This window comes from Emys orbicularis, chromosome 4 (assembly GCF_028017835.1).
Source record: "Emys orbicularis isolate rEmyOrb1 chromosome 4, rEmyOrb1.hap1, whole genome shotgun sequence".
Lineage (NCBI taxonomy): Eukaryota > Metazoa > Chordata > Testudines > Emydidae > Emys > Emys orbicularis.
In genome coordinates this window covers 128,999,437-129,068,647 of record NC_088686.1, presented here as the reverse complement: position 1 = coordinate 129,068,647, position 69,211 = coordinate 128,999,437, and the positions used below count along the sequence as shown (strand labels likewise).

Sequence of the window (69,211 nt, the reverse complement as noted above, 5' to 3'; positions counted from 1 at the left end):
CATTTGAAGGCAGGGGTCAGGGAGGAGAAAGCCTTGGGCCTGCGGGACAGGTGTGGGGCTGCAAGGAAATAGGAGCTGCTGCCAGTTCTGCAGGTGGCAGTGGAGTTCCTCTGCAGTGTCACTGGTATAACAGAGCATGGACCAGCCTCTGCTTTCGCACAAATATTTCAGGGGCTGGTAGGGATGGGGGCCCAGAATCTCCCCAAAGGGCGTGGAGGGCGGCTCCGGATCAGAACTCCACCCGTCTCTGGGAGGGTAGAAATACCCAGTAGAGTCCAGAATTTGTGTTCAGCAGTGCCTAGGGACCAGGGCCCCATTGTGCTAGGGGCTGTACAAACACACAGTAAGAGACAAGCTGCCACTTGGCTGCAGGAGAGGGCTGAAACAGACAAGCCAAGCCATCGGAGAGGAGCTGCAAAGGGCACGTCAGCGCGATTCTTTCTGCAGGGATGGGTTGGTGTGTGTGTGTGTGTGTGTGTGTGTGTAATATATATATAAATTTTTTTTGTTTTTGTTAAGCTCCTTTAGTGTGTGGCTCTAGACTCCAGTACAAATACGGACGGCCTTGGGTGCTGCTGTTCGAGACTCCACTGAGGATCCGGACGGCAGAAGCCTATAGCTGGCCTGCCAGCCCCTCAGCCCTGCGTGAGGCTAGCTTAAAATAAGATGGAGCACTGGCTGCTAATGTTTGCCCCTTGTATTCCTCTGCTGGGGTTTTGGTTGGGCCCCTGAGGGTGGAGTTTCCCTTCTGCGGGGTCTTCTCTGGTTTAAAGCCTGTATGTTTGTTCCTCTCTGAAAACCAGTCTCCTGCCCGCCCAGAGCCTGCTGCAATGAAACACGGAGGGCAGGCGGCGTGGCTCAGCACAGGTGTACCATGCCAGAGCTAACGAGCTGCACGTGTGGGCTGCCCAATGCCTGATTTAAAGGGCTTCCCTAAGCCTGGGGAAGCCCAGAGACAGGGATTATAGGGGCCAGGCAGCTATGCATTCTGGGAAATGGGGCTCAAGAGAGGCAGAGGGGGCAGGCCCTGCGGCTCCTGAATGGCTGGAGGGGTTGGGGGGGAGGGAGAGGAGCAGTCCCCAGCCTCTGGGGGAAGTTAGGGTGTTTCCTGGTCTACTCCCCAGGGATGAGGGAAGGAATTGAACCTGGGCCTTGTGGAGGGCAGGGCAGGGAGTGCCCCCTGGAAGGATTGCTCCTGCTGGGCAAAGGCTGCATTGAGCTGGGTCCTTACAGGGATCTGTGGCCAAACTGAACTTGTAGGGAGTACCATGTTGGAGACAACCCTGGTAACGTGGGGGGTGCCCCTTAGTGCAGCCCCCTGCACAGGAACAAGAGAGGACCTGCTCTGGGGTGAGGGATCCCCCAGTCTGACCTGTGTAACCCAGGCCACAGGGCTCCCCTGCATTAATTCCTGGTGGAACTAGAGCAGGGCTTTGAGCAAACCACCCCGTCCTGATTTAACACTTGCCAGTGCTGGAGAATCCAGCCCTTGGGAGGTGGTTCCAAGGGTTAATGACCCTCCCTGTTTGCGTTTGTCTAGCATCAAGTTCCAGCAGCTGGATCTCATTAGACCATCCTCTGCTAGGCGGACGAGCCCGTTATCATCAGCCTCGGGTTCCCTGGGTAGGTGGTTGTAGACTGGGATCAAGTTGCCCTTTAACCCTTTGGTTAAATTAAACACGTTGAGCTCTCCCTTATCTGGCCCCCACCTCTGGGGTATCTGAGCCCCTCAAGCCATTCATGTATTTACTCTCTATCTCCCCCCACCCCCGGCAGGGCAGTGCTGTTACCCCAGAGCACAGATTGGGAAACTGAGGCACAAAATTGATGACAGGGTGTGCCCAAAGTCCCACAAGAACTCTGCGGCAGAGCCAGGAATTGAACCCAGATCTGCTGAGTCCCGGTTTAGTGCCCTAGACGCTAGGCCATTCTGTCCGGTCGTAGGCTCTGCCTGCTGCTGGAGGTCTTCCTAGAACCTCCGCACAAAGCTCAAACGTCCAATCCCCGCTTCAGGCAGGCGCGCTGAGGACCAAGTTAATGCCCTGCTGGGAGGTGACTAATGGTGTCTTTTAATCTGAGTCATAGGGGAGAGCGCTGGCTGATCAGGCCCGACAGTCCTGTGGGAGCCTCATTTGATTTTCTCCAGTTGCCTGAGCTGCCTTCTGGCTGCTGTAATTAAATGCTTCACTTTGGCTTGAATTTGGTCCAAACCAACCAGAGAGTCCCATGTGCAGACAGCAAACTCTTCTTCCCCTCCCACCCCATGTACAGGGCCCAACCCAACCCACACCTAAGCCAGTGACTCCTCCTTCTCCTTCCCCCATGTGGGAACTTGGCCCCTTCCCTCCAGAGGACAAAGTGGTCCCAGCATCTCTCCCCAGCCCCACAGGGAAAGCCCCAGATCTGGAGCGGAGGTTCGGCTGAGCTGCTTGCTGCAGCAGAGGAAGAATGGCCAGTGGATAGGGGGCTAGCCTGGGACTCTGGAGACCTGGGTTCCAGTCCCCCCTCTGCCACAGACACTCCGTATGCCCTTGGGCAAGTCTCTCAGCCTTGCATAGCTGCTCTGGGCCTCACTTCACCTCAGTACAATGGGGTAATAGCAACGCCCTGGCAGTGGGTTTGATGGTCAGTGCACCCCAGTAAGGGGGGTTGCGTAAGTACCTTGGAGAGAACCCATCTGAACATGTCTACCGATCCTCTTTCTCCCCTCCCTCCCCCCCCGCCCAAGGGAGGCTGGCAGCCCTCTCTTGCTGTAGTCAGAGGCTTAGTCCTCTGCTGGCAAGATGTTGCCGTGGTCAGAGCTTCAGAGCTACAGCATGCACATCAGCCTGATTCTCCCCATCTCACACCTTGTGCCACCATGTACGCTAAGGTGAAATGCTACCACCGGGCCGAGTGATCAAGGGCACATGGTGACATGAGGGAGGTGGGGATCAAGGCCTTTCACTGTGGTCTCTGGGTAGCAGCAGCTCTCCTGGGTGTGTCCCAAGGTAGCCGGTCTGTCTGGGCACTTGCACCTGCTCAACACTGTGGATCTGGACCTTGGCAGCAGACCTTGTGCCTTGTGCTGTGGGGGGGGGGTCGCTCTGGGTCGATCTTACCAGTGCCAGAACAAGAGGCCTTGTTCTCTTGCCACTTGAGAGGCGATTCCATTCTCCTTGGAATCTCTTGCATCCTTTCTGCAATGGACGAGGGACCAACGTGTGAAACAGAGACTGGGACAGGAGAATGGCAAAGCGGTGGTGAAAAATGGGTCATGGCTATCCTGTTGCTGCAGTACGGTGCACTTACAATAGTAACAGCATATGGACCAAAGCGTTCGGGAGGCGATACTGGGTCCAGTCCTAGTCAATATTTTTAATTAGCGACCTGGAGAATATTAATCACACTGGTGGCCAATAAGTTTGACCTAGGCGCTTATGCTGCCCTCAAACAGTATCCGGGTGCCTTCTAAAATCAGGAGCGACCCCTAAGCTGGGGAGGATGCATGGGGCTGAGCAGCAGCACTGAGATGCCGGCTGGAACAGAGGCCCCTGTAGCGTGGTTCAGATGCCCAATGAGAATGGAGGGGACTGGCTAGGCAGGCAGTCGCACCACATCGAAAGCTCAGGGGGATTGGAGCGGGTGGCGGATTCAGTGTGAGTCATCCACGCACGGCTGCTGCAGAAATAGACCAGCACAGCCTCTGCTGTCGACGAGGTGCCAGGAGCCAGAGCTGCAGCGGAGCAGATGTAGGTTACACGTTAGGCAGCGCTCTGCTCAGGCAGGGTCTGCTCTGCCCTTCCAAGCTAGAAAAACAGGCCAGGGCATGTGGCTAGAACCAGGACTGGATTCCTCCAAGTTGCTTTGACCCTCTGGGCTGATCCAGAGAGGACACGAGTCTGGGACTGTTCGCTGTCTGTAGCTCATACTTCTAGCTGTGGGCGTCCCTGGTGCATTGGCCAAGATGGAAGTGTTCACGCTTGCGATCCTCACCCCGCCCACAGCCAAGCTACAACTGTGTTTGTCCTCCATGCATCTGATGAAGTGAGTTATAGCCCACAAAAGCTTTTGCCCAAATAAATTTGTTAGTCTCTAAGGTGCCACAAGGACTCCGCGTTGTTTTTGTTTGCCCTGTTGCTGCTCCATACCTGACCTCCGAGGTCTCTGCCAGGGGCAGATGGTGCTAACATAGCAGCAACACCCCATCCAAATTCCAGCGGGGCCAACGTTAGCCATGTTTGAGTGGTACAGGGTAGAAACCCCCAAGGACTCTGAGCAGCCTGTCCACTCGGCTAGTCTAATCCCTTTGAAAAGTGGAGCTAGCTGGACTAAACAAGAAAACCCTCTGTCTGAGCCAGCTGCTGGCTGAGTGCACCAAAGAGACATTTCTATCCTCCCTAAATGTATGGCTTCCTGCTCCACCATGTAGGGGATCTCTCCCCCCCCCCCCATCTTACGTCAGAATCTTCTGTCTTTCGAGGTAATCTTTGGCCTGGATACTGACTTGCGTTGAACAGAGGTTTTCTTGCCTCCAGACCATTGATTGTTCATCAATCGGGTGTTTTTGTGTGAAAACTCGTGTGTGTGTGTGTGTGTGTGTGTGTGTGTGTGTGTGTGTGTGTGTGTGTGTGTGTGTGTGTGTGTGTGTCTTGAGCCGCTAAGGGGAGAGTTCCCTGGTCAGGTGCATTGCAGCCCCGAGACCTTGCATTGTTTTTATTTAATGATTCTGTCACTCTGCCTGCCCTGCTGTCCAGTGCAGGGTGACCCTTGGACCTCTACAGCCACATCCATACAGCAGCTGCTCTGGGCAACTGTGCAAACAGCATTAGCAGGCCCTAGCTTGAGCTACAGGTTACCAAGCCCTCGTGTGGACGTGTGACCAGACAGCATGGCAAACTCTAATGCTACTAGTGGGCACAGCTCGGTGGGTGTCTCGGTGGGTTTTGGGGTGAGATCTTAAAAACTGTCTGCTTTGCGTGGGTGATAAATAATTCTTTCCCCCTGTGATAAATGGGGGTGGGGGGGTAGCTCCCTTTTATGAACACCCAGCCACTTAGTTATAAAATCCCTCATAGTAGTTGTTCTCTACTTGCTTTACCTGTAAAGGGTGAAAAAGTCTCCCTGCATAGGTAAAAGGAAGGGAGTGGGCACCTGACCAAAAGAGCCAATGGGAGGGCTAGAACTTTTTAAAATTGGGGAAAACTTTCCCTTTGTCTCTCTCTGCTCTCCGGAGAGAGGGGACAGAGCAGAGACAGGGCTGGAGCTAATCTGTAAAAAGCTGTGGGCCAGGTATGGAAATCACCAGATCATACCTAGAAACTTACTTATTTGAAACCCCAGATATGTAAGTGGATCAGGAAATGTCTAGGAAGATGCAATCAGGTTTATCACTTTTTATTTCTTTATGGCTTGTGGACAGCTCTGTGCTAACCCCAGGTGCTTTTGTTTTGCTTGTAACCTTTAAGCTGGACCTCAGGAGAGCTATCTTGTTGCTTAATCCTTGTAATAGGCTTTTTGCTAGATTAAACAACAAAGTTCCAAATGCATTTTCTTTCTTGTTTGTTTTTAATAAAATTTACCTTTTTTAAGAATAGAATTGGATTATTGTGTCCTAAGAGGTTTGTGCACATGTTGTTTAATTAGCTGGTGGAAACAGCTGATTTCCTTTGTTTTCTTTCTCAGCTCTTCCCTGGAGGGGGGTGACAGGGCTTGAGGGTACCCCACAGGAAGGAATTTCCAAGTGCGCCTTCCTGGGTTCCAAAAGGGGGGGGTTGCACTTGGGTGGTGGCAGAATCTACCCATCCAAGGTCAGAGAGAAGCTGTAACCTTGGGAGTTTAATACAAGCCTGGAGTGGCCAGTATTCCTTTTTAGAATCCTTGCGGGTCCCCACCTTCTGCACTTGACATGCCAGAGTGGGGAAACAGCCTTGACACACACACCCCCCCATTTCACCTGCCTGGTGGGACACTTCTCATAAGAGCAGAGGGTTTGCCCAAGTGTCCAAGGTTGTGTTTTTTCTCTTCCCCTGTTCATGCTGCATGCAGTCTAATGGTGCCTCTGCCCCAGAAGTGGCTGCATTTCCATGTTGCTGTACACTTACCATGCTGGGAGTGGGGGGGAGGGAGGAGGAGGAGGCAGTGGAGATTTAATTTAGTGCCAGATTTTCAAAACTGCTCAGCTCCCAGTGGGTGGTGGGGGCTGTTGGGAGCTGAGATCTCTTGAAAGCCTAGGCCAGGTCTGTGCTGGGCTGTTCAAGTGTTAATTGGCAAAGTGCTGTGGGCAGAACGGAGTTTGATAGATGTAAAATATTCCCATAGAGAGAATTTAGCAATGGAAGGGGAAAGGTGACTGGAGAGGTGACTGGACAGCACCCTCTCTAGAACTTCGGCAGATCATCTGGGTTTGTGCCCTGAGCTTCAGGGGACCCAAGTCCTAGGGTCTGAGTTGCGCAGACTTCATCCGCAATGATGCTGTGCGCAAACAGGGCTTCAAAAGACTCTTATCAAATCAAACGCTTCTTAGTGGCCCCTGATGAGCTGTGTACGGCGGGACAAGGGGACATCCCCTTTTTAAAATGCTGGTTTCCCTCCCTGTCTGGTCCATGGTGCGGTTGGGTTATTGATTGACACCTGGAGTGCTGGGTGCCATACAGAACATTTGGGGAATGAACCCCTGGTCTTCCAGACTATCCCATGGAGCCTGGGACCCGTCTGACGCGGTTCTGTGGAATCGTAGTATCTTTCTGGACCAGCTATTTCTCTGCAGTGGGTCGCTGAGGCCTCTTACTAGGAGGAAGCGAGGTGGGGGAAGGCTCCCTGAATCGCTCGCTGCTGGCGTGGGGACTGCGCACTCGCTCTTAGGCCAGTGCCCATTCAAGACTTTGGACGCCAGCCCAATTGGTTCCCCCTCTGTAAATGTTGGCTTATGGTGACGGAGCTGAACAAGCTGGCCATTGTGCGTCTCCGGGCCACTGAAGAAATTGACCGGGGATTTTTATAAGTGTGTGTGCGTCAGTGTCAGTCAAAGCTTTTCACCCTTTCGGGTTTAGTGTCCCGCTCCCTCCTCCTCTCCCGGCAGATGCTTGGTTGCCATGACAATCTTGCCATGGTGACAGCTGCTTTCACATCCTGCCAGCAAAGAAAGAAAAGACAGAGGCTCCCAGTCGGGGCGCCCCCTGTGCCGCCTCTCTTGCTTTATAAACTGCTCTGTGTGTCTCTCTTTCCTTGTCTAGTCTGGCTCCGGCGCAGCCCGGATGCAGGATAGGGGCTCCCTGGCACACAGTGCCACTTTGCGAGACAGCAGCCTCCTGGCTCTGGGGGCCCAGCACTGTCAGTCATCGGCCCAGCGAGAGCTCCCAGTTGGAAAGGGCAAGCTCTCTCCCCCTGCCCATGTCTCTGTCTCTACCACTGTGTCTGTCAGCCTGCAGCTCTCTGCCTTGTGTGTTCCTGGCTCTCTCAGCTGGCCCAAGCCTAGGTTTGCAAATAGACCAGCCCTGCAGGAAGGATCTGCAGCTCCGTCCGGCCGTGTCAGTCAGCCCTGGTGCTCCAATGGTCCTTGCTCGGACCAGATCTATTTGCTGCCTTCCCACCACCCGCGCCTCCAAACAGTTCAGCCAGCTGGATGTGCCTTAGTGGGGCGGGGGACTCTTGTCCTCTCCTCTTCCCCCAACCCCTCTTGCACCCAGCTGTGGCATCCGTCACACCCCCACCTCTTCCCTCCGGAGGGTCAGGAAGGCTCCAGCCGGAGTGTCGTGCAGGGCTGTTTGCTAACAGTGAACGCTGTGCGGTCCTTTGTGTCCATCTCCTTTCCCTCTCCCCCTCCCTGAACCCCTGGCGCCGGTGATCCCATGGTGAATAGGTTTGTCTATGGGCTTGTCGGCCAGTTTGACTGCATCCAGCCCCAAGGGTTGCTGTACTCCCAGAATGCATTGCCAGTGCCCCCTGGATGCTGTTGGTGTCATGTCTGCTGTGGGGCCATCAGCAGGAGGGAGCGGGTGCTGAGCCAGGGCTGGTGCTCACACCCCACTCCTAATAGGGCTCTGGGAACTTTCAAGCCCCTTCTACCCTAGAAAAGTGGCTGACAGCTGTTGTGCCCCTGAAATGGAGACTGGAAGCGGCTCATGTGGCTGGAACAAGCCCCGTCCTGTGCTCCGGTGTAGAAGGCGCAACTGGCAGTAAAACTGTTCTCAGCACCAGTGCAGATGGGGCTCGGGTCTGATCCTTTCTGGGCAGTGCCTGCAGGAGGCTGCCTCCCCTCTGGCCCGATGGATGATTTCCCTGCCTGTGAAGCCCTGGTCTGTTTTAGGTGCCGCTTTGGGACCAGTGGGTAACTCCCTAACTGCCAAAGGGGCTTAGGCATCTGGGCGGACAAGTGCGATGCTTGATGCATTTTGGAGCAGCCCCTGCAGTTACTGGAAGTCTTGGCTCTGACTCCCGTGGGTTTGGGATCAGGTTGGGAGCGAAGTCCCCGCCCCGCTTTGCTGTTTGGGCTGCATGGATTCTGACGGGACCTTCCAACGTCCGTAGCATCCCGCCACTCCTCAGCACGGCTTTAATAACCAAGAGGGAGCCGCACGGAGGCCTCATGCCACTCTGACCTCAATGGGCCAAATTCACCTCTGGTGCAACTTCACTGCTTTCATTACGAACACTTTCCTGGCCTGGGGTCTCAGTGTGCTTTGCAAACACTGCTGGATCCAATTTCCTGGCTCTGTGTGAGGCTGGTCAGTGTGATTAGCCCCATTGAGCGGGTGGGGAAACTGAGGCATAGCGAGGTTGAGGCAAGGTCACATGATGGGTCAGTGGCAGATCTGGGATTACAACCCTGAGTGTTGATTTGTAAGGGTCTAGTCTTGTCCCTGGCTTTATTTTAATCTTCTGTGAACATAGATCTGCTGGGCCTTATCCTACCCACCTGAGGCATGACAGTGACTAGAATGGCACCATCTGTCTGGCCTCATTAGTGCTGTAATACTGTAACCGTTAGACACATGATCAGGCAAGTTCGTTAGTTATACAGGGTAATCGTGTGGCTATTTCCGTCTCTAATTTGTTATTGGGAGCTCTCAAGAATGCAGCTGAGACAAGGCATGGAGCGAGCATTACAGGGGCTGTGCAAGGTGAACAAATCCGTGTGCTCTGCTAATCCTACTGGAGGTTTCTTCCATCTCTAATGTCAGTAGGTCCGGTCCCGTCCATCTGCCTGCTCCCCGGCCAGCACAGGTTTAGGAACTGGCATAGTCCAGTTTCCCATTTCCAATAGGGGGCAGCTCCAGCTGCTTCAGAGGAAGGTAGAAAAAACCCACCAAGTTGAAAATTAAGGAATAACCTGCCCACAGAAAGTTTCTTCCTGACCCTCATCACTTAGAAGTTGGCTCATGCCCTGAAGCATGAGGTTTTATAATTTTTTTTTTAAAAGAACCTTCTCAAATTATCACTATCTTTGTAAATATCCAGCCCTCTTTTGAGTCCAACTAAGCTCTTGGCATCTGGGCTATGTGATAGCCTGTGGAACTCATTGCTAACTCTGTGCTGGGTAATAAAGGATTATTCTCTTCTTATATTCTTCATGACTTTTGTTCTGCATTTCCTGATGTTCAGTCTTGATTTCCTTTGCTCAGTTTTATCCCAGTGCTCCTAGCTCTCATGCCCTTGCCCCATCCTTCCCTGTCACACTGAACACATCCCCTGCCTCTTCATTTTACACCACCCTTCAGGTCCCCTTGGTTTAAAAGATCTCTGGTATGGGGTGATGTGCTAAGTGCATTTGCCTGGTGAAGTTATACAGCACCTGCCACTGTAAGGTTGTCACCCATCCGGTTTTTGGCTTCTGTGTCTGGGTGCCATTTGACAAGCCCTGGTGGTTTTTTGTTTTTTAATCTGGGGAAGAGGCGGGGAAGGGGGCGGGGCCTCGGGGAAGAGGCAGCGCAGGGGGCGGGGCCTCAGGGGTCCGATTACCAGCCATTAGAAAGGTGGCAACTCTGCAGTCACTATAGGGCCTCTATCCTGACTTGTACCTCTAGGCACTCCCAGAACTTCAGTGTTAGCTGACACCAGGCATTGGCCTGAGGCAGGATTCTGAGTGGTTGGGCGGGGTATCTGGTGGGATCAGGTCTGAGGACTCAGCCAGGAATACCTTGCCTAGCTCAGACCCTCTGGCTCAGCTTATTGGTCTAAGCTTGAGCCCTGCAACACTGTGGGTCCTGTCTGCCTCCCTTAGCACAGAAGCAGAGCAGCGAACAGCAGGCCTGGTGCCAGCTCTCCCAGCTGTACGGGGTGGCATAGGGAAGCAGGGCAGGGGAGGGGAAGAGCAGGGTGCTACTGGGCATTAGGGTGAAAGCCAAAGCATTTAACAGTAGCTTCTTGTGACTCGGGAGAGATCTCAGGGAGGGTGCAGCTGGCCATGCAAAGTTGCAGTCGGCCAGAATATTCAGAAGAGCTCGGCAGCCACAGCTGGGGCTAGCTATTCCTGCTGCTCCCATTGTGACCCTTACAACCCGGCTTTCACGCAAGTTGTGCATGTCGGGTGCTGGTTGAAAGCTCCCCATTCTTTTTGCAAGAAATATTTTAAAACCTTTTACTCCCCTCCCCCCCCAAGAAACAATGAAAATGTTGACCAAAAATGTTTCTCTCTCACACACACACACAAACACACACACACACACACAGCCCCTCCACCCGCATCGTTTTTGTCAAAAAGCCTTTTTTTTTTTTTTTTTTTTTTTGGTCCAAGGGGACAGGGAAGGAAACGTCTTTGGGGAGAAGAAACCTGAGCGGCCCCAGTGCTGAGCCCTTCTGAAAATCTGAACCTTGCTGTGGTCGCTGAGCTCTGTCTGGAAATTCTGGCCCAAAGGGCCCAGTTGAGCCTTCTGCTGTTTGTAGGCTTTAAACAAAGTGCCAGCCTGGGAACCCTGGAGAAAAGCCCCCACTTAGTGAGACTTTTGTGCTGGCATAATCTGATACCCTTTTCCATCCTTCAGTGATACACAAACTATCCACAGAGGATTCTTTCCCAGGTGTCTGGCTCGTGGGTCTTGCCCACATCCTCAGGGTCTACCTGGTCGCCAGATTTGGGGTCTAGAGGGAATTTTCCCCGGGTCAGATTGGCAGAGACCCTGGGAGGTTTTTGCTTTCCTCTGGAGCATGGGGCACTTGCAGGTTTAAACTAGTGTAAACAGTGGATTCTCTAACTTGAAGTCTTTAAACCATGATTTGAGGACTTCAGTAACTCAGCCAGTAGTTAGGGGTCTATTACAGGATTGGGTGGGGTTTTGCGGCCTGCGATGTGCGGGAGGCCAGGTGAGATGATCAAGATGGCCCCTTCTGGCCTTAAAGTCTGAGTCTATCACACCTAGCGCTTACACAGTATCTTTCATCCAGAGATTTCAAAGAGCTTTACAAAGGTATTTGATATCATTATCCCTGCTTTACAGATGGGGAAACTGAGGCACAGAGTGGCCATGCAGGATTTGCTTCACCCATGGCTAAAGTACATTAAACAGTAGCTGAGGATAATATCGGACACTATTTGATAAGCCCCACTTAGTGAGAGGGTGGTGGTATTAATCATGTGGTCCATTCTATTGGCTTCCATGGCTTTAAAGGAATTAATATAAGTATTTATAAAACAGCCAATGAGGGAAGTTTTGTCAATAAGTCTCCAAAAAGAGTTTTTATCAGGGTATTTGGTGTCATGTTTTTTCTCCCTGATTCTTCCCAGGCAAGCCAGCTTCAGAGCTGCCAGGCCGATCCCCTGAAAATAGGAGACTTTAAAATCTCAGCAAAAGCAGCTGTTTTACCAAGTGTAAGGGGACTGTTGCCCCCTTACTAACATTCAGTGGGGGTGTTTTGGTTGGCTAGCTCCCAGCACTAAAAGGGGAAGGGTCGATGGCAAATCAGGAGTCTGAGACTGACAGTCCCCAGGAACAATGGGGAGAGGCCAATGCTCCAGATCAGCCTGATTGACAGGCTAATCAGAGGGTCAGGAGGCCAGGGAGGTCCCGTCCTCCGTGTGAGCTGGAATTGCCTGGGTCAGACTGAGTGGGGCTGAGCTAAGGAGAAAGCAGGGGCCCAAGCTGAGCTGGAGAGCAGAACCGTGCCAGATCCAGAGGCGCAGCCCCAAAGCCAGAGCACAGCCAGGACAGAGAGGGGCCTGAGCTAAGTTGCTGGGAGCAGAGCTGCAGCCCCAAAGCCAGAGCACAGCCAGGAGAGAGTAGGGGCCTGAGCTAAGTTGCTGGGAGCAGAGCTGCAGCCCCAAGGCAGAGTTACAGAAGCAGCCTGCAGAGCAGACCTGTCCTGGGGGCAGAGCTGTAGCAACCAGAGCCAGAGAGGCCAGAGAAGCAGCCCAGGGAGCTGGAGGCAGAGCAGCAGCAGCAGCCGTGCTGAGGCAGAGTGGAGCTGGAGCTGGGGCTGGAGCAGTCCGGAGCTGGGTGCGGTGAGCAGCTGGGGAGAGTGAGGGGGACCCTGGCAGTGGGCCCAGCGCAGGGAGATACCTCAGCCAAGAGGCCTTGCAGGCCAGACTTGGAGGGGGATCGTAACCCTGACAGGGCGGGGGCGACGCTGGGAAGAAGGGTCCTGCCACCTAGAGCCTGAGAGCGTGTGGCCACCGCCAGAGCAAGTGTCCGACCCGCAGCGTCCCTGCAGCATAGCCAGGGCCTGAGAAGGAGGCCCGGGACCTACAAGGAACAGACTGTGAACTGCCCTGACGTTCCAGAGACACTGCTTGTGATATTCCCTGCCTCAGAGCAGGGTAATGTGTTTCCTTTAACCTTTCCCATTTTTCCTTATTCTTTTTTTTTTTTAAATAATTGTTAATTAAACAATTTGTATTTGCTTTAGATTGTATAAAATGATCAGTGGGTCAGGGAGGTGCCCAGTGCAAAGAGAGTACCCCGGAGTGGGGACACCCTAGCCCCTGTCCTAGGTGACCACAGCAGGGTTGGGGGTCAAGCCCCCCAGGAATCCTGGGCCCAGCCTTGTCGGGGTTTACGAGGACTCTGCCAGACAGGAGAGTGGAAGGGGAGTCCTCAAGGGCAGGGAGGCCTCTGGGTAAAGGAAGTGGGAGCGAGGACTCGGATCCTTTCGCTAGCCCACTTCACCGGGGTAGTGCAGAAGCCAGGAAAGTTCCCCACAATAGCGGGACCATTCCCCCGCTTACACAAGCAAAGCTGCAGGTCATTTTGTTAGCAGTACATTTCTCTTTGTTGATTCCCGTGTAACAGCAGTATTTTAGTTGTGTGTGTGAAATTACGATTACTTGATCTGATTTGGGTTGTGCGGATGCTGGGGTGGCGCTAATGGCCTGTGAGCTACAGAGGTCAGACTGGCTCATGGTCTCTTCTGGCCTTCAGCGCTGTGATTTAGAAGGTAATGAAGAACTTGAGAGCGAGTACTGAAAAGACCCTTAGCCGAGCTCTTCCCTTCCTGGCTCAGATTGGGTTGATTTTCATCTCTGGCTTCCCCGGTCTCGCTCATGTGGGGTTTGTATTGTCTCTTTCCCTTGTCTGTTTTGATTAGCAATATTCGGATTACCCCAGGGTTTATTTTTAATGACTGATTTTGGGCAAAAATGTTTAAGCCTCGAATTTGTACGATGGGAAACTGCGTCAAGGGAGCTTTTAATGATGTGGATTGAACATGTGCACTGCAGTAGTCTATCTGACAAAGGAACGATGAGTTCTACCGGCTGGGAGCTGACATCAGATGAATTCAGGCTGGACATAAAGCACAGGTTTGTGTTTTATTTGAACAGTGAGGGTAAGTAGACACCAGAACCACTTACCCAGGGCTGTGGTGGATACTCCATCCCTTGAAGCTTTGAAATCAAGAATGTGCATCTCTAATACATCTGCTTTAGCTCACCCACATATCATGGGATTGATTCCGAAGTTACTGGGGAAAGCCTGTGTTATGCCGGAGATGAGACTGTGTGATCAGAATGGTCCCTCTAGGAATTTATAAATAACATTTTAAATGAGTGAGCATGCATTCTTCTAGATCCCTGAATTGGGTGTGCAGTTTGGGGCTGTGCGCAGATGTGGGGGGCTACGTACCTATGCCTTGCAGATTGAGGATCTGCATATCTAAACCAGGTGTTACCTGTCCTAGTAGTTTGTACGTGCCCAGGTCATCCAAACCCGTATTCCAGTTAGGACACTCTGATGCACCCACTGCCATAAATTAGCAGCTGGGACCCCTACGTATCTAATGGGGTGAGGGGTTGCAAGCAGTAAAGGAGTGGGAGAGAGGTCTGGAAGGAGAAATAATCCACCCGAGGGCCCAAGTTGCCCCTGGGAACAGTCTTTAGGGAGCATCCAGCATCTTCTGACCTGACCCACTTATTGTGCAAATGAAAATGGGAGCTGGTCAACACAAACTTTCAATAGCAGCCACGGATTTGGGGTGCCTCTGCTTCTGGGGGGCCCAGCCTGAGACACAGTGGGCCTTGATATTTTTTTTTTCCAGAGGGTTTGAGCACAAGGAAATCCAGCTGACGTCAGTGGGAGCTGCGGGACAGTCAGTACCTCTGGGAATTGGGCCCCAATTGTCTCAAAATGGGCTCCCCAGAAAGAGAAGCCTCCAGAATCAGAGGCCAGTGCTGAAAACATGGGTCTTGCTCTTTCTAGCAGAATGTGAGGAGGAGGGAGATAGGCGTCTGACTAGGCCAGGGAGCCATTAATAAATAGGAAAGGTGCTTCTAAGGGCTGGTCCACACTATCCGCCTAATTCGGCGGGTAGAGATCGATCTTCTGGGATCGATTTATCGCGTCTCATCTGGACGCGATAGATCGATCCCAGAAGCGCTCGCCCGTCGACTGCGGAACTCCTGCTCGCCGAGAGGAGGAAGCGCTGTCGACGGGGGAGCCTGCCTGCGCCGCGTGGACCCGAAGTAAGTACTTTTAGTTCGATATAGGAAACGTCGACTTCAGCTACGCTATTCTCGTAGCTGAAGTTGCGTTTCCTATATCGATCCCCCGCCTCAGTGTGGACCAGCCCTAAGACTTCTGTTAGCCTTGGGCAGGGCCGTGTTTCCTTGTGCTCGTCGTCTGTCAGCAGCCGCCTGTGGTCTCTTGTCTCACAATTGATCATCAGCTCTTTGGGGCAGGGACCCTCTTCTTGTTCTGTGTTTGTACAGCGCCTGGCCCCAGGGGGTCATGATCCATAACTTGGGCTCCTATGAGCTACTGCAAGACCAATAATCATAAGGAACTGTTTTTGTAATAGCAGAAGGATATTTTCCATAAACCTTCCCCCACAATTTACTGTCCCTCATATACCAGTGTGTGTATATTGGGGCCCACCAATATCACTTGCTACGGGCCAAGCAACCATCACATGGGAATTGCTGTCAGTAGCTACTGACTGGGGGGATTTGAACCAGCAACATTGAGGTGACAGTAACACCTCGGTCCCTACCCTTTGTGTGGTCTCTAAGTATCTTACTGCATTAGTCTCAAGAGTCGGGGGGCCACCCTGACCAAATTCCAGCTGCCTTTCTAAAGCCTGCATCCCGCAGGTTCACCTGGGTGTGGTATTCCTGTTCCAGACTGTTACTTTGTGTGGTTAAGCAGCTGCTGCCAGGTTGCAGCCCAGAGGTGGCTGCATTTCACTGGTGGGCAAGGTGGTCCCCCTTGCTGCAGGGATGCAGGGTGCTCTGGGAGAAGTAAGATTGTTGTGTCCTCAGTTGTCTGTCTTCTCCCGCTGGCAGGATCCGTCCCCAGCTGTCAAAGGAGAAGATTGAGGGATGCCACATCTGCACTTCAGTGACGCCTGGGGAGCCCCAGGTGCTGCTGGGAAAGGACAAGGCGTTCACCTATGACTTTGTGTTCGACCTGGACACGTGGCAGGAGCGGATCTACACCACCTGCGTCAGCAAACTCATCGAGGGCTGCTTCGAAGGCTACAATGCCACTGTGCTGGCGTATGGCCAGGTACCGGCTGTCCCCGTCCTGTGTCTCGGCGGTAAACCTGGGCTGTTGCACTGAAGCCAGGCTCGAATATTGGGGGGGCCGTGGGTTGGGATTTTGGGGCATCAACAGAGCTGTTGGGGAATAGTCAGGGAGGGGCGGGTGCAGGTTGGGTTTGGCAGCCCAGGGCTGGAGCTGCAGGGGGCTGCTCTTAGGTTGATGCACCCTGGGGCTGTCTAAGTGCCCGTCCTGTGCCCTTTCAGACCGGCGCTGGGAAGACGTACACCATGGGCACCGGCTTTGACACAAACATCTCGGAGGAGGAGCACGGGATCATCCCGCGGGCCATCTCCCATCTCTTCAGCGGCATCGAGCGGCGCAAGCGGGCAGCGCAGGAGCGTGGCACAGCCGTGCCAGAGTTCAAAGTCAGCGCCCAGTTCCTGGAGGTGGGTGTGAGCGAGGGGGGAGCAAGCTGGGGCCCCAGAACATGAGGAGCTGCCATTCCCACACCCCGGAACAGGGTATGGGTGGGGGTGTCTGTCCCAGCGACCGCAAACCACAGCTGCTCATGCACTGCTTCAGGGGGGCACGTGCTGTGGGCCCTACATAAAATGGTGCTGACTGTTTATGTTCTGGCTTCTCTGGGAGGCAGTGGTGCTGGTTATCTGTGCCCCCTCTGTGTCTGGGAGCTGGAGGGCTGGCTCCACTGCAGTCCGTGTACTCTGCATCCACTTGTCTGCATCCAGATTTGGGCCAAAGTCCAGTTTCTGTACAAAGGATGCAGGTTTTCCCAGCCTTCCCCAGCTGAGCAGGAATTCTCAAGCGCCTTCCACCCCATCTATTGCTTCAGGCTTTCTCATCACCTTGAAAGTAACGTACTGGCCCTTCCCACCTCTTTGCCCTGTTTCTCAGTCTCCAGAGCCTAATTTTAGCATGTTCCTATCATTATCCAAACCTTTCTTATTGCACCTTTCATCTAGAACGATCCCATCATGCCTTGCAGACTGTGTACTTTGTGATTGCTTCAGCTCTTACCCACACGCAGCTAGTTCTGGGGTGGAATATGAAAAAACCAAATGCAGCATCCATCAGCAGTTCAGGACAGGAATGGGTTTAGAATGACTTATCTGGGCGAATGCAGGAAGGCTGTATATAGCTAGCCCCACTGTTCTGACAAAGTTTCTATTTTGGTAATGCCCCAAACGCATGTGGAAAAGCCAGGAGCTTTTCAAAGGATTGGCTTTGCATTTTACTTTCGGATCATGTTGATAGAGAAATGTGTGCTGTGGTATAATCGATCCAGACTATGCCATCCTTGTGTTTAGTGACTAGAGCTGGGTGAGAGGGATTTTGTGAAATCACGGAAAACCACTGTGACACTATTTTGCCAAATCACTTTTGCATAATTTCATGGAATCCTGAAACTTGAGCTTTTTTTTTAGAATGTGTAAAATCTCAAGTGATCTGAAAACTAGTCCCACTTCAACATAGAAATGCCTCCCCTGTTGGAAAAGTGTAGAGGAGAAAGCATCTGCTGTAAGGCTATATAGCCTAGAAAGGACTGAAAGATTGGGAGCAGGGAGGTCCTGAGTCTAATCCCACTGCTGACACAGTGCCCTCAATGATCCTTGTATATCTATCCCTTCAGAGGAGTATTTTCTTGGGCTTCACAACACCTTGATGAATTAGATAAATACCAATGGTCCATTTTACAATGGAGGTACAGATAGTGACTGGCCAAAGATCAGGCAAGCCTGGGTCCGAACCAGAAGTGGATTGCACATCTCCAGATGATCAGGCCCAAACCACTAGAGCACAGAGTTCCCCCTGGAAAGTCTCTGAGCTCCATTTTCTCCATCTGGGCAAAGAGTTGAGACCCGTATGACTTCAGACCCCTGTACCTGGCTGGGTAAGTTACCCCAATAGGAAACCTTCCCGGCTTCCATGACACCCTCCTCATCTCTTCTGCCCCAGATCTGAAGCAGCCGGAAGTGCGACCGTGTTCCCAAGGATCTCTAGCCTTGGCAGGGCTTTGGCTCTTCCCTGAGTGCCTGTGAGCTGGCACGGAAGCAGGACGCGGGAAGACTTCCTGCTCATTGGCACCTCCTTTGAAATCCCTTTGTCGGGGCGAGGCTATTCTGAGTGGTGGTTAACCCTGCTTCTCATTCAGTACGGCGGGGAGTGCCCCTCCGCCAGCAGCGTTGTGTGACTGCCCAGCCCTGGGCATGAGCTATAGGATCCGACACAAGTGCTGCAGTGAACCCTGTGAGATCCCATCTTCCCCAGAGCCAGCCAGTCCTGCTTGTGAATGCCACAGGGTGCTGGGACTCCCACCGCGTAAGTCGCCAAAGGAGATCTCGCTGTTGTCGAAACCTCCTGCTATTCAGCCTACATTTCCCTTTGCTCGATCCCTTTCCTCCCAGCGACACCCACTTTGGGAACGCCCTGTTAGAGTTTATGGGCTTGGGTAACTCCAGTGACTTCAATGAAGCTATGTCTGAGGATCTGGCCCCACTGCACTGGCATGTGGAGAGTTTGTGCAAACTTGGCCAACGCCGTGGCTGCCACGGGGTGGCTGGTGGACCCTTTACGTGGACTGAACCATCCCACCTAGGCTAAGAGGAGCTACATCTGAAAACCCTTCTCCTTGGCCTTGCTGCAGCTCTGTAGGTTCAGCACCAGAAGCCGTCCAGTCTGAAGGCCGGGCTGGCAGATGCTAGCTTCTTGGCTATAGAGAAGCTTTGACAAAGCCCAGAGGCTGCTGGGGCGACAGCAGAGACTCCAGCGCTGCAAGGGTTAATGACACTGGCAGTGCTGGAGCTGGGGGCTGCCTGCTGAGTTTATTGTGTCCTGTCTGTTTTCTGGTCAGGATATTTTTGCCTGTTAAATAGTTTCAGAAACTTAGATGTCTGGGCTTCTGGAGCCTCCAGTCCCAGCATGAGGCAGGAGTTTCCGCCAGACAAACCCCTCTGGTCTATTTCAGAGTCACCCGTTCGTATTCCCCCGGCAGGCTGTGCCCAGCCTTGCTCGCTCCAGGCGATCCACAGAATCACAGTGACCGCGAAGGCCCTAGTGTAGGCAGAGCTCAGGCTTTACCGTCGCATCATCGAGACCCAGCTGGTATCTAGCGCTTTGCCTCAGGAGAGCTCAAGGTGCTTTACAAAGGAAGATCAGTATCATGATCCCATTTTACAGATGGGCAAACTGAGGCACTGAGAGGGGGAGTCACTCACCCAGCAGGCCAGTGGCAGAGCTGGGAACAGACCAGAACCCAGGTCTCTGTAGTCCTAGGCCAGTGCTCTAGCCACTAGGCCACACTACCGGCTCCTCGGCTGGCTGGCTGGCTGCAGCTGCACGAGATGGCCAGGGTAGATAAGGCCTTCTTTAGCTGCCTGCTTGGCTGCTTTGCCAGAACATCACTACGCATGCAGGGACCGGCTCAGCTGGCCTATAGCGCCTGTCGTCTCCACGCTGAACACCCACGCTCCCTGCAAACCCAGCAGGGTAGCGCAGTCCTGTGGGGACTGGTTTGCCCCAATGTCCCCTCTCCCGCAGTGGGGTGTGCTGATAGCTGCCCTCCACCCCAGAGGTGGCTGCATCTCGGCACCGTGGTATGCACAGCTGGAATAAAAGGTGCTCTCGTTGGGGTGATAGTGGGGGTCCGTTAAAGCTCCCGAGGCTGCCAGCATGCAAGGTAATTACCTGTGCTGTTGTATCTGCTGTGCTCTTACCCGTGTCCTGTGACCTCTCCGGGCAGGTTCATTAGAGGGGAGGCTTTACTCCTCTGGAGCTAACTTCCAGGGACAGTGGAACGGATTAGCCTTATCTTCAGAGCCGTTCTGCGGTGCTTTCCCGCTAGCCCCTGAGCTGGGATCCTTGCAATGAACTGCGTACGGGCCTAATGCCAGCCAGGTGCCAGGACTCCTGGCTTCTACCCCTGGTTCTGCCCCTGACTTGGCATGTGGCCTTGGTGAACTCACTGCTCCACTCTGTGTCCTGGGCCAGGGCCCAGACCCTGTGATCGGAACATGGCCTCCCAGCATCTCTGGCGAAGGCCGGGTGGGCGAGAGGCCCAGGTTGAGATCTGCAGCCTGTCTAGCACCACAAGCAGTGAGGCCCCAGCCCAGCTTCCTTCTGGGACTTCAGCGCACCACCCACCCTGTTAATGATTCGCTGGATTCTCGTCACTTACGCAAATGGGCAGGTCCCAGCCTGTGCCACCCATAGAACTGTCAGCCAGCCGGGCGAAGGAATGGGAGGCCAGGCACGCCCACCACTCCAGGGCAGGATCCCATCTGCAGGTGGTGGCTGGGGAAGGGGGACGGCCGGGTCACTTTACCTATCCCTCGTGTAGGGTCACAGCCTGGATCAGCCCTACGGCAGGATTTCGGAGACCTGGGGTTTTCCTCCCTGCTCTGCCATGCATGCCCAAGGTAACTCTCTGGGCACGTCCCTTGGTCTCTCTGGCCTCCGTTCCCCATCTGTACAATGAGGCGTGAGGATAAATACGGTAGATTGTTAGGTGCTTGCATATTAGGGTAAAGAGGGGCCTGTTAATATCGTAGATGGGGTGAAGCCTGTCTGTTCTACGCTGCTCTGCCAAGGAGGAGCCACTACATAGCCCCTCTGGACCTGGGCCTTCAGGGGGCTTCCTCTGAGCCCACCCGTTCTCCTGCCCTGTAGTGACTGGGATGGGCTCAATGCACCTGCCCTGCTGTTCTTGCCCCTTCCCCCGATTAGCCACAGGCACTAAATCCATTTCTCCTCCGCCGCCGCCTTCTGCTCAGTGCTCGCCCCTTCCATGTTGCTCCTGCTCCCAGCAGGGGAGCAGTAGCTGGGCTGGTGATACACCGCTTGCTTGCAAAGCTAATCCAGGGCAAGGTGCAGAATTGGCTCTGGCTTCCCTGCCTTTGGGGACCTCCCGGCTTGGAGCCCTAATTAGCCCCTTTCTCCACCGGGGCAGGTCAATCTGTCAGTGATGACACCCCCCCCCCCACCCCACCCCACCCCCGGCGGGCCAGGCCTGACTTGCTGGGCTCTGGATAATTACCCTGCTCGGACTCTAGTCCCAGATAACTAGGGGGACAGCAGGGTCCCCAGACGTACGGACAGTGCTGGGTGACTGACGGCCATGGCGATGGGGGGAATGCCAGGTGCGGTGAGCTGGCTCCTCGGCCTCCTGTCTGCTCTCTGAGAGCTTTTAAGGAGAGAGCAAGGCCTAGTGGGCATGGCCTGGGAGCTAGGATGCCTGGGTTCTTTCTATTCCTGGTTCTGCCACTGGTTTGGCGCATGGCCTTGGGGAACTCACTGCTCCAGTCTGTGCCCTTAGCTAGGGATCATCGGGACAGCACGCTGGCACTGTGCTGCTCTGCGTGTGCTGGGTAGGGGAGGCCTTGAGGAGGGGGGGGACCCAAGAGGCATTGGGGGGGAGGTTGGGAGTACCTGGAGGAGAGGTGGGGGGGACGACCCAGGAGGCATATGGGGGAGGTCGGGTTACCTGGAGGGAGCCAGGAGGCCCCAGGGGTCTGAGCACGGCCCCTGTGCACCCCGCAGTGGCGGGAGGTAAGTTGTGAAGCCCCATGCCAGGCTCTGCAGCAAGCCTCGTGCCGCCCAGTAACCCGCTGCCCTGTCTCCCTCCCCCACAGCTCTACAACGAGGAGATCCTGGACCTGTTCGACAGTGCCCGGGACCCTGACTCCCGCCACCGCAAGTCCAACATCAAAATCCATGAGGATGCCAGCGGCAGCATCTACACCACGGGTGTCACCTCCCGCCTCATCAGCTCCCAGGATGAGGTGGGTGACGCCCGGGACCTGGCTGCTGCGGGGGGGTCGGCTGCTCTGGATCGCCGGAGAGCGGGCAGGGGCAGAATGGAGGGGCCGGGTGCTGTGAGGGGCAGAGCCCCCAGTGACGACAAGGGGAGTCAGGCGCTAGCGTGCCCCAGCCCCAGGGCAGAAGCTCTCCTAGCCAGCTGTCCGAGGCTCTGGCTGCCGCCGCCCTGGGACAGACACACTCAGGGTGTGGCATTGACATGTGCCCGGCTGATGCGCCCCTGGGTGGCATCAGGGCACTGCACCAGGATGCCGAACGCTTTGGATTTTCCTGTGGTGGCTTCGCGGTACAACTGTGCCCCTGCTCCCAAAGCTGGTCTGGAGGGGCGGAGGGGGATGGACTGTGAATGGATTTTCCCTCCCCCCCCCAAAAAAACTGCTCTACTAGCCCCCCCTCGAAGGAGAATTGTCCCCCTGCTGATCCCAGCCCTCTCCTGTTGCCCACACTCAGCAGCCCCCCTTGCAGCAAGAAGGGAGCCTAGCTTGGACAGAGTTAACTCTCTCCTTGCCAGTCCCCAGAGGGGAGGGATAGCTCAGTGGTTTGAGCATTGGCCTGCTAAACCCAGGGTTGTGAGCTCAATCCTTGAGGGAGCCATTTAGGGAACTGGGGTAAAAATCTTTCTGGGGATTGGTCCTGCTTTGAGCAGGGGGTTGGACTAGATGACCTCCTGAGGTCCCTTCCAACCCTGATATTCTATGATTCACTCCCTACCCCTTCAATCTGTGTGCTTGGATCCTTCCTTCTCTCCAGGCCCCCGCTCCTGCCCTCTGTGCCATGTGGTGCAGGGCCTAGCGAGAGCCATCCCGCTGGCATCCTCAGTGCCCACGTGCTCGTCCCCTGTTACCCGAGGGCAGGCGTCTGGGTCCATGCCCAGCCCTCCCATGCCCCCTTGTGTCGTTGGCACGTGGTACCTGTCTCCCATGGGAGCAGCGTCCTGGGGCGAAGGGGGGGTGGGAATGCAGCCCCCGTCCTGTAGCGCCGGGGCGAGGGAATCGCTCACCTAGCACGCAGTACGAGCCGTTTGTTAACCAGGCATCGCTGCAGGAGGCTCTGGTCCCAGGGGAGATGAGTCAGGCCCAAAGACAGGACTGTGAGCACGTGAAGCCGGGACGCGTCTCTACTGCTGCCTCAAGTGGGTAGCTCCTGGCACAAGCGCATGGAGGGGGTTGGTCCTGGAGAAGCCCTTGCCCTGTGCGTTGTCTGTGAGCGGGAACGTCTCCCAGCCACTGGGGATAGCAGAAACGACCCTCAGGACCTGGAGGTCAAATGCCTCCTCTGCTGCCCCTGGACACTTCGTGTGCAGCAGAGAGCACAGGGGGCAGCGTAGATCAGTGCTTAGGACTCTGGGCTGGGCCCTGGGAGAGCTGGGTTGTTACCCACCGGGCCACTTGCTGCGGCGTAACCTTTGCAAGTCCCTTCTCTGTCAGTTGCGTGGGGCTGGGGCTGGGGTGGTCTCTCAGCATTTGTACAGCACCTAGCACACCAGGGCCTCGGTCTGTAGAGTGTCACGTTACTCGCCATGGCTGTGCATGGGCGGGTTCCCAATCCCGTCTCCGAGCACACAGACCCTGAGTTAGCCTCCGCCCTGGCCTCTTGCCTGGGGTTTGGCTTTCCTGGTGACTCGTGAGCGGGGCTGTTCCGGGGTCTCCCTACAGTGCCTGCTCCCTTGTTCCCTGTGGCCACTGGGCAGGGATCTCCCAGCGCGGGGCCCTGGCACCCGGGCCTGGATGGCTCGGCAGGAGAGCCTGCATGCCATGCAGGGGCTTGGCTGCCCCCATCCCAGGGTGACTATGGCACATTGACCTAGGGTGCCCTCCCCACTCTGGCATCTCCCCACCTCCCAGCAGGCTGGGGTGGACATTTCTTTGAACCCTTTCCTTGTTGTTGCAGCTGATCCAGTGCCTGAAGCAGGGAGCTCTGTCCCGCACAACCGCCAGCACCCAGATGAATGTCCAGAGCTCCCGCTCCCACGCCATCTTCACCATCCACCTGTGCCAAATGCGAGTCTGTGCCCAGCCCGACCTGGTGAGACTGCGCGAGAGGGACAGGGGAGCGCCCTTCGCCCCACAGCACGGCAGGCGTGAGCCGCTGTCAGGCTAGTTCCTACGTCTCCCTGCCACGTGCTGGTTGACAGCGGAGCCGCAGCGGGCTGCTCTGCGAGGGGGCGGGTTGGGATCTATCATAGCAGAGGGATAAAGCCCCGTTCCCCTGCGGGAGGCGCTGACGCTGCAGCCTGTCTGCTTGCCAGGTGACCGGCCTTCCAGAGGGATCCCAGGCCACCAGCGAGTACGAGACCCTCACCGCCAAGTTCCACTTCGTCGACCTGGCTGGCTCGGAGAGGCTGAAGCGGACGGGAGCTACGGGCGAGAGAGCCAAGGAGGGCATCTCCATCAACTGCGGCCTGGTAGGCTCTTAGCGGGTGGAGGAGACTGGGACAGGCTGCAGTGGATATAAAGGGGCTGCTGGACACAGACAGACCCTGCCTGGCTCACTAGCTCCCAGACTGAGCCACCACGGGTCACCACTAGGGGTCGCGCGGTGGACTCGGTGGTGAGGGATGGGGCAACTAGCTGCGCTACCCAGCACTGTCCCCAGTAGGGGTAGATTCCTGGATCTGGGGACTCAGGAATAACGTGGAGGCAGGAGAGGGGCTGCACACTGGCTGGCTGGTATAGCTGCACTGACTGGCTGCTAGTGCATTGGTCCAGAGCCCCCCGCTCCCTGGAAAGAGGTGGCTCTGATCACCCTGAACTTTGTTTTCTACAGGGAGGGGCCCTCCCCAGCACGGGGCGAAAACTCAGTCCCTTCCGTTTTTTGTTGGCAGCTGGCGTTGGGAAACGTCATAAGCGCCCTTGGAGACCAGAGCAAGAAAGCGGTGCACGTACCCTACCGAGACTCCAAACTGACCCGGCTCCTCCAGGACTCGCTTGGGGGGAACAGGTAACAGGCACCCTGAGCCAGGGCGTGGGGTCACCCAGCGGGTGTCAGCTTCAGCTGGGTGTGTGTGACCCAGAATGGAAGAGCTGTGCCCTCGCTGGGTCTGCACCCTGGGAGTGTTGCCTGAGGCGGGTGGGGGATTTCTGAGTAACAGGAGGGCCGGTCGGGCTCAGGGATGGACCTGAAGTGCCGTGTGGGTTTCCTGGGGTGGCGTGTTGCTGAGGGTCCGGTGGAGTCTCCATAGTGACTTTTCGAAGGTAATTATCTCGGCTCTCTTGGTCCCGGGCCCCAGACACAATTAGGCAGCTTTCGTGGAATTAGCTCTTGCAAAATGCGTCTGAGCCCTTCGTGATCTGGGACTTGGCAGCTGAGTTTCCCAGCACGGGATTGCTCTAATCCCTCCCCCTTCCTGTCTCAGTGATGCCCCGAATGCCCTGCCGTGGGCTGCCCGGGGTGGCGACTCCCTGAACACCACTTTGTAATGAGCAGGGGAGGCCACCCAGGGTTCTCTTTGCCAGCGCAAAGCAGGCTGCTGCCTGAGCCACACTCCCAGCCTGTGCCGGCCCAGGGTGGAAGGGGCCCACACCCCGTTTATAAAGTAAATAAAGGCCAAAGGGGGTTGTGGCTGGAGCTGCCAATAGGCACCCATGTGCCAGCGTTGGAATTGGCTGATCTGACGTGGCCCAGGTGCTGCATTGTTTGATGGCAGCTCCAGCTGACCCCGTTGGCTCTCCGTCCTCCCTAGCCAAACCATCATGATCGCCTGCATCAGCCCCTCTGACCGGGACTTCATGGAGACCTTAAACACGCTCAAGTACGCCAACCGGGCTCGCAACATCAAGAACAAGGTGGTGGTGAACCAGGACAAAACCAGCCAGCAGATCAGCGCCCTGCGGGCCGAGATCGCCCGCCTCCAGATGGAGCTCATGGAGTACAAGGCGGTAAGGGGCGGCTGAGCAGGTGAAGCCTCGTGTGTGTACGGCCCACTCGGGTCACCAGCGAGGATCGAACCCAGGACCTTCCATGCCGGCCCCTGCCGCTTGGGCTAATGGAGTAACTCCACTAACTGAGTTTGTGGCAGGCTGTTGTGGTTGCTGGGGCTGGCTGCTAGAGGGAGACCTACTTGCATGTACAAAGCCTGGGTATGACCTGGACTCCTCGCTGTCACAGGTTCAAATCCCAGCTGTAGCAACACAGCCTCGAATGGCATGGGGAAAGTATTCCTGCCTCCCCTGCACAGATCTGGCCCCATGCTGTGTGTACAGCTACTCCTCTGCTGGTCTTGGCCAGCACCATGCCCTCCTGGGTGCGGTGTATGCTGTGGCACTGGGCTCCACCCCACTGGGCTCCACTCCACTGGGCTCCACAGATGGCTGTGTTTCAATGGTGCTGTAGTTTGTGGGTAGGATGCAAGGGACTATGGCGAGGTAGGCTGTTAAAGGGCTGTATGTCATGTCTGAACAGGGAGAAGGCTTCAGGGTATCTTTCGGAGCTGGGAAGGCACCTCCTGCTTTATATCCCTGTCCTGTGCGGCATATCAGACATCCTGCTTCATGCTGAGCTTGTCTGGACTGGTTTCCCATGAGCACCAGCCCTTAAGCAGCCAGAGGTTGCTATTGAGCTGAGTCATGTATCTCCCCAGCCCGAGAGGAAGGATGGCCCAGTGGTCATGGCACTGGCCTGGGACTTGGGAGCCCTGCGTTCAATTCCTTGCTCTGCCACAGACTCCCCGTGTGACCTTGGGCAACTCCCTCAGCCTCAGGGCCTCAATCCCCATCTGCCCAGCCGGGGTCAGAGCACTGCCCTGCCCACTGGGGGTGCATGAGGGTAAATGCATTAAACTGGGAGGTGCTCAGCTCCTGCCATCATGGGGCTCAGATCAGAACCTTACCTGAGTAAAAGGCACTTACAGCATGTCAGCTGCTCCCTGTTTCTGCCGTCCCCCGAGCACGGCCTTCCCACGGGCACGCCTGCCATTTTTTGAGTCTCTACCTTTTCCCTGCTCCTCTTGCTGTGACCCATCTTTAAGGTGACCATATTTCCCACAGGGAAACCAGAACACCCCGTGGGGCTGGCCTGAGCCCCTCCTCCTCCTCCCCCGCCCCCCACGGGGCTGCCTCGAGCCACTCGCCTGAGTCCCTCCCCCCATGTGGGGCTGGCCTGAGCCACTCACGCGAGCCCCCCATCCCTGTGCAGAGGGTAGGCAGGGCTGGGGCGAGCAGCAAAGCACATATGGGATAGGTCGACTATTTCCCAAAGGCTGGGGCTGGCGTCGCTGCTCACCCGAGCCCTGCCTGCCCCCTGCTGGATCCCGGCCTCCCCCCCACGTTCCTCTGCACCCCACTTTCTTGACAAAACTGGGTGTTTGTCCCGTTTGCCCTTGGAGACAAATGCCCACTTTTGCCAAAAAAAAAGTCGGGACGCCCGGGACATGGCTTAAAAAAGGGACTTGTCCCAGCCGAAACGGGACGTAGGGTTACCCTACCCATCTTCCTCAGTGCGGCGCCATTGAGCACGTGGCCGGCTGGGTTCGGCCAGGGCTGACGGACGCTGTGGCTTTGCCCTCTCTGCATCTCCCTTTCTCCTCTCCCCGCAGGGCAAACGTGTGATCGGGGAGGACGGCGCCGAGGGCTACAGTGACTTGTTCCAGGAGAACGCCATGCTCCAGAAGGAGAATGCCACCTTGCGCATGAGGGTGAAGGCCATGCAGGAGGCCATTGATGCCATCAACAGCCGGGTCACCCACCTGATGAGCCAGGAGGCCAATTTGATACTGGCCAAGGCAGGTAAGGATGGGCACCTCCGGAGGATGTGTATGCGAGGTGGGGCATGCGGATCGGTCCCACGAAAATTACAGCCACCCCGGAGCTCAGGTCCAAGGGCAGCTGAGTGGCAGCCCAGCTGCTAGGAGTTTCTGATCTAGTCCGTGATCCTAATTCTGTCCCTCCAGGTGATGGCAACGAGGCCATCGGCGCCCTGATCCAGAACTACATCCGGGAGATCGAGGAGCTCAGGTGGGCGTGGGCCACGTTCTCTCCTTCCGCCCGTCTGGGGGGGCCACGTATCGCGTGCAGCTTGAGAGGACCTGCAAAGAGGCAGTGCGGGCTAGCGGGGGGGCTGCTGACCTGGGGCTCTGGAGGCCCAGATTCCCTCTCTGGCTCTGCCGCTCCCGGTGCCGCGGGCACTGGGTTCAAATAGTAGGCTGGCATCGCAGCTCTGCCAATGACCTTGGGCAAGTCACTTCCCCTCTCTCTTGCCTTTGGTCTGATGCGACCATTTAGATTGTCGGCACTTTGGGGCAGCGCCCGTCTCACGGGTGTGTGCAGCACCTGGCACAACAGGGCCTTGATCCCGTCTCTCTCGGTGCTGCTGAAATATAAATAAAAGCCCCACATTCGAGATGGAAATGTCTCCATCCTGTAGGGCGTCCTGTCCGGCCCTTGTGCTCCCAAGCTTTCTCTGGAGCCTTGGCTGATCCAGACTTAAATGCCTCCCAGGGGTACATTGAAATGCAGTCTGATAGCTAGTGCTGCTCATAAATGTGGATTCCGTGCTGGAGAAACTGACAACCCCGGAGACAGGAATCCCCTCACTCATTCTGGGCCAGATTCTCAGCTGGTGTAAAATCAGCTTTGTCCCACTGGGGTCCCTGGAGCAATGCCGATTTACCCCCCTCCCGCTGAGGATCCAGACCCCTGTCCGTAATGCTAGAAAACAGAGGTGCCCCACCCTGTCTAGCGCAGCCGCTGCTGAAGATTAACCCTTAGGCTGCCATGTCAGCGTATCACCGTGGCTGTTGAGAACTGGCTGTCGGCCATAGGGTTGCTTCTCTCCCGTTAGCGTTCAGGCCTGGTGGGAAGCCCTGGGGCCTTTGTGACGAGGCCTGGGCTGCATTGCCATCTAAGGGAAGGCACTAAATCCGTGAAGTGGCATCTGCTGTGACTCTTTGCTCCCACAAGAGGCATGCAGATGGTTAGTGGTGGCCATGCCAGCTTTCCTTCCCTGCAATGTCCTTCTGCAGCCCCCCTCCCCGGGAGCAGAGCCCTGAGCCCCTTTGACCAAGCTGAGCGAGGGCAGTTTAGGTTCCAGACACACACTCTCCCGGTCACCCCTCCTTAGAGGTTGGGGGGAGGGGGTGTCTTTTCCCCTGGGGTGTCTGGACATCTGCCCAGGGCAGCAGATCTCCGTAACCAAAAGCCCCTCCGATCCCCAGGACAAAGCTCTTGGAGAGCGAAGCCATGAACAAGTCGCTCCGCCGGAGTCTGTCGCGGGTCTCCTCCAGGCCCCCGTACTCCCTGGGCTCGTCTCCAGGCCCAGGCCTGGGGGCGCTCAGCAGCCCCGTGGTCTCCATGGAGGCAGAGGCCACCGAAGTCCTCCGGCGGGCCAAGCAGGACCTGGAGCGGCTGAAGAAGGAGACCAGGCAGCGGAGGAAGAGGTGATGGCCAACTCCTTGCTGGGGACAGAGGGGGGGGGGGCTGTTCTGGGTGCTCCCACCCCTGGCTCTTCATTATTATGGCTATTGGGATGCCCACTTCTCCCTTGGCTTCCAGCCCTGGCACCCTCCAGCCCCCATCAGCCCTGCTGGTCCAGACATTGTCCTGCCCCATCCCTGGGAAGCCAAAGCCATACAGCAGAGAATCAGGACTCCTGGGTTCTTTTCTCAGCTCTGCCTCTGACGTGCCACATGACCTTGGGTGAGTCCCTTCCCCTCCTTGTGCCTCAGTCTCCCCATCTGGTAACACTGCCTGGCCCGTCTCTCTGGAGGGCAGTGAAGCTGGGTTCCTGAAGGGCTCTGAGATGGAGGGTGTTGGGGATGTATGGTCTAAGGGGACCGTGTGCCAGGGCTCCCCTGTCACCGGGGTTCATCCTGTCTCTTCCTGGCAGCCCGGAGAAGGAGGCCTTTAAGAAGAGGCCAAAGCTGCAGCAGGAGAACGGGGAGGAGACGGACGAGAACGAGGAGGTGAGGGAGGCTTCCCCCGTGGAGTGGGGGGTGGGAGCCCGGTTGCTAGCCAGAATGCCAGCGGCCTTCTCTGTGCCTCGCCGGCGCTTGGGGCAGCTGTGTCCTGCCGCACCCTGGGAGGTGGGGCAAATCCCAGCCTGTCTGTGGGAGTCGCAGGGGATCCGGGGGGCAGGGGCAGGGTCCATGACCACCCCCCCATAGGGCAGCCAGTCTGCTGCTGTTTGGCCCCGCCTAGGTGTGGAGAATGGGGGCAGGGCATGGCTGAGGATGGCGGGTAAGACAGTCCCCTCTGCCCCCTGGCAGTGCCCTGTGCCATCTGACACCCTGGCAACAGGTGGGGCAGGGCAACTAGCCACAGGCCTTTCCATGCAGCTGGGCTTTGTCCCGTGAACCGTGTCCCCTCTGCCCCAGCCGTCCCGGAGGTTCTCATCAGGCCCTTCATTTTCAGCTGCCATCTCAGCAGGGAGGGTGGGGGGAGCTCCCCAGACATGGCCCACTCCCTTTGCACACAGGGATCAGCCCTGCCCCTGGCCCCGGGACAAACGTCCTCTCTCCTGCCTCTGCCTGGCACTGGTTTCCGAGGCAATCGCTTTAATTCCCCCACATCTGGGGGTGGCGGATGGGGAGAGGCCTGAGCCCCTGCGACGATAGGAGAGGGGCCGAAGGCTCCTGATCTCTGCCCTAACCCTGCGCTTGTTTCCCAGGAGGAGGAGGAGCGGGAGGAGAGTGGCTGTGAGGATGAGGACGAGGATTCGGGCAGCGAGGAGAGCCTGGTGGACTCGGACTCCGATGTGGAGGAGAAGGGTAACTCGGAGGGCACGGCGCCCAGCTCTGTGCTCAGGCTGGGACCGGGGATATCTGCAGTGACTCAGGGCTGTGCCCCTTTTGGGGAGGTGGTAGGCGGCTGCAGTGGGCCTGTAGGGTGAGCTGGGCAGGTCTTGGCTGGAGGTGCACAAGGTGCCAGTCAGGGTGGTAAGGTGGTCCGGCTCAGCTGGTGCTCAGTGGCACAGGCCTGGCTGCCAAGCTCTGTCCCTTCCTCCTCAGCCCCCCGCATTCGCCTCCGGGTACCCAGGCAAGGCTAAGACCGCAGGAGCGAGATGCCATCCCCTCTGAGTCCTGCCTCATCTGCCTCCTTTCCTCTGCAACGCCAGAGTCCATAGGGGACCCGTGAGCCAGGCACTGCCCCTCCCCTCTCCAGGCCGGCCCAGGGCTGCCTGGCTCTCTCCTCCTGACCTCCCCGGGGCTGCCTGGCTGACTGACTCTCCCCCCACCTCTAGTGGTGAATTTCCAGGCTGATCTGGCCGACCTGACCTGCGAGATCGAGATCAAGCAGAAGCTGATTGACGAGCTGGAGAACAGCCAGCGGCGCTTGCAGACCCTCAAGCACCAGTACGAGGAGAAGCTAATCCTGCTGCAGAACAAGATCCGCGACACCCAGCTGGAGAGGGACCGGGTGCTGCAGAACCTCAGTACGGGCAGTGCCCCCTCCACCCCCCCGGCTCATCCCACCGCACGGGTCCTCTGAGCCAGCGCTGGCAGGAGAAACCCTGGGGTTCTCCCGGCGCCCAATGAGGCCCAAACTGGGCCGCTGCCCCCTGCATTCCATGCCCCTCTTGCGGTCCCCAGAGATTCCCGCTGGCTGCTCAGTGTCTGGCTTCCCAGCTCCTGGGATCGATCCTTCTCCTCAGCTGTGTGCCACTTGTCCCGCCTCTTGATCAGGGCTGGGCCTGGTGACCCCGTGACCTCCCAGCTGTGCAGCCCGCTGGCTGTGGGGAGACAGTGGGTGTAGGGCCCAGGGAAAGTCCCTTCCCTCGGAGGAGCTCCAAGCTCTGACACGCGTCAGGGAGACAGGGCCAGGCAAAGAGGCAAAGCCACCTGGCATCTGTGGCCAAGCTCCCAGCTGCTCCCGACTTCCTCCCAGCGAGGAAACTGTGGCTCTCCAATGCAGGAGCAGCAGCGTAGCCTGCCCATGCAGAGAGCTCCATCTCCAGGGCTTTTCAGTCCTGGGCATCTTCTCCGAGTGGGGCAGCTGATGCTATAACTGAGACTTTAGTGATTGAGACACCTGCCCCCAGCTGAGTCCCACCAAACTCATTTCAGCAGCATCCCCCTCTGGGCTGAACAGCAATGGCTGCCTGGAGGAGAACAGTGTGCACCCAGTCCCTGGAGCGGTGCGGTCCCTGGCACACGCCTGGCACTGCTCTGCTGCCGGGGTTATTGGTCTAAAATAGGCCCATGGTTCTGGCTTGCAGGCAATGACTGGTCTGGGCTACTCGGCCATTGAACATCTCTTGAGCTGCTGGACCAGGCAGACTTGTCCCTGGAGGCCAAGAGTTAATCTAAAGTGCCCCCCACTGAGGGTGCTTTCCCTGGGGGCCTGGTGGGTCCAGGGGGCAGCTGGGTGGGATGCAGCGTGATGGGCTCGGCCTAGCCTGGCACTCTGAGCGTCTCTGCGCCACCCCCTTCAGGCACCATGGAATGCTACACGGAGGAGAAGGCCAACAAGATCAAGGCGGACTACGAGAAGCGGCTGAAGGAGATGAATCGGGACCTGCAGAAGCTGCAGGCAGCCCAGAAGGAACACGCTCGCCTGCTCAAGAACCAGTCGCGCTATGAGCGGGAGCTCAAGAAGCTGCAGGCTGAGGTGGCAGAGATGAAGAAGGCGAAGGTACCTGGCTGGGCAGAGGAGGAGGGGGCTGGAGGGGCATGGCCCGCTTGTGCTAGCTCTTCAAACTGGGGAGGGGCGGTGGATGGGCACAGCCCCTTGTGCACACTCCTTATGCTGGGTGTGGCTGTCGGGGGGCCCGCAGGTGGCACTGATGAAGCAGATGCGGGAGGAGCAGCAGCGGAGGCGGCTGGTGGAGACCAAGCGGAATCGGGAGATCGCCCAGCTGAAGAAGGAGCAGCGCAGGCAGGAGGTGAGAACCCAGCTCCTCGCCAGGGCTCTGCAGATAGGGCAGCTCTGGCTGGGGCCTGCGCCCCTCACTCGGCTCTGAGCTCCCACACCAGCTGGCCAGGGTGCAGCGGGGAGTGCGGGTTCTCCAAGGGGTCTGGGCCTTTCCTGGGGAGATGCCCCAAGCCAGGCTCCTTGGGACCAGATGGGGAGGGTGCTGGAGAGCCCTCGCTGATGCATGATGTGTCAGGTCCCCTCCCCTGTGCACAGGTGAGCAGTTACCTGGGTGAGGCAGCCTGCACCCAGAGCCCCTGACGCAGGGTGGGGCAGGGGCAGGGGAGCCCCTGTGACGGGGCAGGGCTGAGACAGGGAGTGGGGCCATTCGGGATATGGGGCAGCAGGGGAGCCCTGCAAAGCTGGGGCTGAGCCGCAGGGATGGCTGAGCAAGGCGATGGGAAATCTGGAGCAAGCGCTGCACCAACAGAGGACCAGATTCCTCTCTCTATTACGCTCGTTGTAAATCTGGAGTAACTGCATTGACATTAGCGGAGTCGCTCCAGATTTACACTGCTGCTGCTGCGATGTGAATCCAGCCGTCGCCTGCATCAAGAACATTCCACGTTCAGTCCTGCCCTACCTCTGCTCGACAGTGTGTTAGAGCTCTTCCGGGTGCCCGGCCGCTGGAATCAGTGCCCGGCTTGGCATCCAGGCCCGCTCCTTTCAGAGCCCGTGTTGGGCCACTGGCCGGCCAAGGCCTGCAGGTCCTGTGAAGCCAGGAATGGGGCCGGCAGCATAGAACAGCGTAAAACCCTGCCTGGTTGGGGAGCTGTGTGCTGGGAACCCTGTGCGGAAACCAGCCACCCCACTGTCTGTCTGGGGACTCCTCCCCCTGCTGAAGGCGCAGCATGTCCCCTCCCCCAACCACATGTCCATATGTCTGTCCATCCCTTGAGATCAGCACCTGGTGGGGTGGCAGGTTCCGCCTTCCCCAGGTCAGAGGAGGTGATTGCTTCCTCCTGCATCTCTGGTTGCTGCTCAGGGCAGGTACAAATGCCACAGTGCTGCCATCGGTTACAGCAGAATAAATCCAGGTTTTACACCGCTGCTGGGTGAGATCAAAATCTGGCCCATGGCCTGCACTGAGAACATCCCACGTGCTGGCCTCAGGCAAGGGGGTGGGGGAGCCCTGGGTCCCCTCCCCTTCCCCCATTGCTGCCATGGGTTCTACCCCAGACCCTGGGTTCCTCTTTAGCGGCTCACGCCCGCTCAGGACTCGACTGAGGCTTGGCTTCTCTCCCGCGCAGTTTCAGATCCGGGCTCTGGAGTCTCAGAAGCGGCAGCAGGAAATCGTGCTGCGAAGGAAAACCCAGGAGGTGAGTGCCAGCCCCTGCACCTGCGGGGGTCTGGAGAGCCGCTCGCGGGGCCGTGACTGGGTGGGCGCTGAGGCCTGGCTCCTGGATCGGGCCGTTGGCAGGGCAGGGCCCTGGGGCCTCTCCAGACAGAATAGTCCCCTCTGCTGTCCCAGTGGGTCGTGCTCCGCCAATGCTGGGTTGTTCCCAAGGTGCTGGCCCTGGGTGGGGTGGATTTCCCACAGAGCCTGGTGGTTTTATGGCTAGGAGTAACCAGGCAGGAGATGACAGTGATTGCGGGGGAGGAAACGCCTGCCTCCGGGGGCAACTGATCTTCTGGGGTCAGGAAGGAGGAATTCTCTGCGTGCCATGTGTGACTGTGCACAACAGGCTGTGTCCCCCTCCCTCCTTCCTGGAGCTGGGTCCTGGCAGCCGAGTTGGTCACGTGACTCGTCCAGGCTGCCTCCTGCCCCAGCACCCGTACAGCTTGCGGGACGGTACGGTGCTTCGATCCCAGCCCCTTCCCAGCCCCTCCTGATGCATTCTGGGAAACTGCTATCCAAGGGTACCGGACCTTCACCCAGCCCAGATAGGCTCAGCTCTCTTGAAAGGTGCTCAGCTGCTCCCGGGCTCACTTTGCCACCTGAGAAGCGTTGGAGTCGCTCTGCCACTGGGGTGGCTGGGGGGCGATGCCCCCTGCGGGTGTTCCCAGGAGGCCCAGCCCTCAGGCACTGCTCTCACCCAGGTCTCTGCTCTGCGCCGCCTGGCCAAGCCCATGTCGGACCGGGTCTCTGGGAGGCTGAGTCAGAAGCCCGCCATGCTGGACTCGGGTGCGGAGGTGTCCGCCAGCACCACCTCCTCGGAACCGGAGTCCGGCTCTCGCTCGGTCTCCAGCATCGTGCGCCAGTGGAACCGGAAAATCGACCACTTCCTGGGAGACCCTTCGCCCTCCGTGAATGGGGCTCGGCCCGTCAGGTCAGACCAGTGCTTCCGAATCCGTGTCCCCCGCGGCCTCGTTCCGTGCTTGGCCCTCAGGCCCCGGGCTCCTGGGTGTTAGATGGGAGCGGAGTTCTGTGGGAACACGGGAAACGATCGCTCTATCATCGTGGGCGACTCTGCCATGTGGTTTGACACGTGAGACTCTCCACATTGGCTGGAGGCAGACCTGATGTGTAAATGCCCCTCTGTCCTGAGCACTAGCGGGCGTGATGGCCGAGCGCCTGCCCGGTGGAAGCCCCCTGACCATGTCCCATCCCACTGCAGGAAGAAGTTCCCAAAGAAGGGGATGAGCCAGACCTTCAGCAAGGCGGCCCGGCTCAAGTGGCAGTCGCTGGAGCGGCGCATCTTTGACGTCGTCATGCAGAGGATGACCATCGTCAACCTGGAGGCAGACATGGAGCGGCTGATCAAGGTGAGGTGTGGGGGGCAGTGCCCTGGTGGGGATTGGATGGCCTGAGCATGACCGAGGGCCAGGAGTGCTGGGAGGCTGCTGGCACCTGGACGGCGCCGGCTGAGGCGTTTCCTTCCCACCCGCCCCCCAGAAACGCGAGGAGCTGGCGCTGCTGCAGGAGGCACTGCAGGGGAAGAGGGGAAAGCTGCAGGCGGAGAGCCCAGAGGAGCAGAAGGGCCTGCAGGAGCTGAACGAGGAGATCGAGGTGCTGACAGCCAACATCGACTACATCAACGACAGTATCGCCGACTGCCAGGCCACCATCATGCAGCTGGAGGAGACCAAGGTGCCGGGGGAGGGGGCCTGCGGGCGGGGGCAAGGTGCAGGGGGTCTGTATATGGGGAGTTGGTCTCACGGGAGGGGGAGCGGGGGAGATCACCCCAGGGCATTGTGTGCTGTAAGGGAAAGGGGGTGCTCTGGGGGCTGGTTGATAGTTGGGGTGGGGGCTGGGCGTGAGCAGGAGGCTGGCTGGCTGGACTCTTCCTCTAGGCAGTTTAAGCATAAGGGGTGCAGGAGGCAGGTTTGCAGGGTCCTCTTGCTTTCTAAGCTCCAACTTCTGGGCTGAAACGTTCTGTCGTGGGTCACGCAGGGAGTCAGGGCCGAGCTGGCTCCCTGCTCTTAGCCCCCAGAGCTCGCCCCCTCCCTACAGAAACGTCACAGAGCAGCTGTTGCAGTCTGGCTGCTTTCTCTGCTTGTTTGCTGATGACGGCTGTATAAGGCCCAGTTCAGCAGGTGCCTGAGCACTCACGGGGCTGGTGCGATAGGCTGCCGTAGGCCCGTGGGCGCCAGGCTTGGCTTGGACCAGCAGAGGCCAAGAATCAGCCCTCTTCAGCTGCACGGTCTGCAAGGCCGGGGCCAGGATTTAGGAGGCCCCTAATATGTTGGTCCGCCAGGGTCTCCATCGGTGCTGGATGGTTTGTTTGTGGAAGGGACGGCTGCGGAGAGCATGATGTCCACCACCAGCTGCTAGGCCCAACAGCCCTGATGGGAGTTCTGCACATGCTGGAGTCAGTGGAAGCCCTGTCCGTACCATGGGACAAATGTACCCATGGTGTACCCAGTGCTGCGGGCAAGGCGTGGTCTAGCCATGCTCAATCCTCTCTGTGTGCACAGAAAAACCCATGTCAGCACCAGGCTCCAGCCTGGGTCGCCGCCAAACATGCTTAGAACTTGGGCTTTCTCCATTCCCTGCGTATACGGCAACACAACCTCCTGTGAGAAACTGCCTCGACCCAGCCCAGTTCCACAGTGGCGTTCCTGTAGCCTAGACCGAAGCCAAGCACGGGGGGCAGCCCGGTATTCAGAGCCAACTCCAGGTGTAGCCACGAGAGAGGGTTGAAGATGCTGTTTGCTTTTGTAGGAAATCTCAAACCCTTTTAGTTTTTCTTTTGAAATTTCCCAGGGGGAAGAAAAAATCAGTTTCTCCTCTTCCCCCACCCCCCCGCCCCACCCCCTGAGAAACTGGAATTTTTGTGGTTTTTGAAAATCAGTTTTGATGGTTTAAGGCAAAAAAATTGGGGGTCTTGGGAAAGAGTTTCCCTATTCTGAAACCGCGAACTTGTGCTGAAAGCTATTGTCAAACATTGAGTCTCTTTTCTGATGTCAAATGTTTGTAAAGGGAGGGTGGGATTTTGACCAAAAAGGAAATTTTTGTTTAATCAAATATTTCCACAGAGAAAGAATAGCCTAATAATGAGGCCTTTCTCCCTGGCACCTGTCGGGTGTCTGTGCTGCAAGGAAAACCCCACAGCACAAGTCTCACAGCCTGGATCCATTGCCTTGGGCTCGCAGGGCTACGGGGCTAAAACGAAGAGTGTAGACATTCGCACAAGGGCTGGAGCCTGGGCTCTGGAGGGTCTCGGAGCCCATGAGCGGGAATGTCTACACTGCTACTTTTAGCCCCGTAGTGCAAGCCCGAATCCTTTGGCCAGAGGCTCGCTGCTGTGGGTTTTTCTTTGCTGTGTGGACGCACCGTTAATGACATGTGGGGTCTGACCCAGGTTCAGCACAGTGTAGCTCTCTGCTCCCCTCCTAGCAGCTGGAGGTCGTAAACAAGTTTTTAGTATATGTCTACGCTTAATCTGCTACAGCTGCAAGGCTTTAGGTGTAGACGCTCCCCGTCGGAGTAGGTAATCCACCTCCCAAGGAGGTGGCTGTTTAGTTCGGTCGGCAGAGCTACACTCTCCGGGATCGGGGGGCAGGGGGCAGGATTTTCACACCCTGGAGAGACATAGCTATGCTGGTATAAGTTCCCAGTGTAAACCTGCCCTTGGTCTGCTCTGGTCACCTGGCTAGCGAGCAGCTCCTGCCATCCAGGCGGTAGAAGCTCCTCTTCTTTAGATCCGCAGGTGTGTGGTTCAGGCCCCATAGATGGCCCAATCAGGGGCCTGGTTCCAGGCACACATCCAGTGCGAGTGCTCATGCACAGTATTGGCATGCAAGTCGTCTTCCCCGCCGCCTGCTCGCAGAGCACCTGTGTCCCTGCCGGCGTCAGCCAGTCAAGGAAACCCCCCCTGTTCCGTGGCGCTGGTGTCTCTGCTGGCCCTCTGCTTTCTGCCCTTCACCGCCCTCAGCGCCGTTCTAATTCCCCTCCCTCGGGGCCTCTCCTGCACCGTAGGAGGAGCTGGACTCCACCGACACCTCCGTGGTCATCAGCTCCTGCTCCTTGGCCGAGGCACGCCTCCTGCTGGACAACTTCCTCAAGGCTTCCATCGATAAGGTCAGGCAAAGGGCCTTCCAGTGGGGGTGCAGCTCTGGGGGGCGGGTCGCAGAACATGGGATCCCAGGAGGCCCCCTGTTGGGGTGGGATCACAATTGCTGCAGGTCAGGTTTGGAGCCAGGGCTATTTGGCTGCGCCTGGGGCATCCTTTGTGCGTGGGTGAGGGAGACTGAGAGGCTGGCCTGGCCTGTGTGCTGTTGGACCCAGGGCGGGGAATGGGTTACAAGCAGCAGCTGAGTGAGGCTGGTGTGGAACTTGCATCTGTGCCCAGGGACAGGGATTGAAGCCAGGAGCTGATTCCCCATCCCACCCACTGGCCCGTCCTGTGTGCTGGACGGAAGGTAACCTCCTGCTCCCGCCAAACAGGGGCTGCAGGTGGCTCAGAAAGAAGCCCAGATTCGCCTGCTGGAAGGGCGCCTGAGACAAACGGATGTGACCGGCTCCTCTCAGAACCATGTGATCCTGGATGCCCTGCGGGAGAAAGCGGAGTCCCACCCCGAGCTGCAGGCGCTCATCCACAACGTGCAGCAAGGTGGGTGCTGGGCTCTTCCCTCCTGGGGACCCCCGTGAGTACTGGGCATTGGCTGGCAAAGCAGCCGGCAGTGGGGCCTGGGGCTGGCAGCAGCTGGGAAGGCTTGGGGTGTTTCCCTGCCCCTACAGATGGCACGTCTGCCCATTGGGACAGATGGAGCCCACCCCAGGGCTCTTGGCATTGCTCTGACCCTGTGGGCAGGAGTGATAGGCCCACTTCATCCAGACGTATCAGCCCACATGGTCACAGCCTGTCCAGCCGTGAGGATGCACTGATGGCGCTTTGGTGGCAAAGAGTTAATGATACGATAGCAGTGGTCTGGGGGGGTCCCAAGGACCTAAAGGGCCACACGCTGATTGGCGACCGCCTGCTGGCTGGCTCTGATCGGACCGGCCCAGTGCGGTGCCCTCCCACCCTCTGTCGCGTTGACGCACCCTTGTCGGCTGTTCCTTGTGCAGAGAACGGCTACGCCAGCACGGACGAGGAGATCTCGGAGTTCAGCCTGGCCTCGGAGGGGAGGTAAGCGCACCAGGGAGCATGCAGTGTCCCAGCCTCGTGCGCCCCTGAGCGGCGGGATCTATGGAGGGAGGGGGGCGCATCTCTGTGGCACTCATTGGCAAGGTAGACCCGTTAGAACTTGGCAGCTAAATTCTCCAGGTTCTGTCTGCACCGAGCATGCTCCAGCCCCTCAGAGCTCCTACGTGTGACCCGACGGTGCACAGGCTACCCACACGCGATGACTGGCCATGCTCAAACCCAGGCGTGCAGGGGCTGTACAGAACTGTCCCAGTAATCGTTCCTCTTGAGGGCCAGGGGCAAGATGGAACTGGGAGGGAAGAGGGCCCCGAAAGGGACCGGGGGATGGGCTGTACCTCGGGGAATGGGAGGAGGAACCGTAGCCGGGCTGGTGATAGGGTGTTATGGGGTGGAGGTGATGGGCAGTGGTTTCTTCCTTTAGCTTTAAGTTAAGCCTTAAAGGGGATCGGCCATTTAACCCTTTGTTTCCTACAGCTTCTCCCAGTCTTTCACCATGAAGGGCTCGGCCAGCCAGGACGACTTCAAGTTCAAGGTCAGTTCACAGCCACAGACAGGGCCATTTAACGTCCAGATGTGGGGTCTTTGGTCCATTGTACCCCCTCTCCCTTTGTGCTCACGGCTGGGCGGTGGCCCTTGGCGGGAGTCTTCTCCATGGGCGGAATGTCTTGGGTCTGGAACTGAAATAGCCCGGGGTCTGGTCTCCTGGTGACGGCCGTGCCTGGCGTGTTACTTTGGCCCTATAAATGGCTCCTTGAGTCGTAGAGCCCACTTTAAACCCCCAAATGCCACATCATTGAGCTGTACTGGGCTTCCCTGAATCCAGGCAAGGTGCCCTGGTGCTGTCTAGCCCTCCTCTGGGAGCAAATAAAACCCATGTGACACCCTGGTGCTGTGCGCCCTTCCCAGCAGCTAATTGACTGGACCAGTCCCTCCATGTGCCGAATCCTCCTGGGAGAGCTGCTCCGGAACTCTGGGCCATACACGTTTCAGCCTTGCACAGGGGGTACTTCCTGTTGCCCTCATTAATGAGCTCATGAAACGTTAATGCTGGCAACCGGGGCCCAACTGAAAGGTTTCTCTAGATCTGCCACTGCTGGGTGCTTGGCCTCAGAGGCTTCTTGGAACTGAATGGCCAAGGGGCGCCAGCGTCTCAGACTCGCTCCACGTGCTACCCTCGGGGCAGTGAACTCCTCGCCTCTCAGCTCTCCCCTCCCTGTGCCACGCCATAGGGGGAACCCAAGCTGTCAGGCCAGATGAAGGCTGTGTCGGCCGAGTGCCTGGGACCCACGCTGGACATCTCCACCAAGAACATCACCAAGTCCTTGGTGTCCCTCATGGAGATCAAGGAAGACGGGATCGGCTTTTCCATCCGGGATTCCTACTACAAGGATAAGGTCTCCCGCACCATCAGCCTGCCCACCCGCGGCAGCACCTTGTAAGCCCTGGCAAGCGTGGGCCCCACGTGCTTACAGGCCCTTGGGGGAAGAGGTGGGCTGGGCCATCGTATTCTGCCCTTGAAGCCTTGAGTCTGGACTCCTCTCGGTCGACCCAGCCTGTCCCAGCATGCAGTGGTGGGGCCAGCTTGCTCTGCCATCTTGGATTGCCAGTGTCCACAAACTGCCCGTCGGGGGGATGGGGCCTGGGGAAGGCGGGCACAAACCGGGTTCTGCTGTCGGACAGAGTTGGGCGTCCAGTCTCCACAGCCCTCTTATCGAAGGCACGGAGCTGCCTTCTCCGGCAGCAGTCTCGGTGATGAAGCCAACAGGACCTGCGCTCACAGCGCAAACCCTTAGCCGGGGCCGCTGGCCTGGCCTTGGGCCCTGCCGGGGCCTGATCCAGCCCGCTGGACCCCTGGCTCGGGAGGTGGATCTGTGCGCTGCCCCAGGGCTCTCGGCTCGCTTGCTCTGGGGTAGGCCTGTTCAGTGCTGAAGGGCCCTGGCCCCAAGGAGGGGCGATTGCTGATCTGGTCTTGCTCTGTTCCAGCCCTAGGCAGTCCCGTGGCTCGGACACCTCGCCTCTGACCCGCAGGAAATCCTATGACCGGGGGCAGCCTGCCAGGTGAGTGGGGAGAGGCTGGAGAGCACGTGGGCCTAGCTCCCCATCGGGGACCGGCCTGTGCACTCGGCTGTGCCCAGGCACGACGCTGGGTGCTGGATCCAGCTGTGCCATAGAATCCTAGAATATCAGGGTTGGAAAGGACCTCAGGAGGTCATCTAGTCCAACCCCCTGCTCAAAGCAGGACCAATCCCCAACTAAAGCATCCCAGCCAGGGCTTTGTCAAGCCGGACCTTAAAAACCCCTAAGGAAGGAGATTCCACCACCTCCCTAGGGAACCCATTCCAGTGCTTCACCGCCCTCTTAGTGAAATCGTTTTTCCTAATATCCAACCTAGACCTCCCCCATTGCAACTTGAGACTATTGCTCCTCATTCTGTCATTTGCCAAGCTCCATCCTTTTTGGAACCCCCTCCTTCAGGTAGTTGAAGGCTGCTATCAAATCCCCCCTCACTCTTCTCTTCTGCAGACTAAACAAGCCCAGTTCCCTCAGCCTCTCCTCATAAGTCATGTACCCCAGCTCCCTAATCATTTTTGTTTCCCTCCGCTGGACTCTCTCCAATATGTCCACATTCTTTCTGTAGCGGGGGGCCCAAAACTGGATGCAATACTCCAGGTGTGACTTCACCAGTGCCGAATAGAGGGGAATAATCACTTCACCATGGGCTGGCACTGCAGGCCTCCCTGTGCTGAGTGGAGGTGTGGGGCAGGGGGTAGATCCCCGGACCAGGCTTGTGATCATGGGTCTCTTTCTGAACACCCCGGCTCAGGACTTCGGACGTTGGCTTCACGCCTCCCTCATCCCCTCCCACCAGGCCACGCAATGACCGCAACGTCTTCTCCCGCCTCACCAGCAACCAGAGCCAGGGCTCCGCGCTGGACAAGTAAGAGCCTCGCGGGGCAAGGAGCGGGTAGGGGGGTGAAGCTCCAGGGAGCCCAGCCCCAAGAGCAGTGAATGGCAGACGGTGACTCCCATGGCTGTCCCCAGGTACCGTCCCCGCTCTGCCTCGGGCCCGGCAGTCCCAGCTGGAGTCAGCCCCAGGCTCCTGCCGGGCTCGTGAAGCGACCAGGGCGAAGGCAGAGAGCTGCAATACCGGTGCAGTAGAACTTCACATGGGGCAGCATCTCCCTGGGCAGGGGCCCTATGCCAGACCTGTCTATAACCCCATTGATATGGGGGGGGGGGTCTTTGGCCCCCCTCTACTGGCTAGACCTTGTCTCGGGGCTGCCCCTGAGCTGCCAAGCCTGGGCCTTTAGCTCAGGCAGAAGCAGCTGCTGTTGAGAGCCTGGGGTGGCAGATGCCCTCCCTGTAGATGATCCAGCTGGAGGCTCGTCGTTACATTGCACTGCTAGAGCCCTCAGAACAGGCCCGAAGCGGTGCCCTGGCCTTTAGCGTTGTGTGCATACACGTGGCAGTGCCTGGTCCCCCGCTGGGCCCGTGGGGATCCCCTGGGGGGCTGGGGCTGTCACAGGCCCCACTAGCGGCCCTGGGCTCTTTAGCTCCTGCTGGTAGCTCTGGAGGGCCCTGGTTCAGGCCCCAGTGTGTTGGCCAAGATGGCAGCTGTCACACTGGCTGCCAGCAGAGGAGAATTTCACCCGCAGGGACGCTGCTGGGTGGGTTTGGCTGCAGTTATAAAGCGGGTGAGGTGGGTCCAGGGGGCTGCTAGCTGAGGACACTAAGCCACCATCCCGTCCCCAGCGAAGCGTGGGGCTCATCGGCGCTGGGCTTGGCAGGGGTCCCCAGGCGGTGGGGAAGCCATTTCCCAGTCGGCCCTACCCCGGTTCTGTGGGGCACTGGCTGTGCCATTGCACCTGCCCCTTCTGGGCCCTGCTCCCTCTCCCGCTGTGCTCTGTGGGGAGATGCCGGCTGCTCACAGGTCCCGGTCCCCCTCAGGAGGTGACATGGCTGCTCTGGGTGGGGCGAGCTTTCCGCCAGGGGCCCGTAGGTGCTCCGATTGCTCCTGGTGCCAGGGGCTGTGACCCTTCGGAGGTGGGGTGGGGGTGCTCTCCAGTGGCAGCCTGTGGTTTCTACGGAGGAACGAGCCCACCTTAGGACTGCCTTTGACCGTCACGGGCCAGCCCCTGCACGGGTGCAAATTGGCCTAGCTGCCATGGGGGCAGCAGAGCGGCTTTGAATTACAGCCCCTGAGGACCTGGCCCTATGGGAGCTGGTAGCAACCACCTCCCATCTGCCTCCCTGCAGAATCCCAGTTTGGCAGCGATGTTCTAACCGGCGGGAGCCCATGGCGCTGCCTGCAACTCGGGAACAGCCCCTGGTCCCCATCCCACCTGCTAGCAGACCGCACGATAGCGCAGAGCCGGACCGTGTCAGAACGCCCCAGCCGTACCCCAAAACCAGGAGTGCGGAACCTGAGGGGCTAGGTTGGATGGCTGGTGGCAGTGATGAGACGGGGGGACCATGGGAAGATTAAATGAAGACTGGATGCAGGAATCCCCGGGCGAGGCCTCAGGCCTGCACTGTACTGGTCAGACTGGGTGATTGTAACAGTCCCTTCTGGCTGAATGACTCCAGTCCAGCCTGAAAGATCTTGTGTCCGAGCCACGTGTCCCTTCCTGCTCCTCTGCCCCTTTCCTCTCTGGTTTTCTGTGTCCGCTCCTCCCTCTCTACCCCGCTAGCTTGGATGCAATAACAACACTCCACTCTCTGACTCCGCTGCTGCCTCTCTCATCCGGGATTTTTTCTCCCGTAATCCTGCTAATTTTCTGTCCCTAGGTCTGATGACAGCGATTCCTCTGTCTCGGAGGTGCTGAGGTACATACAACTTTCTATTGATTAGAACTCTCCTGCTTCTCGCATTTCCCTCCCCCTGTCCTGCATGCTGAATCCGTGCTGGCCAAACTCTGGGCCTTGCTTCTTTGCTAAATCTATTGGGACTCTGTCCTGGTGCTGCTCTTGCTCGCTGTGTGTCCCTCTTTCCTTCTCTCTGCTTCCCCGCATGGCCCTGGCATGCCGTATCCGGCTGTGGAAGTCCCTTTCTGCCTCTGGTCTCCAGTGCCTTAAGGTCTGAGCCATCGTCTTGAAATGCAGTGCTGGGTGTTTAAGCGGATAGCGTACGGTGCTTTCACTGAATGGGGGCAGCTGCATGCTCTATTCTGCCTCGAGGGCAGGGCGGGTAGTGATGATATCTTGCGCTGTGTCTGGCCTAGCTGCAAGAGGCAGGGCAGGCCAGCTGTTGGAGCCGGTGGATGCTTGGAGGGTCCAGGCTATGATGCTTTTTTTTTTTTTTTTGTCTTCTCTCGCACCTTCAGTTCAGACATCTCAATGCACTTGACAAATGTGGCTTCAGCCTCCCAGCACCCATGGCGAGGCTGGTCAGGATTGTTATCCCTGTCTTGTGTCTCGGTTTCCCCATCTGCAAAGAGTAAACACCTGGGGTGCAGCCTCTTGGCACCGAGGATCCTGTGGCTGCTGCTGAGGCCTGTGCAGCCTCCCAGATATATTAGAGCAGCCTTGGGGTTGCTCTAACTCACTGCAACCTCCCAAAGGGCTGCTTGCCAGCTATGCCACAACCCAGAGTTCCCCTAATGGGGTGTGCTAAGGCCCTGGCTCTGCCCCCAGCATGCCTGGGTTTGCAACACAAGCCACATAGAACCAATTACGCTAGCCCAAGGCAGTGTCTGTGCCAGGACAACTCTCCTTCCCCCATTCCCTGCACATCAAAAGGGCCAGGCTGGCAGAGGAGCATCTCCCCACTGGCCTTTGGGTGCCTATTTGAGACACCGTGGGCCTGACTCTGACACCCTGAGCACCATCAGCTGGAGTAGTGGGTGCTCAGCGCCCCTCAAAAAATCCATTCCAACCATGCCACAAATGTGCCGTGTGACCCTGGGCTAGCCCTTTCCCCTCCCTTTGCCTCAGTGTCCCCACCTGTAATCCAACCCTGCTGGGAGGAGGGGAGGTGCTTAGAGATCCTGGCTGGGATGCTGCTTTGGGGCTATCAACCCTCTCCATGATGGGTTCTTCCACCTGGGCTCTTTCCTCAGGGGTGTCGATTCTCATGTGCTCAGCGCTCTAGAACCTCCCTCTGAACTCTGCTCACAGCCCCATTGGCTGTTGCTGGGGCAAAGCCTAGAACTGGTTTGAGACAGGATTGTCTCCTGGCCAGGGAGCCAGGATTCCTGGGTTCTCTCCCTGTTCTCGGGGGATTGAGAACTCCTGGGCTCCGTTCCCAGCTCTGCCATTGATCCGCCACGTGACCTGTTAAAAATCCCTTCCCCATCTGCCAAAGCAGGGTGAAGCTCATTGCAAAACCGGAGTGGGTCAGATGAAGAGAGGGCGCTTCCCCCCCCCCCCCCCGCTGGCCACGGGGTGGTGCCCTTATGCCCCACATAGCACGGCTGGAGCAGGGCCCCAGTTTGTTCAAGCCCGGAGGTTCTGGGGGTTGGGTCCGGAGCCAGCCTGTCCCTGCTAGTCTCTGACTCCACAGGGGATGGGGCAGCGTGTGCCATGCAGCAGCCTGGACTCTGTTGGCTTTGGGATCTTGCCTGGATGGGGCACAGGGGCCACCCACAGCTCTCACGGGGGGAGGGGGTAGCTCATCTGTGCCAGCAGTGAGATGGCCAGGGGGTGAAGCCCGTTTCCTTTCCAAGCCCCTGCCCCAAGCCAAGGCAGGGTCTGCACGAGTCCCTGAGCCCTTAGCACCAACGGGGTGTGACCTGCCCCCGGGGGGCCTGTCTGGGGAGCAGGCTGCCCAGCAGCTTCTGTCTGTGGTTTGCTTTGCTCCGGAGCCCCACTAGCAGGCCCTGGCAGCCTCGTGGGGCGGGATCTGGCTTCGTCCTGGGTCACCCAGCCAGCGCCCCCCTGCTGACGCCCTTGCTCTCTCTCTCTCTCCCACGGAAGGGGCCTCATTAACCCCGTGGGCGGTGCCAGGAGCACCCGGACGGCCCCGCTGCAGTGCATCTCCGTGGCGGAAGGACACTCCAAGCCCGTTCTCTGTGTGGACGCCACCGACGAGCTGCTCTTTTCCGGATCCAAAGGTGCGCGCCTCGGGGGTGGGCCGGCTGCTGAGCTCTGGGTGTGATCACTGGGGAGTGAGCCTGTTACCCAGGGGAGGGGCTGAGCCACCCCAAAGTGCGGGGGCAGGACAGGAGCCTCTTGCTCGGATGGCACCGGCCTGCCTGAAAGCCACAATGGGCCGGTGCAGTTCTGGGTCCCCCCAGCAGAGGGCAGCAATGCTGCACGAGTCCTTAGGCTGAACAGCTGTGTGGTGACATCCCTGAAGCGAGTTGTTGGGGCCTCTACACGGTTCCTAGTGGCTGGATGTTCACCTCGCACCTGGCACTAATAGACCCTCCCCCCGTTGGCAGGTCTGGCGGAGGTGCCAGGGGCTGGATGGGCCACAGGGACTGAGCTCCCCTGGGGCACTCGTGGGAGCAGGGGGTGGCCGGGGGGGAGGGAGGGAGGAAGCCATGGGGATCCTTTGCTGAGGACAGGAAGGGTCCCGCAATGTCATGTGCTCCTGCCTCCTCCCGCAGACCGGAGCTGCAAAATGTGGAACCTGGTGACGGGCCAGGAAATCGCCTCGCTAAAGGGCCACCCCAATAATGTGGTGTCCATCAAGTACTGCAGCCACTCAGGGTTGGTCTTCACTGTCTCCACCTCCTACATCAAGGTGTGGGATATCCGGGACTCGGCCAAGTGCATCCGCACCCTCACGTAAGTACCTGACGCACCGAGGCTGCCCTGTGGGCCTGGCCAAGCTCGACGCGCTACCCTGCCAGCGTTCTGCACCCAGGGCAGCATTGCAAAGGCCAGGCAGCCGGGCTGGTCTGCAGGGCTGAGTCTAGGAATGCTGCAATGCTGGTCGCTCTAGCCTGGCCTGGCTCGTGGAGGCTCCGTGGCTTGGTGCTCTGCTCTCAGGGCAGTTGCTCCTCTCGTCTGTTTCGGGGGGCACCGTGCACCCTACAGTTGCTTTGATCAGGGATGGGTAATGACCCATCTGCAGCTGCCAGCACCGTTTCCAGACCCCAGCGTATCAGCCCCTCTCTCTGGTGCCCAGCCACAGACTGAGACTTCTCTTCTAGGCCTCCCCAATCTGACTGGCGGGAACAGGAGCGGCGCCAGGGTTTTTGGCGCCCTAGGCGGGGGTCCTTCCGTGCTCCCGGTCGTCGTCGGCAATTCAGCGGCGGGGGGGTCCTTCCATGCTCCCGGTCTTCGGGGCACTTCGGCGGCGGGTCCTGGAGCAAGTGAAGGACCCGCTGCAGAATTGCCGCTGAACACCCGGAGCGCGGAAGGACCCCCCGCCGCCGAATTGCCGCCCCCCCCCCAAAAATCCTGGTGCCCTAGGCGACCGCCTAGGTCGCCTAAAAGGAAGCGCCGGCCCTGGGCGGGAATATGCCTGGGCTGCCTGTCAACATCAACTCCAGGCCAGGGGTGGGGTTTGTGTCGCTCCGCCCTGGGCGTGGAGCTGGCACGCCTGCTGGTACGGGTCTGGCTGGCTGCGCGGCAAGGCACCTCCCTTGGGTGCCGAAAGCTGCTGCCTGGGTCACCCTTGCTGTGCCATTGCTCCTGGCTTGAGGGGACGTGGGGCTGAGCGGGGGGGTCTCATCCTGGCACCACTGGCACTGCATGTGGCCAGGAAGTGGCGTTGCTTCACCCTATAGATGGCTGGGGACAGACGCTCTCCAGCCTTCTAATCAGTCCACAACAGGCTAGATCTTCCATTCCACACTGTGTAAATTGCCCCCTCCCTCCCGCGAGGGTCTCTGCCTTGAGGCTCACCTGTTTCTGTCTCTTTGGCTTAGCTCTTCAGGTCAGGTGATCTCTGGGGACGCCTGTGCCGGGACCACCACCCGCACCATCGCTAGCGTGCAGGGCGAGCACCAGATCAACCAGATCGCACTCAACCCCGCCGGCACCATGCTCTACGCTGCCGCCGGGAACTCTGTCCGCATCTGGGAGCTCAACAGGTCCGGGCGGGGCTAACTTGGGCCCCCAGGCAAGGGCAGCTCTTGTGGGGAGGCAGACGGGTGCTGCGTAGGCAGAGGGAGCAGTCGTTCTGGGCTGGGCTGGGGCCCGCTCCCTCCCGGCTGGAAGCTGTGTTATTGAGGCAGGGGCGGATTTGGACTGGCACCGGGGGAAGCTGCACTGGCACAAACCCCAGCGTGGAGCAGCTTAGCCTGTTTGCTCCTGGGCTTTGCACTACATCAGCCCCAGCAGCTGCTGATCACGCCCAAGGGTGGCTGAAAGCAGGACCCAGTGCTCCTCTCCCAGCTGCAGCCCTTAGGGCAGGGGTGGGGAACCTTTTCTCTGTCACTGGCCATTGACCCACAGAAAAAATCAATCACGGGCCACTTGCCTGCCAGGGGGGCGCGGAGGCTTGGGGCTTCCCCTGCAGCGGGTGGTGGGAGAGGGCGCCACGGGTCAGATGAAATTAACCAACGGGCTGGATCCAGCCTGCGGGCCGTAGCTTTCCCCGCCCCTGCCTTAGGAGATCGGTGGACAAGACGGTCACCCCCTGACACCGCATCTGAGCCCAGCTCCCTGCCCCTAGCCCAAGGCCACAATCACGGCCCATGGTGCTGAGGGATGTGGTATCCCCGAGATTGCTCCGTGCTCTGCGCCCCGGAGCCCGAGGTCCCCGCTTCTGCTTGGGATGGTGGAGAGGGGCCTGGGGCTGGGAGGGTCCCTGCTGGGAGCCTTGGAGACTGGGCCAGCGAAGAGCGCCTCCTGCTGAGCGCACCCCACACCCTGAGGCCCCGGGCTCCTGCTTGTAGGTTGCAGCCTATCGGGAAGCTGACCGGCCACATCGGGCCTGTGATGTGTCTCACTGTGAACCAGACCGTGAGCAACCCTGACCTGGTCGTCACCGGCTCCAAGGATCACTACGTCAAGGTACCCTGGGACCCTCCCTCCCTCCCTCCCGCTCACAGGCAGCACAAGGGGCCTTTGAGCCCAGGAACTGCTGCTTGTGCCAGCCCTCCCCACCCCCATGCATAGCCGCTCTCCTGTAGGTGCCAGCTACAGGGGCTCGCTGTCCACCAAAGGCCTGGCGAGGAGGGGACGCGCTGGGTGGGGTTGTCCAGAGCGCCCAGCGTCGGCCTAACTCTGCTCCCATGGGGGGCGGGAAGGAGCCGTTCTGTTGATCGCAGCGGGCGCAGAGGGAGGCCAGTACTGAGCACATTTGCAAATGCCACCAGGGTCTGAGAAATGCCATGAGCCCCCCAGCGCTCGTGGCCTGAAGGACCTGGTGGCTTTGCAGCTGGCCAGCGTTCCTGTCCCCACACCTGCCAGGTGTGTCTGTGGGTCACGGGGAGCAGGGTCTGTGCACTGCCCCTAAGAGCGTCCTGGAACCCAGATCCGGGAAATGATGGAGGAGCTGCCATGTCTCAAAGTGCTGGGCAGCTCGGCAGCCGTGGAGACCAGAATTCCAGGTGCCCGGCCCAGGCCTCCCCTCCGCACCCCCCGCTTCCTCCTGACGCCTCCTGCGTGGAAGGTGGAACCCACCTCCTCCTGCCCTCCGTGGCCTCTGCTGAACCTGCTGCCAAGGAGGCTATTTTGTCTTTGCAACGTGGCCCCCTGCCAGCCGGACGCTGAGCTGTGCCCGCACGTTGGCCACCAAACCATTGGAGGAGGCGGAGATTTCCAGTCCCAGCTGAGCCGGGCGAGGTTCGAACCCGCGACCTGTATCTCAGCCCTAGTGCTGAGCCATTGTGTCCCCACATGGCCTCTGCCCAAGGATCCCAGCGTGGCGTAAGCAGGCAGAACCCTGCCGCTGCCAATCCATCCCTGTCTCATTTCACTGGGCCGTGGCTCAGCATCCCAGTGGTAGCTGTGTGGTCGGACGCTCTCGCCATACCCGCCTTGCTGAAAGGGCTGTTGCTGGCCTAATGACCTGAGAGCGACTGGTCTCCTTTGCCACCGGGGTTCACAGCAGCTGCCCTCCGGGCTGTTGCCTTGCAGATGTTTGAGATTGCGGACAGCGTGGTGGGGAACGTCGGCCCCACCCATAACTTCGAGCCCCCACACTACGATGGCATCGAGTGTCTGGCCATCCAGGGCGACGTGCTCTTCAGCGGCTCCAGGGACAACGGGATCAAGAAGTGGGACCTGGAGCAGCAGGAGCTCCTCCAGGTACGGAGGGGGACGAGCAGGAAGGCCCTGCTGCTGGGCGGGGGGCAGAGAGATGGGCTAGACCCGCAGCGTGCCATTTCAAGGGCCAGTGCCAGGGTCTGGAGCGAGGACTTAGAACCTGCTGGAGAGTCACTGTCCAGTCTGGAGCGTGCTCCCGCCGTCCTGGGGGCAGAGGATCAGAGGGCAGACACAGGGACCCCATCCCTACGTTGCACATGGGGCCTCCAGGCAATGGAAGAGCCCCGGGGGTTGCAAACGACAGTGGCTGGCAGGGTGGGTCCCGAAGGCAGTTTACAGCCGTGGGCAATGCACGGTAGCCAGTTCTATAGGGCTGGGCCCCACCTGCTGCGGTTAAAGGGCTCAGTGGCCTATGGGGAAGGGGGACAGGTTGGTCTGGGGGTAGATAGCGCTCGGCGTTGTCCCTATTTCTGACCCCGGTGAGTGTGGCTGTCTGGTCTCCGGGCCCCATAGGCCGCAGTGCCTGGCTCTCCAGGTCAGTGGTGGCGCGCAGCAGTGCGGGGACGGCCTCCGGTGGGTCTGGGATAGAGCAGCAGCTGAAGGGGGCGTGCAGGCCGGTGCTGGGAGGCAGGAGGTCTGGCTCTGCCATGAGACTTGGCTAACATTTCAGAGACCTCCATTGATTTTTTTTTATTTTTATTTTTTGGTGGGGGGGCGGGGAGGCTCTGTTTTGGAGAACCTACTGTGTGCCCGCCCAGGGCCGGGTTGTTCAGAGGAGCTGGGCACTGTGGGAGTCGAGGGGAGCAGTGGGGGCTCCACCCCTCTGAAAATGGGGTGGTCGGGGTGTCCCCCAAAATGGAGCTGCCCAGAGCTAGTCACCATTTGTGGCTGTGTGACCCTCCCCCACAGTCTCTCCCCTATGAAATGAGGCTAATGCTCATTTTTCTTCCCACTGGAGCGCTGAGGATTGATGGCAGACAAATAATTAGAGAGATGGGGGTGGGGGGGAATCTCTTTTATTGGACCAGCTCCTGTGCGTGGAAGGGACAAGCTTTCAAGCCCCACCCTGGAAGAAGAGCTGAGTTTGCAGACTTGTCCCTCCCCCCCCCCCACACACACACACAGAAATTGGTCCAATCAAAGAGATTCTCTCCCCCATCTTGTGTGTCTCGTATCCGGGTTGCCAGCACAGCTTGGATTGATCGGAGCTTGGAGATCCCCTGGCCAATCCCAATGAGCCATTGTCTCATAAAAGAAGCAGTGAGAGATAAAAAGACTTCCTTTAAAAAGTGGAAGTCAAATCCTAGTGAGGCAAATAGAAAGGAGCACAAACACTGCCAACTTAAGTGCAAGAGTGTAATAAGAAAAGCCAAAGAGGAGTTTGAAGAACGGCTAGCCAAAAACTCCAAAGGTGGTAATAAAATGTTTTTTAAGTACATCAGAAGCAGGAAGCCTGCTAAACAACCAGTGGGGCCCCTTGACGATGAAAATACAAAAGGAGCGCTTAAAGATGATAAAGTCATTGCGGAGAAACTAAATGGATTCTTTGCTTCAGTCTTCACGGCTGAGGATGTTAGGGAGATTCCCAAACCTGAGCTGGCTTTTGTAGGTGACAAATCTGAGGAACTGTCACAGATTGAAGTATCACTAGAGGAGGTTTTGGAATGAATTGATAAACTCAACATTAACAAGTCACCGGGACCAGATGGCATTCACCCAAGAGTTCTGAAAGAACTCAAATGTGAAGTTGCGGAACTATTAACTAAGGTTTGTAACCTGTCCTTTAAATCGGCTTCGGTACCCAATGACTGGAAGTTAGCTAATGTAACGCCAATATTTAAAAAGGGCTCTAGGGGTGATCCCGGCAATTACAGACCGGTAAGTCTAACGTCGGTACCGGGCAAATTAGTTGAAACAATAGTAAAGAACAAAATTGTCAGACACATAGAAAAACATAAACTCTTGAGCAATAGTCAACATGGTTTCTGTAAAAGGAAATCGTGTCTTACTAATCTATTAGAGTTCTTTGAAGGGGTCAACAAACATGTGGACAAGGGGGATCCGGTGGACATAGTGTACTTAGATTTCCAGAAAGCCTTTGACAAGGTCCCTCACCAAAGGCTCTTACGTAAATTAAGCTGTCATGGGATAAAAGGGAAGGTCCTTTCATGGATTGAGAACTGGTTAAAGGACAGGGAACAAAGGGTAGGAATTAATGGTAAATTCTCAGAATGGAGAGGGGTAACTAGTGGTGTTCCCCAAGGGTCAGTCCTAGGACCAATCCTATTCAATTTATTCATAAATGATCTGGAGAAAGGGGTAAACAGTGAGGTGGCAAAGTTTGCAGATGATACTAAACTACTCAAGATAGTTAAGACCAAAGCAGATTGTGAAGAACTTCAAAAAGATCTCACAAAACTAAGTGATTGGGCAGCAAAATGGCAAATGAAATTTAATGTGGATAAATGTAAAGTAATGCACATTGGAAAAAATAACCCCAACTATACATACAACATGATGGGGGCTAATTTAGCTACAACGAGTCAGGAAAAAGATCTTGGCGTCATCGTGGATAGTTCTCTAAAGATGTCCACGCAGTGTGCAGAGGCGGTCAAAAAAGCAAACAGGATGTTAGGAATCATTAAAAAGGGGATAGAGAATAAGACTGAGAATATATTATTGCCCTTATATAAATCCATGGTACGCCCACATCTCGAATACTGTGTACAGATGTGGTCTCCTCACCTCAAAAAAGATATTCTAGCACTAGAAAAGGTTCAGAAAAGAGCAACTAAAATGATTAAGGGTTTAGAGAGGGTCCCATATGAGGAAAGATTAAAGAGGCTAGGACTTTTCAGTTTGGAAAAGAGAAGACTAAGGGGGGACATGATAGAGGTATATAAAATCATGAGTGATGTTGAGAAAGTGGATAAGGAAAAGTTATTTACTTATTCCCATAATACAAGAACTAGGGGTCACCAAATGAAATTAATAGGCAGCAGGTTTAAAACAAATAAAAGGAAGTTCTTCTTCACGCAGCGCACAGTCAACTTGTGGAACTCCTTACCTGAGGAGGTTGTGAAGGCTAGGACTATAACAATGTTTAAAAGGGGACTGGATAAATTCATGGTGGCTAAGTCCATAAATGGCTATTAGCCAGGATGGGTAAGAATGGTGTCCCTAGCCTCTGTTCGTCAGAGGATGGAGATGGATGGCAGAAGAGAGATCACTTGATCATTGCCTGTTAGGTTCACTCCCTCTGGGGCACCTGGCATTGGCCACTGTCGGTAGACAGATACTGGGCTAGATGGACCTTTGGTCTGACCCAGGACGGCCTTTCTTATGTTCTTATGTCCTGGGGCGGAGCCCTCTTCTCTCCTGCTGAGCTGCTTCTGTAGCTCACCAGAGTCCGGTTGTCTTGAATTCAAATCCTCGGCTGCTGCTTGATGAGAAATCGAGCGGAGCTTAAAAATTCCAGCTCTCAGCCACGGTACAGATGTGGGGGGTTTGCATCAGCCCATTACAGAGCCAGCAGCCAGCTGCAAACCCAGCATCTGGCTCTGGCTGCTGGCCTGACCCTGCCCTGGAGCTCAGGGGGCGGTTTGAGTCTTGATGGCCCCGGCTGGCAGTGTGGATCGTGTTCTGTTGGCCCCAGGGCCCTCACTGGCTCTGCCCTGTCTCTGTGCCTGCCAGCAAATCCCCAACGCGCACAAGGACTGGGTCTGCGCCCTGGCCTTCGTCCCCGGCCGCCCCATGCTGCTGAGCGCCTGCCGCGGGGGCGTGGTGAAGGTCTGGAACGTGGAGAACTTCACACCTGTTGGGGAGATCAAGGGCCACGACAGCCCCATCAATGCCATCTGCACCAATTCCAAGCACATATTCACTGCTTCCAGGTGAGGGCGGTGGGCAGGGCTAGGCCCCTGCGGCGGGGGGCAGGGAGGTCTGACCCCCAACTCACCCCGGTGCAGCAGAGCCTCAGGAGCTCTCCAAATCCACTGTTGCTCCCCCCATGTGGCAGGGCCTGGAATGGCACTGGGAGCGATGGATGGGAACAGCGCCGGAGCCGGGCTGCAGGCGGTTTGGTGTGGGGCAGCAGTCGGCTGCAGGGCCCCCAACCCCTCCCCATCTAGCCTCTCGTCTCCTCCATCTCTCAGCCGTTGTTAGGTCGCCCCACAGTGAGGCTCTTCTGCCCCATCCAGTTATGCCAAGCGCTGGTCCTGCCCCGCCATGCTTTTGGGATGCTCTTGCCAGCTCCTTCGATGTGCCGGGACTAGCCAGACATGGTGCTGCTGGCCCTGCCACCCTCAGTGCAGAGAACGGGCTTCCTGCCAGCCGGGCACCAGCTCCTCCTCGAGGGCACCTTGTGCATCTCCAATGAGAGCACCACCGCCCCCTCCTTCCGCTCCCCGGCCCCTGTGCACAGCCCTGGCCCCCAGAGAGGGTCCCCGGGCTCACAATGTCTCTGGCACGGTCTCTGATCTCCTCTTTTCCGACCATGTCCCTTTTCTCCTTTCCTTTCTCTTCCTCTCTTCCCCCCTCTGTTTCTCTCTGTGCCGCAGTGACTGCCGGGTAAAGCTATGGACTTACGTGCCTGGGCTCACCCCCTGCCTTCCTCGCCGCGTCCTTGCCATAAAGGGGCGTGCCACTAGCCTGCCTTGACCCTCCTCCTGCTCTCTCTGGCTCTCTCCTGCTCTCTCTGGCTCTCTCTCCTTTTTTCTCTCTCTGTCTCTTCTCTCTCCGCTCTGGTCTCAGCTGCTTCTTAACGGTATGAGATTCTTTTGGATTTTCCCCCCATGTAGAGCTCTTTGCAAGAGGAGACTGCCTCTTGCCCCCCCCCCCCCCCCCCCCCAGGTGATTGGATCCAGCGGCCAGCTCGGTGCTGCATGGGGTTTGCCCATCTGACTACTGCTCCTCCTGGGCCACTGCTGGGGGGATCCCTGCCCCATCCCCACCCCCCACTGCGTCACTGGCCACTGCCAGTGAGGTGCCACTGGCTGAGCCTGCGCTCTGGCAGAGTGCCCCGTTACTGGCGCTCTGGGGGATTATCCCGCTGGCGGGCAGCTGGGCGCATCTGCTCCCTCCTTGCGCCGGTGCCCGCCCGCCTGGGGCACAGCGGCCTTGCTCTCCTGGGCTGCAGCGTGATGCATTTGGGGGTGGGGGAGTTGGGGGCAGGGCGTGGCCCGTAGCTGATTGTACTCGCTGTGCTGCCTCTCCCAGCTGGGGCGGGGGCAGCCCCCGGCCTCACTTCCTCTCTCTCTTCCTTCCCCAGCGACCTGACAGTGAAGCTCTGGAGCAGGAGAAGATTGCTGAACGGCCCAACCTAGGCACTGGAAAGGCCGGAGCCAGGGCGACTGTCAGGCTCCCTGGCGGGCCCAGGCCCCAGCCCCTCTCCCTGGCTGTGAAGAGCTGGGAGCGGCCTGGCCTGTGTGTGCTCCAGTTTCCAGGACTCTGGGGTGACGGTGTCTCAGCTGGGGCTTTGTGAACTGCGAGCTCCCACGGCTAGGGGGCGTCGTTCCCGTCCAGCCCCACGCTGGGTTTCCATGATGCATAGGGCTTTCTGCTGACCAGGGCAGTGCTTTGGGACATGGCCTTGCCAGCCACAGGGAGGACCCCAAGCTGAGAGACTCAACGGGATCATTCCAGTCTGTCCCGCAGCCCGTTCAGCAGCCCCAGAGCCTGGATGTGCGAGAGGGATCCTGCCACCTGCATCCTGCTGCTGGCCTCTGCACCTCCTGGGTGCCTGGGGTCTCATTCCTTCTGCAAGCAGCTGCAGGCCCCTCTCCACACTTCGTCGTTCAGCAGAGCTGGGATCTGCCGGCCGGTACCGAAATACGGAGAGGGCTTGTGTGCTGCCGACCCCAGCCTAGCACCAGCAGGGTGCATGGAGCACCGCTGGGGAATGACCCGCTCCCAAAGACGGCTTCCGAGTCCCGGCACTGCACTGGGGCTCCTTGCAAGGGGCTCCGGCAGCAGCTCCATCGCTGGGTCTCCTGACCAAATCCCCATGCTGCCTGGCAATTGTCGACCTCTGCATCTGACCCACCTCGTTCTGAGCCAGGATGCCCCCCCTTCTGCCCCGGGGGTGGAGAGAAGGAAGCTGGCACATGGGGATAATCCCTGTGGGTGTCTCCAAGGAAAAGCGGAATTTCTGGATCTGTTCACTCTGGGTACCCCTTGACCTGACTGAGCCTTAATTCCGCACTGGTCTGTTCGCTGTTCCCTGTGGTCCCCTCACTGCCCATTTGGACACCCGGCTTGGTGCCATCTCTGCTGTGCGTGGGACTAGCTCATTCCCAGCTGCTGCGGGAAGGGATCGAAGCTTTTATAGTGGGGTTTTAAAGAATGTTTTAAGCACCCTTGAGAACGGATTGGGACCTGGGGATTTTTAATAGCCGGGAAAGGCTTTAATTCTGGGAAAAGGGCTAAGCTCTCCACACCATCTCACAGGAGGGGTTTAGGTTTGCTTGGGGCAGTTCCCTGCCTGCCGGCCTGTGGGGCCTGGCTCGGGAGAGGTCTGGGATTAGAGTAGTGGAAGGGCGGGCAGGGGGTGGTTATATGGGCAGGAGAGAGGTGCGTTGGCAAAGGCAGAGGGCATGGGGCGCTCTGGATGGGATCTGCAGCAGGGAGCGGGGCAGGGCTAGAATGGAGCTGGATGAAGGGGAGGACGGGGGTAGCGGGAGGGGCCCACATGAGACTTGAGGTGCATTAGCAGAGCTGGGGGGGGCAATGAGGGGTTGCCCATGGCCTGCCCATGCTCTGCTTGCCACCCACCTGCACTGCCAGTCTGGCACGAGACACTAAATCACCAAGGTCACCCCAGATTTGGGTTTTATAAAGGTCAAAATTCCGTAAGGTCTCTCGCCACCATCTCCTGCCATGCTTGGGTGCCCCCCTTCCTCCGGGGCATCCGCAGCCAAGTGCCTGCAGCTGCCAGAGCCACGTGGGCACCCCACAGCGCTGCATTCCCCAGAGCACATGGACTCACTTTCACTGGGGTCTTTCGCTACCTTCACTCCCTCCCCTAAGGACTGGCTAAGGTGTCCCAGTCCCACGCAGCCAACGCCCAGTGCAGTCGCACCCTTCGTCAGCCAGCTTCTCGCTGCTGCTTAACGCCCTGGGGGTGCAGAACTTGCCGCGAATCGGACCTGAGGGAACCGCAGCAGCCTGGCCGTTTTCCCCGGGTGCGTTTCTTGTGTCGCTCTGCACGTCATGTAGGAAGCGGCGGTTGGAGTCTGGTTATACGGATTGATTCCCGTTGATGTGCTGGGGGCGGTGAAGTGTTGGCTTTTCAGCTAACCCCATCAGCAGTGGATTGTGTGTTCTCTGGGATCCAAGAGCGTCAGTATCCTTGGTTAACAGGTGATTTCCCCTGGTGTCCTTCTACACGGCAGCTCGAAGGACAACACCAAGGGGTTCTTACCCCAGATTTGACCTCCTTTCAAACTTATAAACGGAATGGGAAATGTTTCCACTTTCTAAACATCAGCAGCCTCTTTATTTATTTGTTTTGCCTTTTGATAATCCAGCTGCCCTGTCTTGCAGTAGCAAACCCTACAAAAACTGTGATTGATCGCCCCCTGCTGGACAAAGTAAAAATTGCCTCCAATCGCTGCTGCTCTGTGGAAACAAAGCAGTGTTTCTGAGGTGGGAAAATGTGTTCATTTGCATCATGCCTCTGAGCATCGGGCTACTGACCAGTATGGGGAGCTTGGAAGTCCTGCCAGGGTGCTGGCTCTGGGGGATCCAAACACAGTGACTTGGTTTGCTCAGCTACGCATGACAACCACCCGTCATTCTCCCACTCCTGCCCCCAACGAAAGGAGAAGCGTCCCCAGGCTCTGCCGATGCCATGGGGGAGGGGAATGCAGGTTAAAGTGATGCGTTCCAGCTACCGAGAGAGTGGGTTATATCCAAGATCCCACCCCATGGAACAGGATTAAACTGGCTGGGAGAGAAAAGATGGACTTTTTTCCCATTTGGCAACAAGAGGGACAAGCAAACGTGAATTGTCTGAAATGAAGAGGATGGGAGCTAGGGGCTCTGAGTTGCCACTCATATCACTGGGGTGTGGGTGGGTGGCCTGTACCCTGGAGGAGGATGTCTGAGTCTCTGCTTGGCACAGCGGCTGTTGAATGCAACTGCTCTCATGGGGTAACACTTGACATCCGCTCTGCCCTGGCAGGTGTGACTGGCTCTGGGGGCAGGAGGCAGCCAGGGCAGGGGTGTCTCTGCTTTAATGGGGCTTCATCTGCTCTTTAAGAGCCTGATCCGAAGCCAGCCGAAAGTCTTCCATTGACCTCCATGGAGTTTGGATCACGCGCTCAGTGGGGGTCGCTGCATGAGAAGGGAAGATTTCACCTGCATGTAGCCCAGTGGCCACCTCTTGGGATTCCCCGGTTCTTTCCCTCGGGGCTAATCCCAGGCAACGCCACTCCAGTGACCCGCAGCACGTCGCAAGACTGAGCGCTCATGGGGGCTGGGCCTCTGTCTCGCACCAAGCGATTGCATCTCGTGGCGTTCCCGGCCAGCGAAACCCTACAGGAGGTCAATAGGAACAAGCAGGTTGAAAGATGGAAATTTCCTCCTAAGTTGTCCCGAGGCCATGGCTGGCGCCCAGCCAGCCGGCATCAGATGATCCAGTTCAGAGCACCTGGCGTGTGTCCACTGTCAGCTCCCATGTGCTGGGCAAAGCCCTTCCCCTGAGGTGCCCCTGCCGGCTCCTCTCCCTGTGTGGCAGGGAGAGCAGGCGGGGGCCGTGTTGTACTGTAGTTGTGTGTGCACGTGCGGTCTTTTTTCATTGGAGGGGGTGTCATATGGGGGGTTCTTTTGGTTAAGCTACCTCACGGTCTGAGCCTTTTTTTTTTTTTTTTTTAATGATTTTGAAACTTGAATTTGTCCTGGAAACGCACAGTCTGCTGACACCTGCGTTGCTGAGCCGCTCGGGCCCTGGGGGCTTGTCCTGCCTTAGCATTGCAGTGTGACATACCGCACCTTGCTCTGCTTGAAAAATGCCCCCCTTAGCCTTTGAAAAAGGGCCTCTGATTGTTGGAGGGCCCAACTTGACACTTGACAGGGGCCTGACCTCCAGCCAGGGGGTGCTCAGGGCTTTCTCTTTAAGGGGTCATGGGCTGGGCCCCTGAAACAACTAGCCACTCTTGAAAATCATGACCCTGACTCTTACATGGGGACCCTGTCTGCAGGTTGTCAAGAGGAGTCTGAATGCCACCCTGAGCCAGCGTGGGCTAGGCGGACATCGGAATGCCTCTCGAACCCACAATAACCCTGCCGCGAGCCCAGAAGGGCCCGGGCCAACCCCCCGGCTGCCTGTTCTTGAAAGCACTGACGTAGCCTGACGCTGATTCGGCTGAAGCTGAGGACCTGGGAAGTGGGGCCCTCTGAGATTTAAAGTGAAATCGATATGCGCCCCCATGACCCTCCTGGTCCTGACGCTGGCTGTGGCCACCTGGGAATGGCTCCTTGTCTGGAACCATGCAGTGACCGATTTTACCATGATCTGGCTGCACTTAACCCTAATTTAACAAGAGCCTCCTGTGGCATCATATTCAGGACCCATGTGAGAGCAGGGGTATGGCGTTTCCCCTAAGCTCATGTTGTATACAGCTTGTGTTTGGCTGAAATGGCCCCTAACAGGGACTCTTTCCCAGCCGCCGGATTAATGTCCATTTCTTTCTGAATCCAAAGGCCCTCGGGTCAGATTCTCAGCTGGTGAAAATGGTCACAGCTTCATGGATGGAGCGAGGATGGTTTACACCAGCTGAGGATCTGCTCCCTGGATTTTTAGCCACAAAACTATCCTTCCTCTTAACCAGGGAGCAAATCCTGGAACAGCCCCAGCTGAAAGCACAATGCCACTTAATCATGGGAATAAGGGGCAGCTTTGTAATGTACAATCAACGAGGAAGCACATTCCCCTAAACTATATATGCTGCACCCCTTCTGGGGGCCAGTAACTCAAAGCACACCCCCTGATGTACCCCTGCTGTCCTTGGTAGCTGGGCGTGTTAGCCTCTTGGAAGAACTAAAGAGTCATATTTTGTTCCTTGTCTTCAAAATCTGCCTGCTCGTGATTGTGCTTTCAGGCAGCAGCACAGGCAAAAGACAGTACAAATCAAGAGGTCCCTTTGGGTACAGTCATCCTGATGTTACCATGTAAGGTGGGGAGATGGGGAACAAATGCCTCCATGCAGGGGCAGTGGGTGACAGTAACGGTGACCGTGTGTGAGCTGGGAGAGTTTAATTGGATGTGTCTATTCTGGGAAGCAGATAACAGGGCAGGACAGCCAGGGCTCAGGAGATAAATTCACCCCCACGAGTCTCCTTGGTGTTGGCACCAGCACCCGGGGGTGGGGAGGGAGGGGGGCTGTAGCCCAGTAACTCAGAGGCTGAAAGGAGCCCAACGTGGATGCCTGATTCTGATCCTGACCTGTCACTGCAGTGTCTGTGGGGCCGCGAGAGTCAGGCCCATAGACACACACTCATTTATGGATGCGTAACCTACACCCTTACAAATGGCATCTGCATCTGACCACCAACCTCTCCCCACCCTGCTCCCACCTCCTCTCTCTCCATCCCCCTGTCTGGCCCTGAAACCATCCAAGACTTGACAGGCCATTGGCTGCCTTCCCCTATGCACTGCACGTGAAGGGGGTTTGAATTCAGGGAGTGGCTCCACTGGCCTTCAATGGGAGGGACAGGTCAGCGCAGGTAGCCCTCAAGGCCACTGCAGCAATGGCGCCTCCTGCAGACGGATGGTGAAATTGACCAGTGGGGAGATGATGCAAGTTAAAGTCTGAGCTGCCTGGAATGACTTTCCTTTTTGTTTACACTGCAGGGCACTGCATGTACCCCTAGCGTGGCACCCAGGGGCCCTGTTCCCTTACTTGCTGTCGGTGCAGCCCCTGCTCATGCAGAGCTCTCCAGGGGTGCCAGGCCCAGGCCCTAACTGACAGTGGAGACAACTGAGTGCAGCAACCGCGAGTTATTTCCTCTGCTTTCTCTCTAGACTCCTGCCAGACTCTCCCCACCTCCCCCCCCCCCCCCCAAAATGCTCCACCCTTGTCCTCTCCCGGCCGTACGGGCCATGCAGCTCCGTTCACAGCGCTGGCTGCGGTACCCTCCTGGAGCTGGGACTCACTCTGTCCCATCTGCTACCATGTGCGCTGCAGGGGCAGGGCTGACTAAGGTCTAGCACCCCACGGCTCACCCCTTTCAGGCCCCCAATTAGCTGTTAGCACCATAGAGTCAGAGTGCTAGCCCCGTTCCCACTAATCACTGGTGACAGGGCACAGTGTCCAGTTCAGAAGCCGACTCCTTTAGCCCCCAAAGCCTGGGGGGAACCTGTGGTTCCGACAGGTCCCATCCCTCATGCTCCTCAGGACACAGTAGTAACCCCCCTGCTGGGGGCTCCATTCTGCAGCCCTTATGTTGGGCAGGGACGGGTGCCTGGGGCAGGGGCCTTCACTTGTCAGTGCTCCCCAGCGAAAGGGTTACAGACCTGGGGCCATACTATTTGGAAGGTGGAGTCTCATGAGCAACGGGATGGCCTGGCACTGACCCTCTCCCAGGACCCTGCTTCCTTCCTGGTCCTTTACAATCAGCCCTTCCACCCCCTCGCACTGCCGACCGCATTCCCATCATGCCGCCCGCTGACCCCCGTTTCAGGTACGATTCCCCCAAAGAGCACAAGGGTCAGGTTTCTCTCTGAGCTGACTGGTGCCATCACATGGTCAGTGTCTCCCCTTCCCTTCTCACCCTTAACAACAAAGTTGCTTCCTTTAACATTCCTGGGCAAAGCTTCTCTCCTGGGGAAGCTGGGTTGCGAGACCCAGGGGAGTAGGACAAACGGCCTTCATCGGTGGCCTCGTGCCTCTGCAAAGGCAGTGGGCCATTGGCACTGGGACTGACCCAGAGCAGGGATCCTTCCACCCCTCCCTGCCATGCCCCAAAGTTCCACCAGGAGATTCTTCTGGTGCCCAGCCCTGCAACTCTTAGCTGCATTGTCCCAGGCCTCACCCTGTTCGTCCAGGGGCTCCTCCACCTTCCACTACAGCCCTGCTTTACCCTGGGATGATGCCTGGCCTTTGGTGTAGTCATCTGCGTGATTTCTCCCCCACCCCAAGCACAGAAAGGAGCACTGCTTTACATTGAGGTTCTTTCTTTTGGTGATGGGATAGCAACCTTACCCCCACCCTGCATTTTGAGGGTGAACAGCTGTGTATGGAACCTCAGACAGTAGAGATGGAGCAGACCTAACACTGGTCACTGAGTCTCACGCTCACCCTGTGTCTATACTGTACAAGTGTTGCAAACAGCAGGTGCCTTTTCTTGCCCTGAGATGGTTTTAGAGATGTCAATGCTTGCTGAGGCTTTTCTCTCTGTCTGGGTTGTGGGACCCAGCGGCACGGTCTGTGTATAGGACAAGGTGTGTATAGATTTTATACCTCGCTGTATTACTGTAAATGGGGTTATTTAAGCCTCATGCTGTACATGTTTTTTTCCAATGGATGTGTCTGTTCCTTGCGCTATCTTCATAAAATAAATGCATCAAAATGAAATTGAGGATTGGGGCTGCTCTGTACGAGGAGGGATTGCACACAGCGGGGCAGGCGGCCGATGGGGAAGAAGCCAGAGTGGTGGGAAGAGCCCTGCTCAGGCAGGCTCACGAAGCCCCAAAGGAGGGAGGCTGGCTTTTAGCGGAGCGGGGGCAGCCGGCAGCTCCAGTGACTGGGCTCTACCTAGCACACATCCTTCTGATCCTGCGGGCGAAGGTCTGTAGGTTGCAGCCGGAGGGGGGTTGGTCCCTGAAGGCATCTAGGATCAGGATGGTCTGAGAAGCCAGGCAGCGGACCTAGGACTTGCTGTCCTGCTGCAAGCCTTTGAGGACTACGACTGAAAGGAAGGAAGCAGAGGTCAGAGCCAAGGCGCTCAGGAGAGCCCCGGCAGACCAGGCCAGTACTGTATCTCTCAGCCCGCGACAAGGAGGCAGCAGGCTGGGATGGCGGGAGGCAGCAGACTAGTGGGAACAATCAGCAACCCTCGTTAAATGTCCCCTCCACAGCTGAGGGGGGGCCTCCAGGCACAGTCAAGAAGTCACAACAAACCCCATTCACTCACTATTTCTAGGACTCCCCCATCCCTGCAGTATCTGAGCACCTCGTCCCTGCCTGTATTTACCTGTAACCCCCACACCTTCTGGGTGTGGTGTTCTGTCCGCTCTAGTGACACTGAGACCACTTAGAGACAGAGAGGTAAAGTAAGTCTGCGCTACAGCCTTAGTTAAGAGCCATACACTAAGCTCCACAGGTCCCAGGTTCGATCCCGCCTGCTGACGACCGGGGTCTGTCACCATTACACGTGGGGGCTTGTCCGGGATGGAACCTGGGACCTTGGGAGCTTAGTGTATGAGCTAAAAGCCAACTGGCTCTTAGCTAAGGCTGTAGAGCAGACTCATTTCCGCCCCCCCCCCACCTTCTAAGTGGGCTCAGTGCCACTAGCTGGGCCAGAACTCCACACCCAGAAGGTGTGTGGGTTACATACCCTCCCCCTGCCCCCCAGTGCACCGATGGGCACTTAAGTGCAGCCTGACAACACCTGAGCCCCCTTTGTGGATCTCCCCCTCCCTGGGCCTAAGTGTAGGTGCCCTCCTGCTGCCACCCAGCTCCCTGGAGGCCAGCCTGTTGAGCGACCCCTTGGAAATGCCATGGGGAGGGCATGCACTAAGCCTGGCCTGCCCAAGGAGCTCTGCCCTTATCTAGCTCCAGTTGGGAGGCCCAGCTGTGAACCTGCTCTGGGAGTGAGGAGACTGAGCTATGTCATCCCCTGATTTCTCCCAACAAATGTGGAGGAGACGCTGGCCCAGGGCTCCGGGCACACAGCAGGGAGGTGGGAGATTGGACGTCACCTTGTGGCCTCATTTGGAGCAGTGGCTTGACCCCAGGCACCCCACATGGAGGTGACTGCTCCAACCACTGGGCTAGTGAGTGCAAGGGGGGAGGCAGCACCCCACCTTGGCTGTGTTTTGGGGGGACCCAATTGTCTGCAAAGGCCAAGCAGCTGAGGCCCAGTTTGGGGATCTGTCAGGCCGCAGGCTCTGAGGTCAGGACTCGGGTGCCTGGGCACGTGCCCACACACGCAGGCATCTACAGGGTGAGGGGGCAGCTGATCAGGGGGCTTGGGGGATCTACTTTTGCAGTTAGGTACCTTAATCCCTTTGTGGTTTCTTCTATCCTGGGTAATGGATAGGCATCCTTTCTGGTAATGCTGTTCAGTTTTCTATAATCCACCACCATCCCAAGGGCTCCGGTCTTCTTACGCACCAGCACATGTTTGTTAGTCCCACAGACGAACTTTGGGAATCATATCTTCAAGGTTATGTATCCCAGATATGGAACCATTTGCCCTCCTGCCCCTTCTATCTGAACTATACTGCCAATTGCCTGTAACTTTCGATAAGATAAATGCTCATTACGGAAAGTTTCACATATGCAAGTAACTTGAGACCCAGTATCTGTTAGGCAGGTACTCTTTACTCCACCTAGGTATACAGAGCCATGACAAGCAGGTCCCACTAACTGCCGGATGGCCTCACTGACACCCATTTGGGTAACATCTGTCTCCTGAACCCATTGACTAGCAGCCTTGCTCTGAGAGGAGTTAGTTTCTTTTCTTGCTGGCTCAAACTTGCTCTGATTTGAATGTCTACCAGTCAGCTCCTGATGTATTAAATTGGGGTTAGGAGAATTCTGACATTCATTTTGAAAATGTCCTATTTGCCCACAGTTAAAACAAAGGATTTCTTCTGTTAAATCTTGGTATTGCTTGTTTATTAAATTCTTTGGGTCTTTGAGGAGTATATCGTGTATCTGCAATGGACATTTCAGAACTTGGCTGGGTCAACTGCAGTCCTTCCAACTGCTGCTCAGCCTGCAGATATTTCTTCTTCCAGTCTATTGCAGTGACTTCTTCATGGGCACTGGGAGTATTTTCATAGGCTTTCATCAAGTGCAAACTACTCCTACTCAAAGGCCTTCCTTTTTCTTCTAGTTCTTGTTGAAGTTTTCTCTTCTGTTTATCAGAGTGCTCCCTTTCAATGGATCTCACCTCAAAAAGGAGTGTGGCATAAAAGACGCTCTTTTTTCTACCACTACAATTAATCCCTTTTAATAAGAGTGTATTTAATAAGGATTCATGCCAACAACCACGGAAAAATTGATTTTGTATATGAGTCCAATTCAGTATCTTTTACCCCACTGGCCTCCAAAACTTCTTTGGACTAATGTGTGTAGTCCAGTCAGGTACGTAGAAGGTGGTTCTCTAGTGAGTCTCAGAAAATTGAGCCTTAAGCTCAGATGCGTTTATGACACTTCCATGTGCCTTCTCTAAAATATCAAAGCATTCTACAGCGGATGCCTTGTTACCAGCTCCTAAAGCCACCTTCAATGCTGGGGGTAATAAACTTTCAATAATCTTCCTCCTTTTGAATTTGTCAGAAATCTCACTGTCTTCCATCGTCTCTTTGGCTTGTGCTCGCCAAGTAGGATAATCTTCTTCTCCACTGGGTCTGGGTGAACTACCCAAAACCACATTTCAGTTTAATTTTCACATCAGTCACAGTTTCATTGGCAGATTTCAGCACCCTCTCTAACAAAAACTGTTGCATGTCAGGAGGGAGACTCACAGCAGGAATAGAGGCTTCTACTGGATCGTGGTCTATAACTGGTGTAGCATCTGTTAACCACCTAGTCTGTCTGTCAGCCACAGGTGTAATCACAGCCTGTGTCTCAGTTTTGAGCCCTCTGTCAGAATACACAGAATATCCCAGATTCCTGCACTGAGGTACTCTGGGCACAGAACCAGTGGATATAAATGGCAAAATCTCAAAATGAATAGGAGTCACATCCCGTTTCTGCCCTAGCTTCTGCAACACACATTTCCTTCCTATGTGTCTCACAGAAAAAAAGTCTTCAAATTCATAGAATCGTATCTTTTTGTTCTCCGTTCACCCGCCTCATATTAGTCACATGACCAAAGATTCTAATAGCCCTCTTCATTTCTGCTGTACTATCAACAGGGGACATATCACTGACCAAAATGAGCCTATAGGGATCTAACGCTAACTGTGTACAAGTTTCCATTATCTTCATTATATTATACAGTGCACAAATTCAATACTATTCAATGCCACATTCTTTTATAAGTAACGGCACTATTCCTCAAAAGAATTCAGAGGTGAGCTTTGAGCAATCCTCAAGTCCCTGTCTGTTCAGGTGCCAATTTGTAACCTCACTTCATTTCCCGGCTCCAGTGCCTTAAATAAAAAATCCCAACTCCCATAGAAAGTAGCTGGAGACCCAGAGTTCAGTCTCTAAGGATTTTCAGCAAGGATTGCACAGGGTCAACCTCCCCACATTCAAGTCCCACAAGGAACTAAAGAAATGAATTTAATTAAATAACTTTATAGAATCTTATGATAGAGACAAATAATCATCTAATTGTTACAGCATGACATGGCTATTTTATAATCCACAGACATTACCTTCACAGTTATACATAAAGAAAACTAATTAAAATCTGAACAGTTCAGTCCCCACAGAAATACAGTGAGAAGAAACTGAAAGTTCCCAAACGCTTCGGTTTTGTTCATCTAAGTCTCAGAGTGGTTGATCACCAAATCTAGACAGTCTGCTGAGTCTCAAACAACATCTTCCCTCCATTGCTTGTAGGAATCTTCAGCTGGAATCCAGGCAGACTCTTCCGCTGCTGAAATCCCTGCTAGCCAGCCAGCTGACTGATTAACCAGCCACTCAGTTACGTGTCTAGATTTAAAGAAAATCCTGTTACAAGAAAATACAAAACTGAGAAGAGCAAACTAGATATTACTGCATTTAAAGAAAAGTTGGTGACTCAGACGAGTTGAGACAATGTAACTAGAACAGTTTGGCTAAAATCAAAACAATATTCAAAACATACAATTAAAATAGAAGTTATTTTCCCTCCCAATTTCCCCTGGCCATAGCAGCATTGCCCATGCTTCCCTGTTCGAGGGTTCACAATATCACTCACCTGCTGCAAAATGCTTCAGAGTTCGGGGCACCAGCTTGCTTCCTGCACTGACTGCTCGCCCTCCTGGAGTCTGACCCCAGCAACGGGGAACCTATTGGCGCAGACCCAAAACTACCACCCCCAATTCCAGAAGCTTCTGGATGTGGAGTACTTAATCTGTCTAGCACTAACTCCTCACTCCTACCTCCCCGCAGTGGATCTCTTAAAGAGATATCTCCCTATTAGGCACATGGGTTACACTGGTAGACCACTGACCAGAGAGAGTCTGGAAGCCCTGGGTTTCCTGGCTGGTGGTGGGACTGCCTTGGGGCCACAGACCTGGGGAGCCAGGCTCCCAGCTCCATGGAAAGGAATCTGGCAGCTCTGAGCCCCTGCTTGAGCCAGGGCACTCAGGGTTTCTAGGCTATGGCTCAGCAGCAGGAAGCTTGGCTGAGCTAGCAGCCTAGCCAGCTTTGAGAGCCCTAGCTCCAGCCCCGCTCTGGGGGCGGGCAGGCTCCCTGCTGCAGATCAGGGAATGTCACAGCTGTGAGAACTCCTCCAGCCAGTGCTCTGCTGTGGGGCTGTCCACCCTGGAACACCAGCAGGTTTCCATGGAAACCTGCCTATGTTTTGTGGAATCTGCAACAGTCTTGATAAAACATTTTGCTCCAGCAAATTGGCATTTTCCAACTCAACTAAGTTTCCCGCCCACTCTACTTGGAAGCCCTGTCAATCCTAGACACTTTAATTAGTGGTATTACAGCAATTGCTGTCAGTCGTTCACCTGCACGGGCAGTAGCAACAGCATGAGCACTAGAGCATGTTGCAGGCACAGAGGCCCGAGGACAGCAACAGCGAGGTTCGTTGCCCGGCGTGCTTCGCGCCCATAAACATACCGGGGTGGAGAAACAATCAAAGTTTATTTGAGATCTCAAAGTGGTGCAAGGAGACAGGCAAGTCTCAAATCAAGCACACCAGAACAAAACAGCTTCTCTCCTCTTATACTTTACAACTAAGCCCCCCCTTCTCTCCACCTTCACCACCCCCCCTCTACTCCCCCTCCCCTCTCTACCGAAGGCATGTTTATACATTTAAGCCGTTAAATCATTCTAGGGCTATACATCTAGCTTGTTAGTAACATTCCTCTAAAAAGTCACATTTGGTTCTGTTTACCCTTAGTTTACTACCCCTCCTCCAGCTAGAAACATGCAAACCTCATCTTTATTGCTTAGGACCTGGTTATGAGTAAGGTCGTAATTGGTAACTGGCTATTTACACATTCCAATTCCTGTCCTTGGCTCTTGAGGTCGATTAGAGTTAAACATGGAAGGACAGAGTTTAAACATGGAAGAACTTTGGTTCATATATATAGGCCTAGTGACGTCAACAAGCAGACAGGCTGTTTTAACCGCTGTGTCTGGAAAACCATCTCTGCGCAATTTCCCATGACATGGTGGTAATAACTCCTTTGAGTGCTGCCTGCATTAGTGCCTTAGTACCTGTTGCTGCCGGACCGTTCCTCAGTGTAGAAACACCTCGAGGGATGAGTGCTTCTTTCGGAGTCACAAATACTAGCTTTTGTAGCTCCCTGGGTTGCCTCTGGGCTATTTCATCACAAGGATTGTGTCCAGGTCATGTGGAGTGAAACTATGTCACAGAGCACGTTTCCCAGAACAAACCATTCAAGAAGAGATTCTCAAAAAATCTGCAATAAAGATTTTAAAGCCAATGGTAGGATTTAATTCAAAACAATGCAAGAACACCGTGACCTAGAAGGGAAGGTGGACCTCTTTCTTTCTACTTCCTTCAACACGTTGTTTTCTAGCTCAGATCTTGAAGTAGCACATGAACATGGATGTCATGTTCACGAGGGGTGTTCTGGTGCAGTTTATTCCTGGCCTGCTCCTCACAGGAGTCTCAAATCTCTCCCCAGTTGCAAGGAAATGAT

At 56.7% G+C, this 69,211-nt stretch overlaps 1 protein-coding gene across 1 annotated transcript; it reads left to right on the top strand.

Moving 5' to 3' along the window:
- Positions 1 to 13,652: 13,652 nt before the first annotated feature.
- On the top strand, positions 13,653 to 55,526 carry LOC135877856 (kinesin-like protein KIF21B). Its single transcript, XM_065403387.1, has 35 exons — positions 13,653 to 13,711; positions 15,689 to 15,911; positions 16,151 to 16,333; positions 21,533 to 21,682; positions 23,610 to 23,744; positions 23,968 to 24,123; positions 24,544 to 24,659; positions 25,402 to 25,597; positions 27,253 to 27,442; positions 27,607 to 27,670; positions 28,870 to 29,091; positions 29,541 to 29,616; positions 30,321 to 30,420; positions 30,894 to 31,085; positions 32,085 to 32,284; positions 32,427 to 32,534; positions 33,814 to 33,882; positions 34,604 to 34,833; positions 35,122 to 35,269; positions 35,400 to 35,594; positions 37,926 to 38,027; positions 38,394 to 38,559; positions 39,018 to 39,078; positions 39,571 to 39,628; positions 40,326 to 40,531; positions 41,080 to 41,154; positions 41,921 to 42,034; positions 43,885 to 43,923; positions 46,012 to 46,148; positions 46,647 to 46,827; positions 47,916 to 48,080; positions 48,888 to 49,005; positions 50,074 to 50,244; positions 53,896 to 54,095; positions 55,472 to 55,526. Exons 1-35 carry the CDS (start codon positions 13,653 to 13,655, stop codon positions 55,524 to 55,526), a joined length of 4,860 nt encoding a protein of 1,619 aa, XP_065259459.1.
- Positions 55,527 to 69,211: the final 13,685 nt, after the last annotated feature.

Coding starts and splice junctions, on each gene's coding strand:
- LOC135877856 (XM_065403387.1), top strand. CDS start 13,653: ATGAGTTCTACCGGCTGGGAGCTGACATCAGATGAATTCAGGCTGGAC. Junction 29,092..29,540: donor ACCAGGCAGCGGAGGAAGAG/GTGATGGCCAAC, acceptor TCTTCCTGGCAG/CCCGGAGAAGGAGGCCTTTA. Junction 54,096..55,471: donor CACATATTCACTGCTTCCAG/GTGAGGGCGGTG, acceptor TTCCTTCCCCAG/CGACCTGACAGTGAAGCTCT.